General features: G+C 40.0%; 2 protein-coding genes across 2 annotated transcripts; one reads left to right on the top strand and one right to left on the bottom strand.

The window, feature by feature from the left end:
* The first annotated feature begins 20411 nt into the window (after positions 1–20411).
* mos.L (MOS proto-oncogene, serine/threonine kinase L homeolog) lies at positions 20412–23566 on the top strand. The gene is given in 1 exon segment (NM_001088094.1): positions 20412–23566. A coding segment is annotated over 1 exon segment (1080 nt). The 5' UTR covers positions 20412–20529; the 3' UTR covers positions 21610–23566.
* Positions 23567–44248: 20682 nt separating this feature from the next.
* Positions 44249–50743, bottom strand: LOC121394729 (traf2 and NCK-interacting protein kinase-like). The gene is made up of 12 exons (XM_041566428.1): positions 50673–50743; positions 49519–49554; positions 49334–49399; positions 48988–49044; positions 48036–48158; positions 47687–47797; positions 47472–47562; positions 46970–47085; positions 46560–46614; positions 45534–45612; positions 44900–45051; positions 44249–44550 (listed from the first exon to the last, which is right to left on the bottom strand). Exons 1-12 carry the CDS (start codon positions 50730–50732, stop codon positions 44537–44539), a joined length of 960 nt encoding a protein of 319 aa, XP_041422362.1. The 5' UTR covers positions 50733–50743; the 3' UTR covers positions 44249–44536.
* Positions 50744–55348: the final 4605 nt, after the last annotated feature.

The following is a 55348-nucleotide window of genomic DNA, read 5'->3' as shown; positions in this document are numbered from 1 at the left end:
TTTGAGACTGGGCCATTTTAGGGCATTTATCCATTTGCTCTTTTTCTTGGGTTCAGTGAACTGTCTCCCACAATTCAATTCAGTTCCTACAACTATAATTCACTTCTGGTTTTCTGCATTGAAGTGCAGACGAGGGGGGGGGGAGTTAGTGGACTGAATTGTGGATGAAGCTATTGGGACATTTGATTGGGTCGCAGGTACATGTAGGCAAAAAGGCAGGTTTGGGTGCAGGTTTGTCCTATTAGACCCATTACGGTCTATAGCATAAGGAGTCTGCAACAAATAATATGTAGCAGAAAAAAATCGGAACATTATAAATTACCTCTACCTGTCCAGGAAGATAATAGTAGCTTCATCGAATATGCTCTTTCATTTTTTGCACCGGTGCACCTTACTCTGCATCAGATAGACTTTCTCGAAAGGTTGGAGGGTGTAGCCTTTATATCTCATCAGAAGAATGATTTCTTTTAGCCTTGTTACTGCACACTAAGGGGCCCATTTACTTAGCTCGAGTGAAGGAATAGAATAAAAAAAACTTTGAATTTCGAATTTTTTTTTTTGGCTACTTCGACCATCGAATGGGCTACTTTGACTATGACTTAGAATCGAACGATTCGAACTAAAAATTGTTCGACTATTCGACCATTTGATAATCGAAGTACTGTCTCTTTAAAAAAACCTTCGACCCCCTAGTTCGCCACCTAAAACCTACCGAAGTCAATGTTCGCCTATGGGGAAGGTCCCCATAGGCTTTGCAATCTTTTTTTGGTCGAAGAAAAATCGTTCGATCGAAGGAATTTTTCGTTCGATGGAACGATTTTTTGTTCGATCGAATGAATTGCGCTAAATCCTTCGACTTCATTATTCGAAGTCGAAGGATTTAACTTCGACAGTCAAATATCGAGGGTTAATTAACCCTCGATATTCGACCATAAGTAAATTTGTCCCTAAAAAATTCAAAATAATCATTATGGCAATAAAATTACAATACAGGTATGAAATACATTATCCAATAAGCTCTGGATAATGGAAAGGCTGTCTCCCTTAGACTCCACTTTATTCAAATAAATCACCCTCCTATTTCATGCTTTTCATTCAGATATTTATTACATTAAGGTTACATAAGAAATTTTAGTTTTTTTAAATATAGCAATGTACATTTTCTCATGCATCAATATTTAAGTAATATTTTCAATATAACAGAATGATAACAATGCTTTTATAGATTTAGATCATCATTGGACAACATCACAAAAAGTAGACCTCGGCTTAGTAAAGTATGGGCACTCCAGCTCTACTTGATCCAAACTAAGATATAATTTATCCTTATTGGAAGCAAAAATCAGCCTTTTGAATTTACTTAATGCTTACATGATCTTCTAGTAGACTTAAGGTGTAAAGATCCAAATTACAGAAAAAAAACATTATCCGGAAAACTCCAAATGCCAAACATTCTGGATTACTGGTCCCATACCTGACTGTACTGCTTATTACAACAAAATGTATTATACACAAGTACTTAAAACCTTCTCCTTTAAGAATTTGCCTAACTTAGTCTGATAGATGACTTTTTGGCTTCTTTTAGCCCTTCTCACCCTATCCAGGTTTGGTTTCCCATCCTATAAATGGTATAAGTAAACATTATTTTTAAAGTGATAACCTTTACATGAATCTCATCTACTATTTAGACCCCCCCCATACTAACAATCTGTTCATCCTGCAAGGAAGACAAAAAACTATGCAGGACTATGCAAATCCATCTAGGGTGTGTCAACAGCTTAGATAAATGTTGTTTCTCTAGTCAATATCTGAGTTATTATAAAACCTTTTTGAGAATCTTTTGACAAACTTGCAGCCTTTTCTATTTGAGATAGGGGCTTTTTCCTCTTTACATACAGTATATAGATATATAGGGAGTGCCTTTTAAAGCCCTTACCTGTTCGCGCTGCAACCCCTAGGCAAGGAGCTAAATGATGGGAAAAGTGGCCACTGGGGCATGATCACCCAGGGGCCCCATAGGCACAGCAGACACATGTGTTTGCTGCTGCCTACACTTCCTCCTCCCCCCAGAGTCGCCGCAACCTCATGCCTCAAGTCCTCCAGGACACGGATCTTCCACACAATCACACACTTTTTACACTAATTTCACATATTCAGACATTCTTGGGCATCCGTGCACATGCATAAAAAAACTTATTTTGCCAAGTGTATGCACACGTTTACACACTTTCACAATTTATGTGTTGTTTTATTTTTTTTTATTGCATCCTGTTTTTTTTGCCTGAAAAAACTTTTATTGCCATTGTGAATAGTGTATTGTCTAACCGCACTGTGCAATACCATTTGTATGATATTTTGGTGATTATATTAAATTTTTTTGTGATATTGGTGCATTTTTAGCCATTTTATTGCATTTTAGGTTCTGCATATATGTTGCTCGCTTGTTTCTGTCCATAAAAACTTATTTGGCCAAGCTAAAATATTAAAACTGTGATTCTGATGGCTGATTGCACTAAGCAAAAAAAAAAAAAAAAAGCATAGATTTTAGTGGTTTTATTGTATTTTAGTGATTTTATTCTATATTTCATTGTTACTTGTTTTTTGCTCATGGGAATTTTTTCTGCTATATATCCATTTGGGTGCCTCTGCACATTACAAAGTTTGGTAAATCTATACATATTGGGCATCAAACTGTTCAGTAGACCCCTGCGTTCATATTTAGTATGTTTTATGTTGGTATGCTATGAAATGTGGAGCATATATAGGGTAAAATGCAAGCTTTGTGACGATTTTTAGAAATCTCATAAAAACTGCTACTTTTAGCGTGGCTTTGCAGTTTCATAGTTTGCAGTAGAAAGATGTATTTACCCATTTTGGATTCATAAGAATGTGTACTTTTGGAAAATATATGGTTTTCTAGGGTCTCCCTACTATTATGGAGTCTTATGGCACATAACCAGGTCCTTATATTTCAGCAGCCAGAGTCAGTCGCAAAAATTCAAATGCACTATTTTAATTTGGGTGCCTCTGTTCACCACATACTTTGGTACATATATGCAAATTGGGCATCAAACTGTTCATGAGACCCCTGGCGTTCATATTTAGGATATAATGGGGCAAATTTCAAGCTTTGTGATAATTTTTGGAAAATTCATAAAAAAAACACTACATTTAGAATGGCTTTGCAGTTTCATGGTTTGCAGTAAAAAAAGTATTTACCCGTTTTGGATTTGTCAGAATGTGTACTTTCAGAAAATATATTGTTTTCTAGGGTCTCCCTACTGTTTGGGGGTCTTAAGGCTCATAATACACATACCAGATGCTTATACTGCAGCAGCTAGAGTGTCAGCTGTGAAAATCCATATGTTCTGTTTTAATTTGGGTGCCTCTGTACGCCATATTGTTTGTTAAAGCTATGCATATTGGTCATCAAAGTGTTCAGTAGACCTGGTATACATATTTAGGATGTTTTTTGGTACCTAATGCTATGTGGGAGGTAAGATGCTAGAAAGTGGAAGCTTTGAGGCGATCTCCAGGTATTTCATCAAAACCGGCAATTTTGGGAAAGCATTGCTACTACTTTGGCATAGAAAGACATGATTACCCATTTTGTATTCAGCTGAAGATATAAAAATTCAAAAATGTATGGTTTTGGGGGGTCAGCATATATTTTTCTGTTTTTAAAATTAGCAATAACAATACATTTGTAGCATTACAGAGCTTTTGTTTTTTAGAAGGGGTCAGTGAAGAGACAGAAGAAGGCTAATAATGAAAAAATTAAGACCAATTGAAAAGTTTATAATTAACCATTCTATAATATACTAAGGGGCAGATTTATCAAGGGTCGAATTTCGAGGGTTAATAAACCCTCAAATTCGTCCCTCAAGTAAAATCCTTCGAATTTGAATATTGAATTCGAAGGATTGATCGAATAAAAATCGTTCAATTGAACGATAAAATCGTTCGAATGTAATGATTCGAACGATTTTAAGCGATCGATCGAAGGATTTTTATTCGATAAAAAAAATCTTAGAAAAGTTCTGGGGAAGGTCCCCATAGGCTAACAATGCAGCTCGGTAGGTTTAAAGTGGCGAAGGATGAAGTCGAAGTATTTTTTAAAAAGACAGTACTTCGATTATTGAATGGTCGAATGGTCAAACGATTTTTACTTCGATTCGTTCGAATCATTCGATTCGATCTATTTAGATTGAATTTGACCCATTTGATGGTCGAAGTACCCAAAAAAATACTTCGAAATTCTAATTTTTTTTCCATTCGAATTCTTCACTCGAGCTAAGTAAATCTGCCCCTTAAAGTAGTGATGAGCGAATCAGTGAAAAATTTGCGAAAATTTGCCATCAAATGTATTTCACATACGACATTTTTTTTTTTTTTTGCTGCAAATGCATTAAAGTCAATGGGCGTTTTTTCTTATGGTGCCTGTTTTGTCCAAATGCATAATAGGCAATAGGAGTTTTTTCTTGCGGCGACTTTTTTGTCTCTGAGACTTTTTTCGTCCAAATGCATTAAAGTCAATGTGCGTTTTCTCTTATGGGCATTTTTTCTCTGCAACTTTTTTGTCGTGTCAGATTTTTCCACTACAAATTTTTGCCGCAGTTTCATGAAAAAAATTTGTAGATGGAGAAATGCGGAATTTCGCTGCAAATCCATGGCTGGTGAAAAAATTCGCTCATCACTATGTTAACATTAAGGCAAACCACACCTTTAAAAAAAAGTCCTATTAAAACAGAATATGTTGGTTGAGGCTGTCGCATTGGGGGCTTTTCAGCCAGCTGAAATGGTCACACCTGAGCAGTTGTAGCCCAAAAAGCAATTACTCCAGCTTTTCCTAGTTTATATCCTTTTTAAGATGAGCTCAGTGAATAAGGTTTCTAAACACACTTGTTGCCTAATATTTTAATTAAGAATTTTTTGTTCCTATAACAAAACAAAAATTTTTTTTTTTTTAAAAAAAACCCTGTTGGGGGTATTTACCCAATTGACTCATTGATGCTGTCTTCTCGCCAAGCAATTGGATCAGCCTAATATTGCCTAGTGCAATGTGGGCATATCAGGGAAAAATCCGCTTATTTGATCACTTTCGCCAAATGAGGGGATTTATATGTGTATGGCTGGATTTAGGGCTGGTAAATTAATGCTTCTTTTCTTCTTTTGTACCTGTTACCAATGGAGGCAGATTTATTCATCTTCATAATCATGATTTAAAATAACACAACAACTTTAGAATTATACTTTTTTTCTGCAACTTCATTTTATATTCTGGTATTTTCTCTGTTGTTTTGTTTAAATGTCAATCTGGCCCGATCCTCCCAGTCTTTATGGGCATCATAGTAGCTCAGTGGCACTGCTGTCACTTGTGACCGTACCTGAGGACCATCTGCAAGGGTTTGTATGGCCTGTTTAATATGAGATTTGGGCCCTACATGTGTAGCTGTATCAGTCCCCAGCTGGAAGGGCTCCTCTTTGATGGCTGCCTGCAAGTTGAAGATTTTAAAGGTATTTTGTTTCAGAGGAACAAGGTGGCAGTCCTGTGCATTTGTAATCATTTTCCTGCTGTATGGAGCTTTGAAGGACCAGTCTAATGTACCTTACTTCTACATACCAAAACACATTTCTGCCTGTGTGTGTACGCACTACTTTTATATCCATACAATTTTTGTTTCTTTCCACCATTCTACTTTGCAGCAAAGCTGTAATTAGGTTCATGGAGTACATAATCTATATAGGTCTCTGTTTAAGGTTCCTTTTAAGAATACAAACCAAGAATAAATACTGAGGTTTTTTTTTCATCCCCTCCCCCAAAAATGTAATTAGAAACCCTGGGAAGGTATTTTCTACACAGTTCATAAACTTCAAGTTAGGATCTAAGCAGGAATGCAGAATAGGGTTAGTGAGGCTACTCAGCGGCGGCACATGCTAGCAGATGTTAAATGGCTGTACTCACAAACTATAACAATCAACTACCAAATGCCAGAAATGCACACATGTGCCTTCATTCACATATGCTGACTGTATGCCTGTGTGTGTGTGTCTGGGTCAATGTAGCTGTGAAATACTTGAAATGTACATTTGATAGGATCACTGTGAACAGAAGGTGACAAAGTCTGAGCTGAGTTCAAATCCAATTTCAAAGTGTTAAGGATAATTTTTTTGTGTGTGTTTTTGTTTCTGGGGCACTGTTTTTATTTATTAGCACATAAAAATCCATGAGTATTAATCTCCACCCAAAAAACATTCTTTCCCTTAAGTCCCATGTGGCAGCAAACATGAGATATCTATTGGCCTTCTCGCCATGTAGGACAAGTGGAAGAAAGAGTTTTTAAAAACCCTCCTATAAATAGCCGAGACCTAACACAATCCCCAGTGTGTTTTTGTCCTACCCGCTGTAGGCAAGTGGTATCTTCTTATCAGTAAGATTAATTTCTTTCTCTTTTATTTTTTTTAGGTGCCTCCGGGGGGGGGGGGGGGGCGTAGAACTGACTACCCTAGGGATAGATTATTCGGGGGCAAAGGAAATGCCCTTAAGGTGTTTTGATCTGTTTGTGTGGTGTGGATTAACCCAGAGTCCGAATGAGCACAAGTTCTTGTGGCAGCAGAGGTTGCCCTTTTTCAAGATGGCCACCACATTCTCTTTATACTACTATGAGTAGCTCCCTTCTTATTGTGGCAGATCTTGGTACGTGTGGCCAGGCAGACGCAATTGGTTCCCTTGTTCCGGGTGGTTCTGGCTTTGCACGTCAGCTCAAGAGTCTTCTTTTTCTTCTATTGATGATGTTGCATCTGGCGCTTGGGGAACTTCTGAGGATGTTGCACCTGGCGCTTGGGGAACTTCTGAGGAACCAAACCTTCAGTAAATGCCCCTAACTCTTTACTTACCTCTCTTTGCAGATTCAGCGCAGCGGAGCTCACGTGCGTCATCTTCTGGCTCTTCGGTAATCTTCGGATCTTCTTCAGGCGCTTTGGAAATTTCAGTCAATTTTGGCACATGCTCAGTTGTCAAAAACCAAAAGACTGCTCAAACTGCACATGCGCCGATACAGCGATTGCTTCACAAAGAAGACAGAAGAGAAGATGGCCCCTGTAAGCTCCGCTGAATCTGCAACAATAGGTAAGTAAAAAGTTAGGGGCATTTACCAAAGGTAACAGCTTGGCTGGGGGGAGCAGGGAGGGGGGTCTATGTAGGGTAGGGGGGTTTTATAATTAAGGGTTCGGTTCTCCTTTCAGTGTATGACATAATCTAAGTGTGCCTCCTTTTTGGCGCGAGTTTAAAATAAGATGCATTTCTTCCTTGCTGTTTCAACTGCCTTGTACTTAGCCCCTGAGTAGGCTGTGAGGTATTGGGAACCTTTTTTCATGGTTGCTGTATATTAAGCATTACAGTCTTATAACCATTTGGTTTTCATTTCAGATGTGCGCCAGTCATCCTGATGCTCCTACTGCAATGAAACACAGGAAATCTAAACATTTACAATGCAAAGCATGTGATGAGTTATTGCCTGATAATTATAACAAAAGGTTTTGTATTACCTGCTTGGAATATTTGGCGCAGAAGGAAGGTAGTAATCCAATGGAATCTTCGGCTAGCTGGATTAAATATTTCATCAAAACAACTATACAAGGCATGTGTACACAGATCCAGTCTAGTTTACCAACTAACACTTCTACAGCATCTACTCCTATAGATAACTGAAGTCCCTTACATACTGTTAATCTTGATGATTCTGAAGAGGAGTCCTTCTCCTCTGAGGAGGAGGAAACTTTGTCTCTATTTCTACCAGAAAGCACTTTTAGGCTAGCAAAGAGGGTGAGGTACACTATGGAGACACTGGATGGTTCTGAACCTTAAATGTCAGCTCAGTCTTCAAAATCGTTTATAGTCTTTCCGGTTCACACTGTCATGAAAGAAAGAGTGGAAAAATCCAGAAAAAGCACCTATGGTTACTTAAAGACATAAACTCCCTTTTCCTATTCAAGAGGAAGAGATAAAATCTTGGTCCCAGTAGAAGATGGGTCAGGGCTCAAAGATCCTATAGACAGAAAGGCTGGATCTCTCTTGAGAATTTCCTATGCTCCTGTAGTGGCTAAAAACAAACCAGCTTTGGCAAGTCTCTGGGGTTACTCAGTCATTCAGACATTGGTTAAAACTAGAGATGAGCGAATCTGACCCATTTCGCTTTGTCAAAAACTTGCGAAACAGGAAAAAATTTGCCAAATTCATTGTCAATGGGTGTTTTTTTCCCGGCATACCCTGGCAAATAATTTTTCCTATCATTAGTTAAAACAAATCTTTGTACATATGAATAATTGCTAGAGTCACTCTCCAAGATCAGCTTAGTGATTAACTTTTCTTTGTGATGCTTCTATTGCTACTGCAAAAGCTTTCTGCAAAGTCCATGGCCTCTCTTCTTCAGAAGCATATCTCTCCTTCAACATCTAAACTAGCTGATAAATTGTGAGAAGTCTCTACTAGTCCCTACCAGGTCAATTCAGTTTTTGGGGTTTATAATCGATTCTATGAGAATTTACTTACCCCCAGATAAAATACTGAAGATTGTGGATTCAGCACGGTTTATCATTCAGAATCCTCTCAGTTCAATCAAAACCTTGGTGAGTGTCTTTGGCTTGATACATCAGCAATAGAAGCTGTTCCATGAGTCAGGTTTCACAGACCTTTACAGTCGGAGATTCTATCAAGATAGAAATGGGAAATTTCCTCACTGGATGCCCGTGTATGTCTCAGTCCAGACCAGAATATCCCTTTTGTGGTGGCTACAGGAGCAGAACCTGAATTGCGGTCAGTCTTTCCAACAGATGAAGTGGTCTATTCTAACTATAGATGCCTATCAATAGGGCTGGGGTGCTCACATAGGCAGATTCACAGCCCAGCCACTCTGGAGCCCGATGGAGAGTTCTATGTAATCAAACGTCCGAGAGCTAAGAGCAGTTCACAAGGCAATCTTGCATTTCCAACACCTTCTACAGGGAAAATATCTGAAAGTCTTGACAGACAATTCTACAACAGTAGCCTACATAAACAGGCAGGGTAGAACCAAAGCCCAGATCTTGAGCCAGGAAGCCCATAAGATCTTATCTTGGGAACAAGCTCATGCTCACCGATTCATGGTGGTGCACATAAGATGGGGAAGACAACAATTTAGCAGATATCCTCAGCAGAAACAAGATACTTCCTGGGGAATGGTAGCTAAATCACCAGATATTCTTTGATGTTGTGGGGTCTTCCCTCCAAATATGGTGACCAGGAAAAATTGCAAGCTCAATATTTTTTTGTTCTCTCAGTAAAACAGACCATCCGGATCACCTGGATGCTATGTTGTTGAAGTGGGACTTCCCACTTGTTTACATCTTCTCTCCCATTCCAATGATACCGAAGATCATCGAGGGCAAGGTTCAGTTCATACTAATAGCTCCTTTTTGTCCAGGAGGAGTTGGTTCTCCATATGAAAATGTCACAGCAGTATTGGATTCTTCCTCAGATTCCAGACTTGCTGAGCCAGGGGAGAATAATTTGTCAGGACCTACACAGACCCCAGATGATGGCTTGAAGATCAACATGTTCATTTTAGAGTCACATAATTTCTCACCTGAAGTTATTGATATTCTAAAGCAATCAAGAAAAGTTTCTACAAACTGTGTGTATTCTAGAATCTGAAAAATATTTCAGTCTTGGTGTGAGGAAAAACAAGATCTCAGTAGAGCAGCCGTCTATATCTTCTATTTTAAGATTCAGGTGGGATTTGACAAAGGTCTAGCTGTTAACTCCATTAAATCTCAAGTCTCAGCTATTTCTGCCTTGCAGGGTAAAAATCTGACTTCAACTCCCTTGATCAAAAGATTCAACAAAGCTATCTCTAAGACATGTCCTAGAACATGTCTACCTTTTCTACCTGGAATCTTTCGCTAGTCTTAGAGAAATGGAAGATCTATTAAATGCCTATCCTTTAAGACACTCTTTTTATTGGCCATCACATCAGCTGAAAGAATCGGTGAAATCCATATTTTATCAGTTAAACAGCCTTATATAACATTTTTCCCTGACAGGGAGGTACTCAGACCTTACCCTCCTTCAGATAGAAAGTTTGCTCAGTTGCCAATCTGAATCAGGAGATTGTTCTTTCTTTTATTTAAGAGACTCAGGACAGTCAACTCCAGCTTGCGCTGAGGAGTTCAGAAAGCAAGAGAATCTCTTTGTCAGCTTTATGTGAAGGAACAAAGGTCTGGATTAAGGAGATTTATCCAGATGGCCTATATTAAAGGAAATCTTACTCCTCCTGCGGATGGTGTATACTTCAAGGGCTGAGGTTGCTGATGTATCTATGAATAATATATGCAGAGCAGCTATTCAGAGCAACCCTAACACTTTCATTCAGCATCACAAGGTGGACATCTTGGCTACTCAGAAGGCTTCTTTTGGCAGTAAAATTATCCAGAAGGCAGTGTGACCTTGTTATTTCTCATGGTTGCTGCCATATGAGACATAAGGGAATGAAGTAAATTTATACTTACTGAAATTTACTTTTCCCTAAGTCCCTTTCGGCAGCAAAAATCCCTCCCTATTAAATGTATTCAGCATGATTGTGTGTGTGTACTTTTTATAACATTCTGTCTGGTCTCGGCTATTTATAGGAGAGTTTTTTAAAAATTAACTTTTTCTTCCACTTGTCCTACACAGCAGGAAGGCCAAAATACATCTTATGGTTGCTGCAGACGGGACTAAGGGAAAAGTAGACTTCAGTAAGTATAAATGTACTTCATTTTGCATAATGAACTTTCCAATACGGATGAATTGCACATTTTCACAGGTTTTTACAAGTTATTTATAAAGTAATTGCTACTGCAAAAAGTCTGGCCTAATGAAGTGCATATGATATCCATAGAGTCCATTATTAGCAAATCATTTTTTAAAAATAATTTCTTATTATTATTATTAATAACAGGAACCAATCAGCAGCTAGCAGGACCTGATAGGGAACTGAACCCTGTCTTTGCTTGTGTAACTGCAGGGCTGTGATTGGACTGTGTGTAGGGACCCCTAAGGGTTAATTTCCTCTTTAGTCGGAGCTTCATGGTATATACAGGGTTTCCTAAGGGGCAGAGCCCTTGCGATTGGTGCAGCATGGCTGATCCCAAAGGTGTGCAACAATATAAAAGGAGATGCCATGTGCTCATTCAGCCGTTACAGGATTACAGATTTCAGTTTACTGTGTGCTGCTGAACCTTGTTCACTGTGGAGATGTCGGGAGAGCTAACGCTATAGACAGTGTTGGGAGCAAATACCCGAATGATTCAAGCCTTGTTATGTGCTCGACTGGGAGAGTCTGGAGCCTATAAAGAGATCATCGCTGGGATGCCTGTCAGCTCTGTGTGAGACTACCCGTCTGTGTGACTCCTTTGGGGTGAGTGTTACCTGAGGGAAGGGGTAAGAAAGGATAAGGATCCAGCGATCTCCTGTTTGGAGAAACAGGCTGTTTGTGTGCCTGCCACGTGGGAGCAAATACTTTCCATCGGGAAAGGTATTTGGGGAGGTAGCGCTACCTAGGACTGATACTCTTTTGGGGACAAGGGGTGGAGACTCTTGGGCTGCCAAAATGGATTTGCGGTACTTTTCCTGGCAGGGGATTACCAGGATTGGACTGCTACAGGGTAGTGGGTCATGCTTTGAATGCATTTAATGTTACAGTTTACTTCCCCTTTAAAATTGTACTTCTTTGTATAAAGTTTATATTTTTATATAATAAAATGTGTGATTGATTTGTTTCCTAATGGGACTATCCAGAAATGGGTTACATGTGCTTCTGGCAGGGACCGTTAGGACACGCCCACCCCTCATTTGAAACACAGACAGGGACCAGTGAACATTTATAGGGAGCACCAATAAAGGGGCTATTTTTAAAGATAATATTCATTTTTAGCACCATGTAAAATCAACACCATATATTATTCATAATTGCTTACAAAATTAGGTTTTTTTAAATTTATCCTATATGTCTCCTTATATGTCTTACAAAAATTGAAGTTTTGCCGCCCCTGATACCTGTCACTCACTGCCGCCTGGAAAGTTTACCATATTTATAAATAGGTTTCATTTCAATTTATGTTTCCCGAGGCCACGTACATACTAAAAAAACAGAAGATATATAAAAACACAATTTTTAATTGAAAACTAAATGAACAACTTCTTAGAGACCAACTGAATATTAGGTAAAGATTGTTTTACAAAACTATTTCCACAAAAACTTTCCCTCGAGACTACCCCGGCAATGCTTTGCACTGCACATAAGGCAGCCATCAGGAGACACCTTGTTCAACTGGCTTCAAAAAAGAAAAATGACTAAAACAATCCCAGTTGAAAAATCACTTCAGAAACTAGAATTGATCAATCAAAACAGATTTTCTACTGCGTGCGCTAAACAAACTGCAGCTGTCAAACAACAATGAAGAGAATTGTAACTCTAAGGTAGAGAGAGCAATACAGCACAGGACTGGGGGGTCTAGGCCCACCGGGGCTGCCACATCAGGAGCCCGCACTTGATACACGTATACCAGGTATAGGGCTAAACTACACAGGAGATTTTGTAGGATGGTGTCGGATCAGCAAATTGCATCTTACAAGTTGGATGTAGTCGCATGACTCAAAATATAATGGGACTAATACAAAAATCTGATGTGTAAACTCATGGTAGAACTGCATGGGCAATTTCTGCGCATTTTCCGCGGATCCGAATGCAAGCGTCAAGTTAGATGCAAGTCGGAAATACAAATGTCAGATGGTGTTGCAGCGTTCATCTGACACGAGACCACTGTCGGATACAGACGCAGCGTCTGCATCTGACAATCATGTCGTGACGGATGGACGATTCGCCTGCGTTTTGGCACAGCGCGTCGGATCTGCCGAAAACCGTGTAAATCGCTCATGTAGTTCTACCCTCAATGGAAAAACTTCCATCCAACATGACCCGCCTGTTGTAAAGGAATGCTGCATCAAATAAAATCTGATGTGTTTCAGCGACTTTCTTTTTTTCCACTGAACTCCATTGACTGTCGGATGTAGATGCATGAACAAATGACACCATCCGACTTTATCTGATCTGACTTTACATTACAGCTATAGGGATCCGATCTCATTCTGTTGCATGGCTAGATCAAATAGAATCTGACTCACAAAATCGGAACAAACTCTCTTGTGTAGTTTAAGTCCAAGATAAATCAGTTACCCAGGATCAGTGTCAATATTTCCTCAAACCCAAAGACTATAAGTGAGACACTATGGGGCAGATTTATGAAGGCTCGAATTTCAAGTTCATGGGAGTTTGTAAAAATTCCTATAAACTCCCATCATCTTGAAATTCAGGAAAAAAACAACATTTTTGGAAATTTGGGTGAATGGGATCAACCCACAAACTCTAATCGAATTTAACCAATAAAATCTTGATTTTCAGGATGTCTCCAAACAACTTCAAATTGATTCTAGCACGTCCCCCATAGCCTAAAACAGCAGGTTTAAGGTGGTGAATAGTCTAATTCAAATTCTTAAAGGGCCAGTACATGATACATTTTTAAATTTAAGTTTTTTTTATTTGAATTACACTCAAATAAACTCGAAATTCCAATTTTTAAATTCGAAATTCCAATTTTCATTTGACCCTTGATAAATCTGCCCTTATATATCTTCTTTTAGCATCTGTATAATCCAACACAGCAGTATTCTATATAAAAGTGCCGCTAGACTAGTACGGGGGTGTGTGGGCCCCTGATGTGGTAGCCTCGATGGGCCCAGACCCCCCCCCCCCCAGTCCAGCACATCTACATGGCTATTAATATAGATATTGCTGCAAACTGGAGAAGTTCTCACTCCTTCACCAAAGTAACAGAGACGGTCGGATGGTGTATCTGTTCATGTGTTTACGTCCAACAGTCAATATATTTAAATGAGAAAAAAAGTCCTTCCTACACCATCAGTTTTTATCTTGTCGGATGAAGACTCAACATGCGGCGTTCCCTTGTGACAGTCGAGTTATGTCGGATGGAAAATGTTTCACATCAGATTTTTCTATCAGTTCCATTATATTTTAACCCATGTCACTACATCGCCTTGTTGGATGCATTTTGTCGATCCGACACCATTCTTTAAAAAATAGTAGTTTAGCCCTTAAAGGAGTCGTTCACCTTTAAATTAACATTTATTATGATATAGATATAGAGAGATATTCTGAGACAATTTGAAATAGTTTTTCATTTTCTATTATTTGTGGTTTTTGAGTTATTTAGATTTTTATTCAGTAACTCTTCAGTTTGCAAATTCAGCAATCTGGTTGCTAGGGTCCAAATTACCATATCAACCATGCATTGATATGAATAAGAGACTGGAATATGAATAGGAGAGGCCTGAATAGAAAGATGAGTAATAAAAAGTAGCAATATTACCTGAAATTATCTGAACCGACATTTGTAGCATTACAGAGCATGTTTTTTAGATGGGGTCAGTTTGAAAGCTGGAAAGAGTCAGAAGATAAAGGCAAATAGTTAAAAAAAACGAAGAAAAAAAGGTCAGTTGAAGAGTTACTTAGAATTAGCCATTATTTAAAATACTAAAATTGAACTTTAAGGTGAACCACACCTTAAGGGCTCTTACACACGGGCAGTTTTTCCTGCAGGAGTAGATGCACTAAATTTTTGTGAAGGGGACTGTACTCACACAGACGCATGTAAGCGCCAAATGCAGATGGGACGCAGAATGTAGCATTTCACCTGCATTCGCCACATACATGTGTCTGTGTGAGTACAGCCCCCTTCACAATAATTGAGTGTGTATGGTAGAAAGCGAAACACAGGGGAGAGCACAGGAAAAACCACCCGTGTAAGTGTATAACTACATGAGCGTCTTGAACACGATTCTGGCGGATCCGACGTGGTGCGCCGAAACGCAGACGTCAAGTTGGATGTAACGGAAAATAAGGTAAGAAATACAAATGTCGGATGGTGTCACAGCGTTCCTCAGATGCAACACGACTGTTGGATGTAGACCCTGTATCTACACCATGAAATCTACAAAATCTGTTCAAAATTTCGCGTGTGGTTTCACCCTAAGTACAGAGCAGGGCCAGAACTAGGGGTAGGCAGAAGAGGCATGTGTCTAGGGCGCAAAGGTGGAGGGGTGCCAGGCACGTACCTCTTCCGACACCTACCCCTAGTTCCAGAAGCTGTGGCAGTAGTTTTTCTCCTCTTGCCAGTGTGCGCGCCCTCTGTGCACGTTGTCTTCTGTGCATGCGCATTCGCGTGTCTCCGCACATGCGCTTTTCCCTACAGCGGGCGGCGACGTAGTTGACCAGGTTGCCTGGGGCGCCTGGCCGACTTGGCCCGGCACTGGTACAGAGGTGCTAAATTGCACAGAGCAGTGGAAAGTATAGCAATTCATTATGAACAGTCTATCACAAAGTTGCAAAATTAAAAGCAAAGACCAGACTGATTGCTGCTCACAACTGAACTTGTGCAGTTTAGTTCTTGTAAATTCAGTAAAACACATGAACTATATGCAAAATAACATTGTAAAAATCTGTAGGCAAAATGCGATTGGCATTCAACAGTCATACAGCTATAATGTGCATGCACAGATAAATGTACTGAGACAGTTATATCTTTCTGGTGACTCTACAGCAGTGTCACAATGACACTCCAGTTCTGCAAAGCAACAATACAGTTCAGTTTGTCAACTCTAGAGCCCTTGTTACATACCCCAACTACTCAATTAGGGCTCTTACACATGGTGGTTTTTCCTGCGTTGCACTTTCTTCCGTTCAGCCGCAGGGGAGTGTAGGAGTAAACGCACTCAATTATTTTCAAGGGGGATGTACTCACACAGACGCATGTAAGCGCAAAAGGCATCTGTGTGGGTACAGCTCCCTTCCTACTGTTGAACGGAAGAAAGGGCAATGCAGGGGAGTGCAGGAAAAACCTCCCGTGTGTAAGAGCCCTTAAGTCTTCAAAGGGGCACTAAGGCCAGTAACACATACAGAGTGTTTTTTCTGGAAAAGGCTGATCTGCTGCTGTTCACCCCAAGTGAATACGGACAGACCCTGGCACATGCCACTCTAGGAAAATTCTCACGTGTAAATTATGCCACACAATACCAGAATGAGTTCAGCTTCTAGGGGGGCCTTGAAGGACCAATCTGACAATGTCACTCAGTGGCAGGGGGTGCAATTGGGCCAGGGCCCGCACCCCCTCAGGACCCCCGGCAGCTCGCGCGACACTGAGTCCGGCAGCAGAAAATGGTGTACAGAGGGAGGCGGGGGCCCGTCCGCCCCCCTCTAGTTACGTTACTGTTGTCAGTGGTGACATATAAATCAAATGTTAGTCAGTGGGTGCCACTGGCACGTTTGGCTTTTGTGCAGCCTGAGAAAGCAAAGCCAATGCTGCACCCCACTCAACCATGCGGTGTGATCTGATCTGAATATATAGTCTGTTTAATATTTCTGAAACTACAGCAGGGTTCTTGTTGTGCCCATATTTTCATATATTTATTATTTGAAAAGCAAATAGATGATGAACAGTTTAAAGGAGCTTAAACCCGAAATATCAGAAAACCTTTGCTCTGGTTTGAACAGGCCTTTAGTTTATAAATTGTAGCGGGTGATACAGCGACGAGTCCCTTTCCAGTGTTTTAAATGCAATATCCCAGCAGGGGGAAGCAGAGAACAATATATTTTTGGGTTAATTGGAATTCTCTGCAGTCTGTCGGTGTGTAAAACATGATATTCATGTCGCACAATCCACATGAAAATATATTATGTGTGAAAAAAGGAAAAGGGGTGGAACAATTATTTATTCTAAAGGGAATTTCATGGATGCAAAACCACTCCAATTCATATATTCAATTAATCATATAACAATTAGCGATGCACAGAATCCTCTATTTGGGACTTCACGGGCGATTTCGCAGCGATCCGATGCGCATTGTTGATGCAACACGACTGTCGGATGCAGACGCTGCACGCTGTGTCTGCATCCGACAGTCGTGTTGCGTCGCATAAACAATGCGACACGATGCAACACTGCCATTACTTACCTTGTTTCCGTCGCATTCGATGTGACGCCTGCGATTTTGCGCAGCACGTCAGATCGCTGGGAAATCGCCCGTGAAGTCCTGCCCTTAAGGGCTCTTACTGACGAGCGGTTGTAGCTGTACTTCCCTGCGTTCCATTTTTCTGCGTTCAGCCGCAGGGGATCGCAGGAATAGACGCATTACGTTTTTTCCAATGGGGCTGTACTCATACAGGCACATGTAGGTGCCGACACGCACCTGTGTGAGTACAGCCCCATTGGAAAAAACGTAATGCCTCTATTCCTGTGCTCCCCTGCAGCTGAACGCAGAAAAACAGAACGCAGGGGAGCGCAGCTACAACCACCCGTCAGTAAAAGCCCTTAAGGCTCTTACACCTGGGCAGTTTTTCCTGCAGGAGTAGACAGACTCAATTATTGTGAAGGGGGCTGTACTCACACAGATGCATATATGCGCCAAATGCAGGTGAAATGCAACTGGCTGCATCCCACCTGCATTTGGCGCAGGAAAAACCGCCCATGTGTAAGAGCCCTTATAAAGTGTTTTGTATGATTCTATCATTCTTACAGGCATTTATCTCTTAAAGGATCATATCTAATATGTATGGCTAGTGCAGTTGTGCTGCGTTCTTTTACTAAATCACCTGGAAGCGAGGGAGCAGATCAGGGTAGTGCCTAGAGGGGTATAGTACATTCATTGAGAAAGCAAGGAAATGTAATAAGAATTAGTTAAGATATACCATCATTGTCTATTTGTATAGCACCAACATGCAGCACATTACAGTAATATTGTAACAATCAGGAGACACATGATAAAATGAACCAGCACAATATGAAACGAGACAGAATGAGTAATGTCCATAATGCAGTGGAGCAGTGAATGGGCTAGAAGCCTGCCAGGCCACACAGGTGCACCCAATCTTTATAAAAGCAGAAACTTATCTCAGAGAACATTAGAGCTGAACTCCACAAGCAAGTAAGATGGTGTCGGATTGACAAAACACATCCTACAAGTCTGATGTTGTCTTGCATCAGATTTTGTAGCGTCCTGTTGTGTAGTGTTGCACGGCATGATCAGATAAAATCTGACCCACAAAATCTGATCAAAATCTCCTGTGTAGTTCTACCCTAATGGGGAAAGAAGAGTGTGGGAATTGGGAATGAACCAAGGAAATCTGACTGTGGTTAGACATTAGTGTCGGTCAACAGAGATCAATAATATACAGGAGGATACAGTAAATGCGGGTATATTAGTGCGACTGGAGTTTTATTAGGACGTAGAGAGAATCTCCCGTGGCCTGAACAGACAGAAACCATAGGAGTGGCCACACCTGGAAACCTTTCAATTGCGACAATAATCTGGGCAAAAACAGGAGCAAATGAAGAGATGTGGCCAGTATTGAGAAAGCTGCAGATTCATGAGTTCAAGATAAGGATACTGAGAGCTGTAGTTCAGTGGCTAGTGAGAAGTCTGAGCTGTACATTAACCTTTAAGTTAACTTTTAAGTTAACTTTTAAGTTAACTTTTAAGTATGTTATAGTATGGATAATTCTAAGCATCTTTTTAATTGGTTATTCACTATTATTTTTACACTTGAATTATTTGCCTTTTTCTTCTGACTCTTTTCAGCTTTGAAATGGGGGTCACTGACCCCATTTAAAAAAAAAGAAATTCTCTGTAATGCTACGCATTTATTGTTGTTGTCTTTTTATTACTCGTCGTTTTATTCAGGTCCTGTCCTATACATATTCCAGTCTCTTATTCAAATCAATGCATGGTTGCTAGGGTAATTTGGACCCAAGTTACCAGATGGCTGAAACTGCACATTGAAGAGCTGCTGAATAGAAAGCCAAATAACTCAAAAGCCACAAATAATAAAAAAACGATAAGTAATCACACATTGTCTCAGTATATTCAGTTACATAAATGAACAAACCCTTTAATGTACATTCCCCAGCTTTATGTTTCATTATTTTAATGTAAGGGCAGAGACACACGCTCAGATTCAGGGAGATTAGTCGCCCAATGACAAATCGCTTCTTCTTCGGGCGACTAATCTCCCCTTCCCACCGGCTAAAATGTAAATCACCAGTGATACGGCACTTGGAGTGCTTCATTTTCCGAAGTTTCCTCACGAGGAAACTTTAGGCGGCTTTGGAAAACAAAACGCTCCAAGTGCCATACCACCAGTGATTTACATTCTAGCCGTTGGGAAGGCAGTTTGGGGAGATTAGTCGCCCTGAAGAAGAGATTTGTCGCCGGGAGACTAATCTCCCTGAATCTGAGTGTGTGTCTCTGCCCTTATCTGTAATGCTTGGGAGCCAGAGCCTTCTGGATATGGGGTCTTCCTGCAGTCTGGCTGTGACTCCTGGACACATAAAATATGTAAATATGGAATTGCTGTCTGTTGGAATAGGGGCATGTGGCACAGTGTTGAGGGGTGGAGCACAGACCTTGTTAGGGGCACCAAAACTTTTTGGCACAAGTCTCCCTGGGGAAGTGGCAGGGAGACCAATAGGATAAATGTAGAGTTGCCCTTTAAAACTGAACACATATGTAATCCACAGCCTGCATGGTTAATTAGTAATTCATTCAGATGCATGGCTTGCACATAAGCATACCTCCCAACTGTCCTGTTTTCAGAGGGACAGTCCCTCTTTTGACAGCTCAACCCGCAGTCCAGCGTTTGTACTGGAAAGTCCTGTTTTTCTCTGCACTGAACAGCCAGAAAAAGAAACTCAGTTTCTAACTTAATTGGCTTTTGGCAAAGAGCCCAGAAGAGCCTCAGCTGCAAATAAGATACTTTGTAACAATTTTGAGACAAGTAAATAATAAGTATTTGTTACAATATAATGAACAGGTCCCTTGGGAAAAGTTAGACTCACAGCTTAAAGGGCAAATCACCTTCATTAGCAAAACTTAAAAAAACCACAGAAATATGTTCAAACGTTCATAACCTGCCACATTTTGTAAAATGAACATGGTAATTAGGGGGTGTGGCCACAAAACGGGCGTGGTCAAAAAAAATTTCGGCAAGTTTTTTTGTCTTTCTTTTTATTTCCAAAATGTTGGGAGGTTTGTATAAATGAGTTGAGTGCGCAGCAGAATGTAAATGAATTAGTAATTAGCCAGCACCTGTGCATTACACGTGTATTCGGTTATTAAAGGGTGAGGTGGAAATCGTAGGTAAATGTGCCAGACTGTGACTGTGCAGCAGGTTAATATGAAGGTGACTAAGTATAAAGGCAGTGGAAATCAGATGAGCCGGTAGGAGTGAGTTAATGGGATTGAGCAGGTGCACTTGTGATTGACGCTGCAGTGAGATTGAGGGGAAGGCGCAGCGCCGGCTATTTATACATGTGAGCGCGTCGGTCCCTCCCCCAGTAGCGTCGCATTTTACCGGCGCATCCGTTTCAGCGAGTCACACAGCAATGCCTTCCCCAATCCCCGTGGAGCGTTTCCTGCCGCGGGACCTGTCCCCGTCCATAGACCTGAGGCCGTGCAGCAGTCCGCTGGAGCTGAGTCATCGCAAGTTACCGGGCGGTCTCCCCGCCTGTAGCGGCCGCCGCCGCCTCCTCCCTCCCCGCTTGGCCTGGTGCAGCATTGACTGGGAGCAGGTGCTGCTGTTGGAGCCATTGGGTTCCGGAGGCTTCGGCTCAGTCTACCGGGCCACGTACAGAGGGGAGACGGTGGCGCTGAAGAAGGTAAAACGCTCCACCAAGAACAGTTTGGCTTCCCGGCAGAGCTTCTGGGCCGAACTGAACGCAGCCCGACTCCGGCATCCGCATGTGGTGCGAGTAGTGGCCGCCAGCGCCTCCTGCCCCGGGGACCCGGGCTGCCCCGGCACCATCATCATGGAATACACCGGCACCGGAACCCTCCACCAGCGCATATACGGGCGCTCCCCGCCGCTCGGAGCCGATATCTGCATGCGCTATGCCCGACACGTCGCCGACGGACTGCGCTTCCTGCACCGGGACGGGGTGGTGCACCTGGATCTGAAGCCGGCCAATGTGCTGCTCGCCCCGGGGGACCTGTGTAAGATCGGCGACTTCGGCTGCTCTCAGAGGCTGCGCGAGGGGGATGAGGCCGCTGGAGGGGAACCGTGTTGCACCCAACTCCGCCACGTGGGGGGAACCTACACTCACCGAGCCCCGGAGCTGCTCAAGGGAGAGCCCGTCACTGCCAAAGCCGACATCTACTCGTTCGCTATCACCCTGTGGCAGATGGTGAGCCGGGAGCTGCCCTACACCGGGGACCGACAGTGCGTTCTCTATGCGGTAGTGGCCTATGATCTACGGCCGGAGATAGGCCCGTTGTTCAGTCACACGGAGGAAGGCAGAGCTGCCAGGACCATTGTGCAGAGCTGCTGGGCTGCGCGACCTCAGGAGAGACCCAATGCCGAGCAACTGCTGGAGAGACTGGAGCAGGAATGTGCCATGTGCACGGGGGGACCTCCGTCCTGCAGCCCTGAATCTAATGCACCCCCTCCTCTCGGCACTGGTCTATAGCGCCCAGAACAGGGAGCCAATCAGCACTGTGCCACAGGACATATAAAGCCAGACCAGCGATCTCATCATTAATGTGCTGGGGGGACACATGCCCAGGGCAGCATCACAGGCTTCCACTCCACTGAATCCCAGCTCAGTCGTGCACTAGTGAGGGAGCATCACTCCTTGTCCTATCCGCTTGCCCAGATGATCTGAAATAGTGGCCAGGATCTCTTACATGCCTGGGCCTTGCAATTTGCCCGGCACTATCTTCCTTCTTATCAATTGAAAACTTTAAAGATGAGATGTCATTGGTCGCTTTTTCCTGTGCCTGAGACATTTGGTCTGTGATTTAGACAATGACAATAATGTCAGCGGGGAGAGCTTTGCTTTTGCACGGCCAAACTTTACATTGCTTTAGCCATAGAGGGTTTTTGTGTGTGACTTGTGGCACTCTGTAACATATATATACGTTTTGCACTTTTCATTGTCTGCTTTCTTTTAATGTTGGGCTCCATTTAGTCTACTGGTTTGGATGGGGTTAATTCAATTTCCATGGGGCAATTCATACCAAGTGCACTATCCTATGTTCCGTTATTGTATTACCCAGCTAATCTACAAGACCGTACAAAGCATATGGCAGAATTACACTCCAATCAGAAGTGTGAATGGGCCTTTTTCAGTGTTTTATATGTATGTGTTGTTTTATGTGTGTGTGTGTGTGTGCTCTTCTCTCCTGCACAATGTGTTATGTTGATCCATGTAGGAAATAAGATCACAAAGCAGTCATTGCGTATAGTTCTGTACTTCTGTTTTCTTATCCCCCTCTTGTTCCCTTAGTTACTTGTAAGTTCAAGTGCAGTCATAGGTGGTAGTAGTGGATTGTGGTATTTGTCATTTAGAGGGAGCAAAGCTTTATTATTCAAGGCTATACGCAGGGATCAGCAGCCTTTGGCCATTGCAGAAGGAAACACCCAGAAGGCAACAGATAAGTGATGCAGAGAATCACAGTTCCACAGCAACCTGGAGACTGCTTGTTCCACGTATAAGGCTTATATTTTTCTCGGGTAACAAATGCACACTCTTGCTAATCTAGTACAGTATCTCAATGTCCATTAATTTATATTAAAACTCCTTCGTCCATAGTGTCATTCTCTGATCGGTAGATCGGATTAATGTCCCTACATGTTATAGTAGAAGTACAGTCCGCAAAATAGATGTTGTGCCCAGTAATTTAACTATTGAACCCACTGTGTCCACCAGTCTGGTTTGTAGCCGTCTGTTCCCTTGTGCAAAAAAATAAATCTTTATGGTAGAAATACATAAATAAGTTTGAATTAAGCCAACACTGTGAAATGTAGAACATCACAAATGCCCTCCCCCTTCCACTTTAGAATGTAATGTAGTGTCTTTACTCTTTAAAACAGTGATGCAGATATATACTGCAAACATCTCTGGCAGTCACACGGTTAAACATCAGCTGTGCAAACTGCATTTTCCTGCTGTCTTAATTAATTCCAACACCTGGGGATTTCATAAATTGCTTCTGTTGGGGGAACTGTCTTGGGACAGCTTGTGTCCTCTGCACATTGGCCCCAGCATAAGTCTCTCTGGAGCAGGGAGTGCAACCTGAATACAGCAATGTCCCTGGGGAATGACTAGTAGCCAGGAGTTCATATGTGACTTCAGTGGTTGCCAAACACACAGGGCTATATTCTCTAAACCAGGGTGTCCAGCCTGTGGCTGTATAGTTTTCGAATGGACTTTAGCAGCTGGCATGTTCAGTCTTCCTTTGATAGGATGCTGGGAGTTGTGGGTTTGTGTGAATGACTGCCTTTACTGTTGCTTTATAGCACTGAAAATACAAGCAAGGATATGAAAAAAAGATTTCATTTTAAAAAATGTGTTGCATTGCTGTTTAAGTGGTAATATTCCATATGTGAATATATAGTTTTATAATAAAGAAATTGATTTGTCTAAATGTTGTGTTGTTGAGTTTGGGGTAATTGTTAAGGGAAATGGAAACCTTTCCAGCAAGTTATGGATTCAGAGCTACTTGTCTCGTTTTCTGTGGATGTGGGGAAGTACCCCATTGCTAGTGACCAAACACTAAATGCACCACTAGTGTTAGTGGCACAGGTATCTGTTTGTCTGGCTGTGTTGTTATCCAAGCTCAGTACATGTAATTTGCCATTAAGCCCCCCTTTCTTTCAATGAGTTACATGGAAAAGTCTACTCTGGATAGATACACATCAAGCACAGTTACCATCAAAAAATAAATTAAAATTGCCCAGTTTGGTGTAATCGCCAGGTTCTTGTTGACTGCAATAGGGGACAGGCGTTATGTGGGGTTCAGAGCATAAGATAAACATGGCAGGTGAAACATGGTGGTGTGCACCACATATGTCTATTGTTTTAATAATGACCAATCTACCATTTTTCTTCTTGGGCTTAAAGCGATATGGATATGTTCCTATAAAAATCATAAGAATGGGTCCGTATCAAGTAGTTAGTGCACCCAAAATAGTTCCCCCTCAAAGCCGCCCCGTTAGCGGACACCTCTAACTGATCTTCTGCCTTCTGTGAAGCTGGGCTGGGGGCGGAGCGATCCTTCCATAGGCTGAAGTCCTGTTTTCATTTGTAATTAGCCTATGGAAGAATCGTGTGCCCCCCAGCCCAGTGTCACTGAAACGGCACAGAAGATCATTCAGCAGTCTCTGAGGGTTGGGTCAACACAGGTTAGCGGGGCTGGGTGTGGCTATTCAGAGTGCAGCAACTACTTGATACTGACACGTTCCTATGATTTTTTTTTTTTTTTTTTTTTATAGGCACGTGTCAGTGTCTTTTTAAAAGAGGTGGAAAGCTACTAAGGCAGTTTATTGCCAATACATTAGCCACAATAATGCAAGCTAGAACACCATGTATTCTGCAAAATGCTTTACCATTTACCATAAATGCCAACTATAAAAATAGCTGCTTATAAAGTAATTTCAATACAGTAAAGTAATACACTATAGCCATACATATCCTTTAAATTATATCCTTATAGGTTCTTGGTGATGTAATCTGGTGACAGGGGTACTTTATTCATGATAATAGTTGGGCACTGTTAATCCTTATGAATCACAAAAAGTCACAAAACTGTTTGTTCCTTGAACTCTGCCCTAGGTGCAAGATCTGCATACGATTATAAAATGTGGGTGCCACACAGCCCTGGCAAGGGTGCTCTCTAACCTATACTTCACTAAATAGATGGTACAAAAGAAATAGCCTGCAGGGGCAGAGAGAACCCTGTAATAAGTGGGTGGTGAAAAGCAAGTGTCGCATATATTTTTCCATTGTATTAAAGGAACTGTAACACCTAAAACAAAGTCTATCAAAGTAATTAAACTTGAATGTACTATTGTGCACTGGTAAAACTGGCATGTTTGTTTCATAGAGACTACCATAGCTGTGTAGCCATGGGGGTAGTCATTCAAGCTGGAAAAGCTGACCCATCTTAATATATTTCCAGAATTTCTTAATCGGTATAGCTGTGGAATCCAGTGCTGCTGTTTCACACAATGCTCCAGTTTTGTCAGATGTTTGAATGTACATTTTTCTGCTGTATATTGGTACCTAGGCATTTTGTTAGATAAGTTCTTTGCAGACTCACTGCACATGTACAAGAAGGCATTATTCTGGCAAAACAGGTGGCACACTTAAAGGCATATGGCACCACATGGTGCATTCTGTCTACTGTTGGTTTGCATGTCCTCCAAATTATATACACCTATTTATTTAAAGCATAATGCCTGTGCCAAGGCAAAATCCATTTAAATTGCTTAATAAATTAACACCTGAGCATTTCATTGCAATGAGTGTTTAGGAGGAAATGATGCAGAAGGCCATAGAAATCGCAGCAGGTACTTGCTCATGTCTCTTAAACAAATCTCTCAAATGCTTTCCCACCGACAAAAATGTACATTGCTGGTGTGAAACATGCAAGTCAGTCTGGCTTTCCGAAGTCGGGAGTTGCCTCTTGAGGAAATTTCAGGTGACTTCAGACAACTAAGCGGCACCTATGTGTTCCCACCTGCTATTTACATTATTGTTGGCCAGAAAGCATTTTAGGGAAATTTATCACCCTCGATAGTGAATTCTTACCATGGGTGACTGGTCTTCCCGTGTGTCATTGACTTAAAGCACTAATCCCCCAACATGTTGCTCACCAACCTCATGGATGTTGCTCCCAGTGGTATCAAATCAGGTGCTTATTTTTAAATTTTGGGCTTGGAGTCAAGTTTGGTTGCATAAAAAAGATGTACTGCAACACACAGCCTCCTGTAGGGGCTACCAAATAGCCAATCACAGCCCATATTGGGAACCCCCAGGAACATTTTTCACTCTTGTGTTGCGCCCCAATTATTTTTAGAATTGAATGTGGCTCATGGGTAAAAAAGTTTGGGCATCCCTGTTCTAATACAATGACACACAATATCACACAATCTCTCACAAAACACTTAAGTGTACCTGCAGCCACCCCTTACAGCTTTTGCTGTCCCCCACTTCCCTCCATGTACATGGATGAGTAAGGCTGTCTTGACTAGCATTGCTAGTGCTCCCATACTGCCTGCATAGCTGAAACTCACTTTATGAATAATGATGGCCGTGCCTTCCACAGTGGAAAGCACATCTGTCCATCTTTAAATATTTTCATCCTGAGACAGATTGCAGGCAGCCAACAGGGCCCAATACGACCAGAAGACAGATGAGGGGGCCGTCTGCTATGCTTGTAGGGCAGCTGGGAATGAGACCGCGGATCCTTTTAGTTTTCCAAGTTCCCTTGAGATTGCAACTTTTTTAGAAGTGCTAGTTATCATTAATGGGCATTTATAATGTACCAAAATATACTGCAGTGCTGTACAATAAATGGGTGTATACACTGAACATAAAGATATGGCCAATAACTGATTTAAGAGGTGAAGAAGACACTGTTCAAAAATGTTCTAAAAGCAGATAGTAGTTTCTTAATCAATATGGAATGAATTAGTCCTGTACAGACATACAGAATATTTATATACTTCAACCAATGAACAGACAGAGACGTGTCTTTTACTTCCACAGTTATTAGTCTCAGAGCAAAAGACATAACAGCGATAATAATTAATTGATGTGTATAATGCAGACTGATGCAAGTCTTTGCAAGTTTCTATATTAGGATATTAGTGATCTCTTAGCTACATAATAGTTAAAAGACAAACCCACTATATGTAATTAAAGGTGCAGAACTCTGTAGCCAATAAAATGTTTGCTTTAAAAGAGAAGGAAACCCCTAGGCTCAAAAATCCCTCCCCTGTGTTGCCCCCCCCTCCTCCCCCTGGCCTACCTGTCCCCCCGGGCAAATACCCCTAACTTGTTACTCACCCCAGGACCTACCGCAGGACCTGCGCAAAGTAACAAGTTTGGGGCATTTGCCCGGGGGGACAGGTAGGCCAGGGGGGAGGAGGGAGGGGGGGCATTTTTGTGCCCAGGGGGTTTCCTTCTCCTTTAAGTTAGTGCTACCTGGTGATTGGTTGCTATGGGTTATTGCATCTATCTATTTCATAATCCCGAGAAGGGGTTATACAATAAAAGGTGCAAAGTTTTTTTACAGGTCAAATCACCTATAACAATGAATCAGCAGGTAACATTTACTGGTCAGCTGCTTAGATGCAAACATTGTATAAATTGCTAAGATTACAGCACATGGGCAAATTTATGGGGTAACATTTTACTTTCTTGCAGCTCTTCACTTCCTAAACCAAACTACTGTAAGCATTAAATGCTATAACGGTCTTATTTAACCCTTTAAGTGCCAGCAGAATTTCACATTTTGGTTACGCGAAATGCCAGCCGTTTTTAAGCATTTTGTGCTCTCTCACTTTAGGGGCATTTTCTGAGGGGAAACCTATAGTTTACCTAGGAAAACTATACATTGTTTTTTTCGGTAGAAACTGAGCTTTCTAAATCTGCCTGAGTTTTCATGTATTTCCACCTGTGCAAAAAAATTTATAGTGCTAAATACCAAAAAAAAATGAAAAAACACCATTTTTCATCGTATATCAATTTATACCAGAAAAATATTTCATTTTACAGATGAAAATCCAACTGATTTGGAAAGCCTTATGTCTCTCGAATGTGCCAATACCAGATATGTATAGTTTTAGGGAAATTTAGGACTTCTGTACAGCAAAAACTCCCGGCAGTATAATACTGAATTTTGAAAGCAGTAAGGCAGAAAACGGCATGCTTTAGATTCCAAGGCAAAAAATCCTGAAACCGTAGGTTTACCCCAGAAAACCATACATTTTTGAAAAGTACACATTCTGCCGATTACAAAATGGGTAACTATGTCTCTCTACTCCCAACTACCAAACAGAAAAGCTTGTCTGAACATAGCGGTTTTTCAAAATAAAATTAAAAATTTTGAAAAATCATTTCAAAGGTTTTATTTTGCTGCTCCGCATATCCCAAACTATATTACGTACCAAGAAAAAGCACCTGAAATATGATTGCCAGGGGTCCACTGAACAGTTTGATCCCCATTATGCATAGGTTTACCAAAGTATCTGGCATTTAGAGACACCAATATGAAGTTAGCACATCCAAATTGATCAGGACTTTACTTCAGCTACTGAGAAATCAACACATTGACTGCATTTTTTGTGGGGTAAAAACACAGAAATATATGTTTACCCCCCAAACCCATATATTTTTGGAAAGTACACATTCTACAGAATCTAAAATGGGTACCCATGCCTTTCTGCTCCAAACTACTGAGTCGCAAGGCTTTCCCAAAATTGTCGGTTTTGGTGAAATATCTGAAAATTGCCTCAAACCTTCAAATTCCCAGCACCATATCACCCATGTATCATTACGTACTAAGAAAAAGCACCCTAAATATGATTGCCAGGGTTCCTCTGAACATTTTGGTGGCCATTGTTCATAAGTTTACCAAAGTATCTGGCATTTAGAGGCCCCAAAATGAAGTTAGCGCATACAAACAGTCCCGTGGGTAACTTCAGCTAATGAAAAATCAACACATTGACTGCATTTTTGTGGGGTAAAAACACAGAAATATATGTTTACCCCCCAAAACCCATATATTTTTGGAAAGTACACATTCTACCGAATCTAAAATGGGTACCCATGCCTTTCTGCTCCAAACTACTGAGTCGCAAGGCTTTGCCACAATTGTCGGTTTTGGTGAAATATCTGAAAATTGCCTCAAAGCTTCAACTTCTCAGCACCATATCACCCATGTATCGTTATGCACCAAAAAAAAGCACCCTAAATATGATTGCCAGGGTTCCTCCAAACAGTTTGGTGGCCATTGTTCATAGGTTTACCAAAGTATCTGGCAGTTAGAGGCCTCAAAATGAAGTTAGCGCATACAAACAGTCCTGTGGGTAACTTCATCTAATGAGAAATCAACACATTGACTGCATTTTTGTGGGGTAAAAACACAGAAATATATGTTTACCCCCCAAACCCATACATTTTTGGAAAGTACACATTCTACAGAATCTAAAATGGGTACCCATGCCTTATTGCTCCAAACTACTGAGTCGCAAGGCTTTCCCAAAATTGATGGTTTTTGTGAAATATCTGAAAATTGCCTCAATGCTTCAACTTTCCAGCATCATATCGCCCATGTATCATTATGTATCACAAAAAAGCACCCAAATTGTGATTGCCAGGGGTCCTCCAAACAGTTTGGTGCCCACTGTGCATAGGTTTACCAAAGTATATGGCATTTAGAGGCCCCAAAATGAAGTAAGCACATACAAATTGTCCTGTGGGTAACTTCAGCTAATGAAAAATCAACACATTGACTGCATTTTTGTGGGGTAAAAACACAGAAATATATGTTTACCCCCCATATGTTCATATGTTTACACATTCTACAGAATCTAAAATGGGTACCCATGCCTTATTGCTCCAAACTACTGAGTCGCAAGGCTTTGCCAAATTTGGCGGTTTTGGTAAAATATTCTGAAAATTGCCTCAAAGCTTCAACTTTCCAGCATCGTATTGTCCATGTATCATTACCAGCATAAAGCATCCTAAATATAAACATAGGGGTCTACTAAACAGTTTGATGCCCAATATGCATAGATATACCAAACTATGTGGCGCACAGAGACCCCCAAATGACAATATGTATAGAGATTTTCACGGCTGACACGCTGGCTGCTGCAATATAACCACCCGGTGTGTGTATTATGCGACATTAGACCACCTAACAGTACAGAGACCCCAGAAAACATATATTTTCAGAAAGTACACATTCTGACGAATCCAATATGGGTAAATATGTGTTCCTACTGCAAACTGCCAAACTGCAAAGCAATGCTGAACGCAACGGTTTTTATCAAATTTCTGAAAATCATCACAAAGCTTGAATTTTACCCCATTATATGCCCCACATTTCGTAACTTATCAGCATAAAACATCCTAAATATGAACGCCAGGGGTCTACTGAACACTTTGATGCCCAGTATGCATAGATATACCAAACTATGTGGCGCACAGAGACCCACAAATGGATATATAGTAGATAAAATTTACATAACAAAATAACACAGAACAGTGTGAAATGCAAATAAATCACCAAAAACTAATAAAATCACAAAAATCAATGCTTTTTTTTTTCACACTAGTGTAATCGGCCACCAGAATTACCGTTTGTATATTTTAGCTGGGCCAAATCGATTATACGGACAGAAACAAGTGAACAACACAAATGCAGAGCTGAAAATGCAATAAAATGGCTAAAAATTCAATAAAATGGCTAAAAATGCACCAAAATACCCAAAATTGCAATATAACCACCAAAATAACATACAAAAGCTATTGCACAGTACGGTTAGCGAATACGCTATTCGGAACGGCAATAAAACATTTTTTTAGCCCAAAAAGAGACGATGCGATAAGAAAAAAAAAAAAAAAGCCACAAAGCCATATATGTACATATGCGTGTGCACAACGGGTAAATTGCATGTTATTTGCGCGTGTGCGCGTGTGCAAGTGTACATGGGTGCTGTGAGTGTGTGTGACCCCCCCAATCCCCAAAAATCTATGTGTGAGTGTGTGTAAGTGTGAATGTAAGTGTATATTACTGTAATAAGTGTGTGTTGGTGTGTTTGTGTGTTTTTGTGTGTGTAAATGTTACACTTACCTGGGGTAGATGCTTCAGATCGTTGATAAAGGGTCCCACGCAGCAGATCTCCAGCTCCAACGGTCAGCAGCCATGGGGGGGCGGAGCTGGGCGGAAGTGAAGTGCAGGCAGCAGCAGGACGCATAGGAAATGCGTCCCTGCTGCTGCTTTGGGGCCCCTGGGCGATCGCGCCCCAGGGGCCACACGATCCCCTGCTCTGCTCGTTGTCTAGGGGCAGGGGATCGTGAAGGAACGGCGCGAGCGGCTCTAACAGCCGCTCCTCCGCTCGCAAACCCGGAAGTGCTGCAGAACGTAGAATCTACGATCTGTGGCACTTTGGTCCTTTGATCCACAGAACGTAGATTCTACGTTCTGTGGCACTTAAAGGGTTAATGAACAACATTTAGCATCGTGTGTATTGTTTAGGATTGTTTGTTGGTAGCCATTTTGTGGTTTGTTATAAGCCATAGTACGTGGGTGTTTTATTCCCTTGACATTTACTGCAATTTCTGAACTAATAGTGCCCTTAGCAGTACAATGTGTAGATTGACAGACGTATTGGGATAGTTTAGAAGCAGGACAGACAGACAGGAACAAGAAAGAGCTGCAAATCAGCTCCAGATACTTGTGTTACTTTATTGGAACAGGTATTAATTATTTTCATAGACAAATACAAGAAGTCCTCTGCACTTAACCCATTATCAATATATTTAGGCCATTGAAACATTTTGTGCCTAAAGCTACTAAAAATGCCTTACCCTTTAAACAAAGCAGGGATTGTTTGTCCATATATTGCAATATATTTAAGCTGGCCAACTATGTCAAAGTCATCCCATATCTGGCCAGTCCTATGCTCAATTTTCATCTGATTCATTAAGAATTCAATTGCTTCATTATACATTTTACAAAGGGACTAAGTTTTACCTGCAACTTACTAGCTGCTTTCAAAGTAAAACTCCCAAACTTGGCTGCCCTTTTATTAGACACCAGTGGGACACTTGTGGGGGTGAGGTTAGCTTTTTTAGTGCTGATGTCTGTGTAGTCTTTTAACTGTGGTGTGGAGTGGATGGGATCTGGGGTTGGGGCTTGCAGCCCTGGGCCCCGAAAATGTTGTTGTACGGGGCCCCGTGATTTCTAGTGGCAGCCCTGGCTGTCAGCATTTGATGCTTTGAGTATAATTTACTGCAGAACAAGAATATGCAAAAGTACACCGCTTGTTGAAGTGGATGTTCACAGCAATGCATAGGCTTGTCAGCATGCAAGTAACATCAAAAAATTTAATTGTTTTAAAGTAATAAATATATAATGCAAGTTACACAGGAGATAGCAGATAAGCTCTGTAGAACATAATGCTATCTGTTATCCACTATTTAACCTGTGCAATATAGCCGTTTTTCAATTTCCACCATTGCTACTCAGCTGCAGCTTGTTTATATGAACTATAGTAGTGTTTCTGAAGAAACACATCAGTTTTACCGGTGCAGGGCAACATTACATGATATTTTCATTACTTTAAAACACTTTCAGTTTGTAGTGTTACTGTTCCTTTAATAGTCAAACAACCATTTGTCTGACCCCAGGTATACCAGTAGCTCTCAGCCTCCTAGGGGTTTGACACATTACTCTTGTTGTCTCACTGTCCACAGCCTTGCAGGTGTCTCCTGGGGAACTATCTCACACTATAATGTCTTCTTAGGAGTACTCAACTGCTCTTACTAGCTATCCAGTCTAGCTCAATCTCCTACATCACGCAATGACAGTAACTAACCTATCACTTGCTACCTGCCCTCACTCACAGGGTCCACTTTTCTCTGACTTTCAGTAAGGTCAGGCCTACCTTAGGTTAAGAGCACACACAGAGGATTGTCCAATTTTTTCCTCAGGCATTTTTATAAGAAGCAGAGGAAAGTGGATCCACTCTTACACACACACACCTGCAGGGCCGCCATCAGGCCAGGATTGGGGGTACTGTTGTGGCAGGCCTGGTCAGGGACGGACTGGGCTTGTGGGACAAGGGGAAAAAACCTGATGGACCCCCAGCCCTTGTGGGCGCCATTGGCCCAGATCCACTCCCACGAGGCTGGCAGAGCTGCTTCCTTCCTGGCATCTAAGTGTAAGACACTCCTGCAATAAATATGCTCTAATGCTATAAGACATATTGTGCTATCTGGGTTTAGTTTTTATCTATTTACAGAATTATATCAGTATCTCCTACATGATTTTTCTGCAGCGGGAATGGCTAGTTATTGTGCCCCAAAGCAAGATCATTGCAACCAGAGTCAAAATATCCAAAACCCACAAAGATCACGAAGGCAAGAAACATCTTCCAATTGTTAAACACATATCTGCAATTGACTTCTACATGATTTCTACAGGTTTTAGCTGGAGCATTTTCGGATTTGTAGTTTTTGCAGGTTTGGAGCATAATAAATCTCGGGAAATTTGAGTTTTCCTCTAAAAATTCAAAAACTCAACCTGAAAAATTTGAGGCTTAAAAAATATGCCCCTATGTGTGCCCTTGCCCCTAGAGTCTTGGGCTCTTACTTCAAACTCCTGCCTCAGGCTCTTCGCGACCCCTACAAAAGTTTATTTAATCCACCCAATGACAACTCAAGTGGTTGGCACCTCTGACTGGTGGAGGCTATTGGCTTTTTCCTTCACTCATAAAAAGTAAAAACTCACAGTTCCAATATGTGTATAGATATAGAAATACACAAAAGCCATGAATATCTTGTAAATTAAATCCATATAAACGGTGAGTTCTGATGTCATCAGTTATAAACAGTGAGTTCTGATGTCATTTCTGTCACATGACTCACTGAAATTTGTGTATTAAAATTGAAAATTGTATATTAATACAAGTAAATACTTAAACTAAACAATGACGTAAAGTCTTAACATTCTTCTTGGTACAATTAATTCATGATGAATGAAACAGGGGGGGGGGGCTTGGGGTTCACAATAAGGTTAAAGACAACTGCCAAATTGTTTCCGTCAGATTTCTGAAGAAACAGAAGAGGGCAATGAAAAAGAAACGTCTGAATAGTTTAGGCATGATCAAAGAGTGCAGGGTGGAAATGAGAGGGCTGAAGGTGAATGGAGGTCACAAACTGAAATCAAGCAATGCTTTCTTATTGGCATTCAACTGACTAGCCCGAGCCAAAAACCATAAATGATGGGCTAGGAATTTACTGTTTCTGTCATTTCAGGGTGACTAATGAAAACATGGAAACAATTTTTTCTCATTGAATCTACCCAACGAAGGGGTGTATGCCACACATTCTTATTCATGCAGACTGCCTTCCAAACTGTTTACTGAACTCATCCCTATATTACTGGGGAAACAGACCCTGCAAATGCTGTTTCCCTATAAAAGGAGAACTAAACCCTAAAAATGAATATGACTAGAAATGCCATATTTTATATATTGAACTTATTTAACCAGCCTAAAGGTTTAGCATCTCTATAGTAATAATGATCCAGGCCTTCAAAGTTGTCACAGGAGTTTTCCATCTTGGATTTTGTTAGAAGTGTCTGCAACGTGCACATGCTTAGCATGCTATGGGCAGCTGTTGAAATTCTAAGCTTTACTGCTAAAGGGATGTGGTTGCCTTGGGCTGGTACAGGAGTCCAAAACATATTGTTGTACAACATTTCTGCCCTACTTATTTGGTTAAACTTTAGTGGCTCATTTATCAACACTGGGCAAATTTGCCCTTGGACAGTAACCTAAAGCAATCAATCAGTGATTGGCTTTTTTCTGCTAGATGCAGAACAATGAATGCAACTATTTGATTGGTTGTCACGGGTTACTGCCCATGGACAAATTTGCCCAGTGTTGACAAATGACTCCAACACAATTGGGAATACACATTTTAATTCAGAACTTGACATATACATTCATAAATGAGACAATGACATTGACAAAATTATTAACACCCAAGACTTTTTTTTTTAGTGCCCCCTTTGAAAAGAATGAGAAGATTCATAAAATGAAATAATCATTTATGAACAGAACTTCAATCTGACGTTTCCGCCCTATCCAAGGCCTTTCTCACACTTTTGAGAAAGGCCTTGGATAGGGCCGAAACGTCAGATTGAAGTTCTGTTAATAAATGATTCTTTTATTTTATAAGTCCTGAGAGTGCGGATTCTTTGTGAAGTATGAAGTGTGAAGTATGAAGTGTGAAGTATGAAGTGTGAAGTATGAAGTGTGAAGTATGCACCCAGGCATACAAATTGATTTTGTCGAGAGTGCTGGTAGCCCTTTGGATTGTGTATATATATATTAGGGATGCACCGAATCCAGGATTTGGTTCGGGATTCGGCCTTTTTCAGCAGGATTCGGATTCGGCCGAATCCTTGTGCCTGGCCGAAACAAATCCGAATCCTAATTTGCATATGTAAATTAGGAGGGGTAGGGAAATTATGTGACTTTTCGTCATAAAAGATGATTTTTTTCCCCACTTTTTCCTTTCCTGACCCTAATTTGCATATGCAAATTAGGATTCGGGTTCGGTTTGGTATTCGGCCGAATCTTTCACCAAGGATTCGGGGATTCGTCTATATATACTAATTTAATGGTGTATCTAAAAATTGGTATCAATAAATAAGATGGGGCCATTCCACAACAAAAGTGTGTGTCAAGTGTATAGGTTCACTAGGTAAAACATACCCTTCCCATTACTAAATTAAGCACTAAGGATAGCCGTGATTGAGCTTTCTACTCTCTTAAATGGAACTTTGGACCACTCTGCTTTTTTAAACAGCTCCACATTTGAAGGAAGCCTTATTGCAGCTATAGTTTTTTTTTTCCTGCCTGGTTTTCCTAATCTGGAAAACTGGACATGCAGTTTTGACAGTAATTGGTCAAAGTGCCCCTATAAATTAAAAAACAATCCTTGGCGCCCAGCCCCGTCTACAAGTTAAAAAAATACATTGGTGCCCAGGCCCCACCCCACAAGTTAAAAAACCAGAGTCCCCTCTCTACAAGTAAAAAGAAAATTGAAATAAAAAAATTGGTGGCCTGGCCCCACACAAGTTTATAAAAAACATTGGTAGTCAGGACCCCCCATAAAAGTTTTTTTTAAAAAACGATATGGCCAGGGGGGTTAAGAAAAAAAAAAAAGACCATTGGTGTTCAGTGGAACTTACCTTTAAAGTTTTTCAGATGGTCTTTTCCCTCCTCATCTATGGCAGCTTTTTCATTCTCCTCAGCAGCTTTGGTTCCCTTCATGGTTTCGGCAAATTCGGCTTTGCTTCCTTTTGGCGGCTTTGGCTCCTGTAGGTGGCTTTGTTTTGGTTCCCATTGAAGGCTGCCTGATCCCTCTTGATGGCGGCCTGTGCCCCCCTGATGGCGGCCCTGGGTGGCATGCCACTCCTAAAATTGTGTTGCCCCAAGCCTTTGTGGCCTTCCCACAAATTTGGTCCTGTTTAGGTTTAACTGGATCAATTGGATTTACATCTGGACTGATTTCAGAACAATCCAGCATGTTGTGGTGGGGCTGGGTGCTTTTTGAAGTGTACTTCAGGCAATTGTGCTACTGGATAACCCACAGACAAGAGAAAGCAAAAGAAAAGTATATGGAACTCTGCAAGGATTTCATTCCAAAACAAATAATCCTTTTTCACTCAGTAGATTAATGCAACATGTAGCTGACATGCTGGTGGCAAAAGAGTTAAAGCAATCCAGCTTTTACATCAATTCTTTTTACCTGAAACATTTTGAGAATAATTGTCCTTTTTATGCCATACACTGTTACTAAAAAAACCCCAAGGCCACTTTCAGTGGTTTCACTCTTTCAAAATATGTTATTAATTAGATATAGTCAGAGATCAGAGCGTAATCGGAAGATTTTTTTTTCAAAATGCTTCTAGAAGAACAATAAGTAGATACATACATACTTGGCTAGAGAAAGGCATTGCTTTGCATTAACAACATTATAGGAAGCCAAAGTATACATTTTTTTTCAATTTGGTTTACCCTCTTAATTTATTTTTCATTAAATATACAGAAAGGGAATATCTTTCTCTGTGTGCTGAACATTCCTTCTCTGCATATCTGCATTTATTTATGAGAGTTATTATACTCCCCACTTTGGCGAGACACAGGCCTTCCTATAAAGCAATACCCCTATCTTACCTCTTCCCAGACAAGTAGTTTTTACCCTTATACATAAGAGTAACTACACACAGTCAGTTATTTGAACATTTTTAGATTGTCCATTCTTTTAGGCCGGGCCCTATTTACCTCTTGTATTGGTTATTGGTGATTTTGTGTGTTTTCCTGTATTGTACAACACTGTGGAATGTGTTGGCATTTTATCAATACAGGTATGGCACCCATTATCTGGAAACCTGTTATCTAGAGACCTGTTATCTCCGATAGACTCTATTTTAAACAAATAATTCACATTGTTAAAAATGATTTCCCTTTTCTCTGTAATAATGAAACAGTACCTTGTACCTGATCTCAAATAAGCTCATTCTTATAGGAGGCAGAACAATCCTATTGGGCTTAAATAAAATTTAAATGATTTTTAGCAGATTTAAGATATGGTGATCCCAATTCCAGCAAGACCCCTTATGGGGAAAACCCCAGGTTTAGAGTATTCTGGATAACAGGTCCCATAACTGTACATGTTAGTACCATAAGCTGTGGTATTATTTTATTGTCTTATTAATAATTGCATATATACTGTAGGACAGTGCTGTCCAACTTCTGTAGTACTGAGGGCCAGAATTTTTCAGATCTCCGTGGTGGAGTGCTGATAATGGAAGCCAGCGTTGACCACTCCCTGTTTTTAAACCACACCCACTTTAAACTATTCCCATGTTACCATAAGAAGTTATAAGACCATACCCACATCAATGGTGGTAGCATACCAAAAAAACAAATGGTTGGTACTCACTACAGGGATTTCACTCATCACTCATATGTAAAAAATTAAGTAATGTTAAAAATATTCTTAAATCCCCCCAGCGCATGATTAATCACCTTAGGGGCCTCTAACAACAATTTCCAAACGCTAACAAACTCCAAGAACAAACCCTACCAGGCTCATGTCCCACATGTAGCATAGGGCAGGCAGAGTATGGCACACACAGGGAGCATAGGGCAGGCAGAGTATGGCACACACAGGGAGCATAAGGCAGGCAGAGTATGGCACACACAGACAGAGTAAAGCAGACACAGGTAGAGTATGGCATGCACAGGGAGCATAGAGCAGACAGAGTATGGCACACACAGGGAGCATAGGGCAGGCAGAGTATGGCACACATAAGCAGCATAGGGCAGACAGAGTATAACACACACAAGGAGTATAGGGCACGCAGAGTATGGCACACACAGGGATTATAGGGCCGGCAGAGTATGAGCCCTGCCTCACTGGTGCAGCACCCCCTGAGTATGACCACAGTTTCATGCAAGGAATCAAAAGAATGTTTTTTCTTAACCTCATGAGCTATATAAATAAATGATCTCTGGAATACATAGAATTTGTGTTACACGGGCATTAGACATTCCTAGGAATGCTCCTAATCAACCAAAGGTCAGGTTACTTTTCTAGTAAGGGGAAACCCCCCCTACTTGAATGTGACTTCATCTTTTCTGGAAACTTTCCTCTGGGTTCCATTCAATCACATAGATACCGCAGGAGACAGGGAAACCACTCTGAGACGTTCCTTCTCAGGGGCATTGCACCAATAACTTGAAATAGGCAGCAGTGCCGAGCAGGTTACCAGGGTGCAGCAAAGGTAATCAGGCAATGGGGGGACGCTCCTGCCTCAGAAACGCTACTGTTCATACTGTGCTACATACAGTCACTGACATGGCAGTTTGCATGAGACGTGAATAGGTGAATAAATGTGGGCACTTTCAGTCTGGGTTTGAGGTGGGAACAGTACAGGGTTTTGGGGTGTGAACAAGAACAATAGATGAGTTATAGGTGTGAACAATGCAGGGGAATTACAGGTGTGAACAATGCAGGAGTTTACAATCTGAATTTGAGGTGTAAACAATTCAAGGGCCAGTTAATTTCAGTATTGATAACTTTTAAATCTTACACAAGGTAAGCAGACACAGCAGGCAGACTTTCGTGTGGGGGTCCCACAAGGGGGGTCTCGGGCAGTAGCGTCACTAGAGGGGGTGGGCCCTGGTGCGCGTCGTGCAGCCGGGCCCTGCCCCCCTCCGTACGGCCGCATTTGTCAGTGGTGCACAGGCTGCCGAGGGGCCCTGAGGGGGTGCGTGCCCTGACCCGCTCGAACCCCCTGCTCCCCCGGTAGTTCCCGGGATGCCAGTTGGATAGCCCTGCAGAAGGATATAATTTCATTTGAAATTGCCAAATTTTAATTATCTATGAGCTTATTTTAGTGACAATATTATTACTCTGCACAGACTATTTTTGTTATACGATGCAAGGAAATAAAGGATGCATGGGTTCCTGAGACATTCCTAATTTATACACAGGTCACCTCCAGTTTCCTGGTGACGCCCTTCCACCGACCTTAGCCTTGACCCCCCTGAAACATAATCCCCTCAGGGACGCAAATTATTAGCAAACCCCTCTTACTTATAAGAGTAATTCATCCGTTTCCCAAATGAAACTCAGATCCACTTTGTTCTACCAAAGTTTCATGCAAGAAATCAAAACAATGTTTTTTTTCTGAACATCCGTGCAAAGTTAAATCATCTTGTTGGTGCTATATAAATAAATGATGATAATGATCTCTGGGATACATAGAATTTGTGTTATGCCGGCATTAGACATTCCTAGGAATGCTCCTAATCAACCAAAGGTCAGGTTACTTTTTTAGTAAGGGGAAACCCTCCCTACTTGAATGTGACTTTTCTGGACCCTTTGCTTTCCTAAAATATTTCCTCTCTGTTCCATTCAATCACTAATCAGTTTCACAGGAGTGAATGCACGACTTGCCACGCTAGAGCTAAACTGCCAATGGTCTGGCAGAGAAAGGGTTAAGCTTTTTACTGAAGTCACTGCATACCCCACACATTTTACAGGAAGTAATAGGGCTCTAAATATGTTCCACATTTAAAGTGGAAGGAAGATTATATGCCAGCCTGAGCAGGCTCACAGCCTTGTGCTGGTACAAAACAAAAACTCTGAAGTTCAACGTATGTCCCCCAGTGGCAATTAGTAATTGTACATTGTAGTATAAAAATTAAAAGCCACTATAGACTCACTGCATTGTATCTTCTGTAAACTTGCTTGTAGTGCTTGCAATGGCAAACATAGCTTGAGTATAGACTATCTCCGGCATTCCTAACCACAAATCAATTTGCAAAAATCAAAAGTAGAGCAGATACTCTGGACTTGGCTGGTGTCACAAGACGGCTATGGGAAGGCTACCTATCTCAAGGAGGCAGATTTACTCGAGGGCAAAAAATTTGCCAGCGACTGCTTCTCACGCATCGCTACACTTTGCCAGGCAAAAATTCATTTAGACAATGTCAATTCACTGGACTGCGGAGTTTCGTTATGGTTGCCAAACGTTGGCGATGTTTCACTAGCGTTACTTCACCAATGCGAGCAATTGAAAGTGAAGATGTGCTAGCGTTCATTTCTGCCTATCGCAAATTCGATAGAGGTCTTGCGCTCAGGTTAATTTGCATACGGCGGGAAATTTAAAGTTAAATGGACGTATATGTTGCAGCAAATACATTACATTACACAAGTCCAGGGAACCATAATAAAGAAAATAGAGTTGTTATAATGCCCTACACATGTGCCCACAGTATAATTCATGTTCCATATGTTAGAAAATGTATGGGGGAAGCCAGTTACCCAAAAAAAAATTTGAAAGACTTTTGCAGGCTATCACTCTGAAAAAAGGAAAGATACCAGTGTTTTTCCACTAATAAATATTATGTAAGTAACAGAAGATTGAGGAAGATCTATGCACTCCATTACACTTTGCCTGGTCTGAGCTGGCAAAGGCAAGTCTGGCGAAAGTGGTAATGTTCAGTAAAATCCGAATTTCATTGAATTTGCGGAGTAATGTCCATCCGCCAGAGTGAATTGTCACCTAGTGATAGAGTGTGAATGACCACTAGCGTCTATCTCTGTGGCAGCGAAGTGGCAGTCCCTGCGGGCGGTAATGCTAGCGTTAGTCACTTTGCCCTCGAGTAAAGCTGGCTATAGATGCAAAGATCCGATAGTTCGAATCTTGAACGATCTGACTTCCCCATCTCCTGACCTGCCACTAACCATTCAGATCAAATAAAGTAGTAAAAGAACAGATCAGCCGATGTTCTGCCCCTGACAGCAATCATACGAAAGATATGTCCGACAAAGCTGGTGACCGTCTCCCACTGAAAATGCTCAGATCGGCAATAACATGCAGAGAAATTATCGGCAGCCGACAGAAATCTTTTAACCAGTCCGATCGCCAAAACGACCGATCTCCATAGGAAGAAAAATGTCAGGACTCTCCACGCATGGTCCGAAAATCATACGAATCGAGGATTCGTACGATCGGATCTTTGCGTCTATAGCCAGCTTTAATCTGCCCCAAGGTATTATAGTATTATAGTTTATCTTGAGAGAAGTAATATTAATGCTTGAAGGTCTACAAGTTAAAAATGATAGCAAATATCTGATTGGTTGCTATGGGTAACTGCATCAGTTAATTTAAGCACAATGTTAGTAAACCTGGCATTTGTAACTTCAGCTTCTTTTAATCATGCCAGCAACTTATACAGAATCTTTAACTCCCCTATATATGGAAACTTTTGCAAGTAAATCTTATGATATTACCTCCCTGTAAATAAAATGAAGACAAATATACGGAAACAGAAATATGGGAAATGTTTTACTGAGCCCAATAACAACATATAATATATATTTAAAATAAATCTATATAGAGATATAACTTTTCTATAAAGAACGTAGTCACATATGAATATTTAAGTTAAAAAAACATCTTATTTACAGTATCAGAGTATAGGCATGGTTATCCAGAATGCTCGGGACCTAGGGTTTTCTGGATTAACGGATCTTTGCTTCCGATAAGGATTAACTATATCTTAGTTGGATCAAGTACAATCTTCTGTTTTAGTATTAAAGAGAAAAAGGAAATCATTTTTAAAAAATTGAATTTTATTAAAGTGGAGTCTATGGGAGATGGCCTTTCTGTAATTCAGAGTTTTCTGGATAATGGGTTTCTGGATAACAGATCTCATACCTGTACATAAAGGAAGTTATGATGCATGTAAAGGTACAGTACAACATTCAAAGCATAGAATTTTCAAACAAATAGCCAAAAAACTACCATATTGCATGCGGTCAATTTGTCATTCATTCTGATTTGATTCTGAGAAGTTGATGGTGTTGACATAACAGAATGGCTATAAGGAATGCTTTGCACATACAATTTAATCTGTATTTCAATGTATTAAAATCCATAAACAAGTCAAAGTCTCTTGTATGGTACTGTACAGGAAGGTTAAAGGGGATGATAACCAAGTACAGGTATAGGACTTCGTATCCAGAAGGCTTAGAACCTGGGATTTTCCAGATAATGGATCTTCATCCCTTAAATCTACAAGAAAATCATGTCAACATTAAATAAACACAATAGCATTGTTCTTAATCCAATAAGGATTAATTATATCTTATTTGGGATACAAGATATTCATGGCTTTTGTGTATTATATATATATATATATATATATATATATATATATATACACACACACACAAATATAACAAGACATACATCTCATCCCATGAAACGCCACTGGCTGCCTGAGAGTGAGTGAGAAATGGTATATACAATTAATTATGCCCCATACAATCTTATTTTCCATGATAAATGATGCCTGTATGTTTCAGTCAATGTATTAAGAGGAGCTGCCACTTTGCATATAAAAGAGAGTCATTGTATCAACACTTTGTTCATCTACCTATTTGCCGTCTACCTATTTTGCCTGTATACCAGTGCCATGAACATATATTTCTTATTCATTCATTTGGTACTTTCACAACATGTATTTATCTGACAATTAAACTGACAATAAAAAACTACTCTTCACAATATTAATTAAAATAAAAGTCATTTTGCTTTTTTTTAACTGATAGGTCTGCCAACCTCACTGTCCCTTCTCTACCTGTCAGTTAGAGTTTCTAAAGGACCACTGCAGCACAAACATGGCAGCCCCCTCATTAGGGTCCATTTTGTTAAGTCCTTGCCTGGGCAGGCAGGAAGGGAGAAATGGAACCTAGACAGGTCAGGTCTAGTAAGGATAGGCTACTCACCTTAAGAGGTCACTGTAGGAGTGACTGATCCTTACAATCTTACAAATATTTAGCTGAGCAGCCTGAGGCTCTGACGAGGAGTGTAAGTGGGATTAAGATCCCGGGTGCTAATTGCCCAGTGTAGGGACTAAGTGTAGTGTCGGACTGGGCCGGCAGGACACCGGGTAAAAACCCCATTGGGCTCTAGCCCTTATGGGCCCTGCTGGCCCAGATCCGATCCTTGGAGGAAGCCAGAAGTGGCTTTTGTCTTCCTTGACCCCTAGCACAGCTGTAATAAAAAGGTAGGTGCAGGGAGGCAGGTTGCGGCTCAGGGAGGGGAGCCAGAGGGTGCTTTGCACCTGGGGTGGGGGGCCTCTTGCCCCCTAGTCCAACACTGACTAAGTATACAGACTTAGGGATGTAGTGATTCCCCTGGGTTCCATTTAGAGAAAAGGCTGAAAGCTAGGTGTACCTTCATTGCTACTGTGTATGTTCTCTTCCCTGCAGGGACTAATACTGACCATTGGTGTTGTGAGTATATGCTTATCAACTGTTGCTCTATGTTCCTGCTTGGTTATGTACACTCCTTTGTGGACTATACTGTTCAAAAAATATGTTCTCTGGTTAAGTTGCAAAAACTACGGGTGTCCAATTATTGTGCACTGTACCTGTTTACAGTTGTACTACACCCTGACTCCACACCATTGTTAGGTCTTAACGCCTGAGAATTGAGGTCTCATCCGGAGCAAAGTATTGGGGTAAAGCTCATAGTTAGAGAATGGTGACACTTAATTTACTATAGTGTTACATGTGTATGCACTAATGTTAGAATTTTTTGGCTCAGTGAGTTTCACCCGTAGAGCTATCATTCTTACCCATATAAGTTACAAAACATTAGAGCTTATTTCCAAGTACAACCATGATATGTGCTTGCACAAAAATTGTTGCAGTTCTTGCGCCAACTGACAAAAAGTTAATTTACTATATCATTTACAGAAGGTGTACAAAATCTACAGGTATAACTATCATTATAAGCTATTGAAAGTACAACATTTTCCCGAAGATTATGAAACAAGCACTAGCAGTTGTTTATATCCACAATAATATTCTCCTAATTGATTTTGATATTTTCTAAAACCTTTCCCTCCTGTACAGTTAATGCAACTCTTCAACAGCCTATTTTCTTACACTATATATTAATTATTCAAACATCAAACATCAGCTTATATTTTATTATTTTTATTAATATATAAAAATAAATATACATTTAAATAGATTATATAAAAATAAACATTTGGTAAAGTATCCAAAGTAGATGGACTGTGGCTCCTACATTGTGTTCCCAACCCTTTCCCTCCTTTCCCTTTTGGGAACATAATGAAGGAGCCACATTTCAGATCTTGCAAGGGTAGAATCCATTTTGGGATTTATATATTGTTCTTCCATTTCCTTCCTAAGTCTTGACAAAGTCTTCTTAATGAGGTGTTGCGAGAGAATCTTTCACTTGAATGTCTTATTTCTTTGCTCCTAGGAGAAAATGTTTTTAATGTTAGACAAGAAGATCTGTGTTTTATATCTATGCACATGATAGGGCACTGTAAAAATGGTCATAATGTGATTCCTTAACTGGCTAGCTAAGTTAGTAATTGATAGAAACTTTCACAATTTAAAGCAGAACTGGTTGGAGCTAAAACCATTAGTAATTGAAAAAAACTAATTACACCTGAAAATGAAAATTCCCTAAAATCCCTAATTTTTTGGATAGTGATCAAAATAGGAATCCTTAAATACATAAAGCCTTGAATAACCACATAGGCATTAAAGATTTCCCAGTAATTGCTTTTTGATTGTAGAGAATATGAGTCATTTGCATTACCTTTCTGTATATGCTCTGCTATGCTATATTGCACCTCGTCTTCATCTCGATTATATGTGATGAATCGGTTTAATAGGAGTTCCTTTGCGAATGGTCTTTTGGCTGGATCCTTCTGAAGGCATTTATAAAGAAATCTCTGGAATTTATTACTCCTGGGGGGAAAGAAACAAGGCAGAAGTGTTACTGATGATGTAATAAAACACAGAGCCAGAATTATTCAAAAAGGACACTGAAGTCTGTTGGGTGATAGGGAATTAAAATGGGAGATGTTTCTTTTCATTGAATAATTTGGGCCAACAAAGTGTAAGCTCTTGAATTTATGAAAAGGGTGGTGTCTCTTAAAGAATACTAATAACTTGGATAACAATGGATAGAGTGGATACAGTATGACACTTACATTTGAGCTCATTGAACTTATCTCTTTCCCACTTTAACACCTTCCCCTGCCTTATGCTTCAGTGTCTCTTTCCCCATTCCCCCACCCTCACTGCTTAAGGTGGCCATAGACGCATCAATAATATTGTACAAAAAAAATTCTGGTACCATATTCGGTGCGTGTATGGTGGGAAACGAGCCAACCGATATTGGGAGAAGACTTGGATATGGGTTGGCTTATCGATCAAAAATGACTCACCATATATCCTCTTTTAGAACTGGAGCTGGACCATTCATAATCCTTTCGGAAAGCTCAGTACCACGGAGTTTAATGTGTGCTGTAAATGTAAGAGAACACAATATTATTATTCTTACAAATTTACAAGGGGCCAACATATTTTGCAGCATTGTACAGTAGAGGGTGACTACATCAAATATTCTGATGAGTTTCTATTATCAGAACCAATCGATGATTTATTTTAACTTTTTGAGATAATAATTTCCTTCTTTAAGGCCACACTGGTCATTTTGGGGAGATTTGGTCGCCTGGCGACTAATCGTCTCGTCTTTGCGATGACCAATCTCCCCAAACGCCTTCCCTCATTCTGCGCCGGCTAAAATAAAAAAAGCGGGTGCTAACCACATGCGGCGGTTCGTTTTCCGAAGTCGCCCGAAGGGTGGAAACTTCGGGCGACTTCGAAAAACGAATCGGCGCATGTGATTAACGCCAGCGTTTTTTTATTGTAGCCGGCGCAGAGTGAGGGAAGGCGTTTGGGGAGATTGGTCACCGCATAGACGAGGCGATTAGTCGCTAGGAGACCAAATCTCCCCAATATTCCCAGTGTAGCCTTACCCTCATACATAACAAATAAATAAATGCAGTCTGGTTGGAATTATTGTAGTGTGTGCACAGTGACAGACAGATATTGGACATATAGGGCAGTATATGGCTGTATCTGCATTTTCTCAGCAGCAGAGAAAACACATTATTTGCCATTAGCCTAAGGGGATACAGGAAAGACACAGTCTATATCTTTTATCTGATTGCTCCTGTCTCTGAAACAAGAAGTTATATCTTGCTTTCCAGTGTATCACTAAAAAGAAAAGTAACTAATGCAAATTACAGAAGACACCATTATAATAAAAGCACAGAAAAGATTCTCTGATTCATGGCCAATTTACATGTTTCATTGTTATAGAATAGGTGATACCCCCTGACATTCCTAAAAACACTCCTCCATAAATGAACATAAACGCACGCAAAATGTTATTTAAGATTACTTACGAGGATTGTATTCTGCCATTTCTATGGCTGTGATTCCTAAAGACCACACATCCACCTAGAAAATAAAAACAAAAAGCAACACCCATTTAGCAAACAAATTATAATCATTGTTACAGAAGATAAAGATACTTTTACTGACTATCCCTCCTCATCCTGTCTCAGGGTCAATATGGGATGCTAAATGACTAATACTTTAGAACCAAGCTACGTTGTATTACTATGAAACATTTCCAGTAGCCGACTTCAACTATAAACATTTATGATTTTACATTTTCAAGAGTCTCTACTGGGAGAAAAAAGCTCTACAAATTACATTTGGCATGGATTTGTTATTCCTGCCTTAAGAGTGCATTTTGTTTAATCACTTTAATGAAAACTGAACTAAATGACAACTATTTTATTAATTATACCTTGTAGTTATAATGTACACTTCTTGTAAAACATGCATGGACTTCAGGTGCCATCCAACAGCGGGTTCCTGCATTACTTGTACTGATGGGCCCTATTGTGGCAAGGCCAAAATCAACTGAAAATGAAAGAAACAAACATGAATTTACTTTGTACAACACAGTAATAACATCTATGACAATACAGAAAGGTGCTACAGTTATTACAAATGGAAATATATTTTTGAAGCAGTATTTTCTTTTGTCTGGTGCTGACTATTGGTTTGAACCAGGTGCAAAGAGTGTAAAGACAGAGACAAATAAAACACTAAACATTCTTAATGACTGTATATTGGAACGATGCTTACAATGATATTTTTGCATTATGCAAAGGTGCAATTTTTGGGTAGAGATCCCCTTTAAAGTTTTATGATACCTAAGAAAAGCTATGCATTGAGATGAGCAATAAATGCACCCTTTGCTTTTGTGGCACCCATTCTTCCTATAGATAATAAACGTCACTTACTTATCTTCACACGGGCCGTAGAAGTTAACATTATATTGGCGCCCTTGAGATCATGATGTATCACGTTCAGTTCCTGTAAGTAATCCAGGCCCTAGAAAGATGAATAAAGCAAACATGATGAACATGTATATATTTTTATATTCTAGAATTAATAGGATACAAAGTCGGTGAGCAGAGATTATGAAAAGCAATGAAGAGGTTAATATCTGTCTTACCTGTAAAACTTTCTTGCATATGTATGAAATCCAGGTCTCATCCAAGGATCTATTGGGCGTGCTCCTAATTAAGGCGTCTATGGAGCCACCAGCACACATTGTCATAGCAATCTAGAATAGAAATAAAATGTTTTTATTTATAGTGTATATAAATATTATAGTGTATATATATATATGTTGCCTAAAATCTATGTATCTGTCTGTGTGTCTGTGTAACATTCCTAGTAATCAGTAGCAGTAACGGGTCTGAAATAATCAGTGTTATATTTATTAACTTTGAGATTTTCCCCTTCTTGGCATGTGCAATGCAAGACCATTATGTGCTTTTATTTAAGAAGTATATCCTTACCCATAGCGCCTCTTCATTTGAAATGCTGGGCCGTAGATAATAGGCTCCATAAAAGGCAGGGAAGTTGTCGTGGCCAGAAACGCGTTCAAGTACGTACAGTTCAGCAAGGATCTCTTCATTATCCTAGATACAGAAATAATGATCATTAAATTAGTCTTGATAACTATTTAATCCTTGTTGTAAAACATAGAATTCGTTAGTTTGCCAACACCACAGATACTAACTTCCCAAACAAACTTGATAGTAGGGATGACCTCACCGGATCAGAACTCAAGGAAACCAAACTTGGATAGAGCCAGTTAACTTTATTAATCCATGTTAAGAATACAAAATTGTAAGTGGGCAGGGGAACTAGCTTTACGCATTTCATGACTGGAGTCACTTCATCAGAAGCTTCTGAATGCGTAAAGCTAGTAAAGGTTATCAGTTCTCTCAAGTCTCTCTGTGATGTACTGTAATGGCGTCCACTCTCAATCATAGATACTAACTTCCCCTCTTTCTCTTCTATGCCGCTCCATGTGTTTACTTGCAATGTGTTGAACTGGGTTATGATATTTTTGTTATGATTTGGTGTGATTTAAATCCCCTTCTGTTAGGGGTGGTTACTTTATAGTATTGTTACATAGAGATTAATGAATATAAGTCACACATTTGCCTTTTATAAGCTGCAAATATTACAAGCGGATGATATAGTTAGTTTTGCATTTATTAAATAATTAAACCTCCAGTGAATATTTCACCGGGCTGAGCAGAGCTTGGGGCATTTAAAGAAGTCCATTTCTAATCATTACAAATTCCATTTTGCATTATGACAATCCATTATATAAGGGGGCGACTTGCTAATCATGGTTTATAAAGTCTCTTTTTACTGGCAGTTGATTTGTATGTGTAACACAACACTTTCTGCAATATTCTCATTATAATAAATTAAATAGTAAAAAATATACATTACCCTAAGGTCTTTTATCACTTTTATGGCCACTTCTTTCTTTTCCTTAAAATGCCATGCCTGAAAGAAAACAGATTTGTGGTGAATTTTGACTTGAATTTGATAAAGTACCTGAGTATAACGACATGCGTCTTTGCAGTCTCAGAAACAAAAAACAAACTCCAAAAGGAAATATGAATCCTGCTTAAAATGTGGCATATGTGGCAATTTAGTGATACATGACATATGTATGAATATTTATATACTAGATAGATAAATATATACAATATATAGAATTACATTGAGATGTTAAGGGCCACAAAAGGTAGGTCATTCCCGCCCCTTACAGTCTTAAAATCTCATATCTGACCTTATGGATTACTCCAAATCCTCCTGATCCAACACATTGTTCGAGGTCTATCCAGCCAGTTGGGTCCTGAAAAAAAGTAAAATGCAAAATTTGAAAATAAGACAATATAATGCCAGGTGGTGGGGGGAGAATAGAGTAAGAAGGCTGAAAACAGGGATAATAATGTAAAAAATGTTTTTGCATACCGGGCATAGTTTGTCAAATCCATGTTCATTGCAGACCTGGTAAAGGAAAACATTATTTTAGATCAACTCAGTAAATAGACAAAAAGAATAAATATTGCAAGCTTTTCTTTTTAGTTTGTTGCTCATTTAGTTTGTTCAGGTTGAGAGGCATCCCCATAAGATTCCTCACTGTGTTCCTTGTTAAGCAGTTTTTTAATTTATATTTAGTATAGCAAAGAGGCCTTGTGCCCAAACAGTGTTGTTAATGGTGGACATAACTATTACAAAGATTATTATTCTTTTGTATATGGGTTATGGTTTGTCCTAATAGAACTAATGTGTGTGAGACTTTTAGGGGGTTATTTACTAAAACTCGAATTTCTCATATTTGTATTAAACTAAGCTTGACTAAACTCCCATCCACAATTTTATCTTATTTATCAATAAAATAACTTGAAGCAGTCAGGTCGGGGAAAAAATTGCGAAATCGGGGAAAACCCCAAATTATTTGGATTTGAATCCTGAATTGCTTAATTTTTTCAGGTTATTGCCTGAAAACCCCAATTTTTTTGGTTTACCAGACAAAATCCAATGCAGACCACGATACCTTCAAATTATAAAAAGGACATCTCCCATTGACCTATACACAACAGTGACAGGTTTGAAATCGTGAGTGTTTTTTTCTCCTCTAAACATTAACATTTTTGCCCAAAAAAACTCAGGCAGAAAAAAAAAATCGAGTTTAGTAAATAACACCTTTAAACTTTGGGCAATGTATTCCAGAGCTGCAAAGAAAAAAATGGCCCGTTTGTGGGTTTCCCCATGTAATGTGTGCAGCATGGTGTTGTAGTGATAAGCATTGATGGCTTCCCTCTGGGCACTGCAGTTTATGTGGATACTCCAAAAACATATAGTTCTTAAAGGGGTAATTTATCAAAAGTGAAGTTAATAGTGAAGTTCCGCCACTCTCCATTTATTTCTATGGGATTTTTATAGGCGTATTTATCAAAGGGTGAACTTTCACTTCACCCATTGATAAATACGCCTTTCAAAATCCCATAGCAATGAATTGAGAGCTAAATGTTTTACTAAATAAACATTATGCTAAACATGTCCCAATAAATCAATCCGTTCAATGCACAAAATGTCTTAGTGTCCTTGATAGTAAATCATACCTCTAGTGATGGAAACAGATCATCACAAATGCTTTCTTCTTCCCCACTATATATAAGCATGTCATCACTATTGTTTTCTTCTTCCTCTTGTTCTTGTAGATTATGTTCTTCCTCTGAGGCATTACCCTGGCTGATCTCTGTGCCAGGCTCCTCAGGTTGCTCCTGGAAATGGCCAATATTTGTCTCAGGATTTTCCTGGCAATTGTCATGGGCAATGATTTCCTCAGGTTGTTTCTGTTTAAGAATAAAAACATACAATTAATCCATTTGTTGCTATACTAATATATATATTACATATGGCAATGTGACACAGTATTGGAAAATAAAGTTAGTAATCTGTTATGTGAATATCTTGTTTGTAGGGGTGGGCAAATTTGACCCATTTTGTTAGCCAAAAATTCACCGTCAGTGAAAATTTGCCAAAATACATACAAGTCTAGGGCTTCAAAAATGTGCTCATCCCTACAATGTCCCATGTAATGTGTGCAGCATGATGTTGTAGTGATAAGCATTGATGGCTTCCATCTGGGCACTGCAGTTTATGTGGACACTCCAAAAATATATAGTTCTTAAAGTGTTTTACCATGAGCTGGACTGGTGATTTAAACTGCAGTTTGGTTTTTAGGTTCCCAGACATTAGTGGGCCTAAACAAAGCCATACTAAATAAACGTTACGCTAAACATGTCCCAATAAATCAATAAGTTCAATGCACAAAATGTCTTAATGTCCTTGATAAAAAATCATACCTCAAGTGATGGAAACAGATAATCAATAATGCTTTCTTCTTCATCACTACATATAACCATGTCATCACTATAGTTTTCTTTTTCTGCTTGTTCTTCTAGCTTTTCTTCTTCCTCTGAGGCATTACCCTGGCTGATCTCTGTGCCAGGCTCCTCAGGTTGCTCCTGGAAATGGCCAATATTTGTCTCAGGATTTTCCTGGCAATTGTCATGGGCAATGATTTCCTCAGGTTGTTTCTGTTTAAGAATAAAAACATACAATGAATCCATTTGTTGCTATACTAATATCTATTGCATATGGCAATGTGACACAGTATTGGAAAATAAAGTTGGTAATGTGTTATGTGAATATCTTGATTGTAGGTATGGGCGAATTTGACCCATTTCACTTTGCCAAAAATTGCCGGCAGTGGAAATTGGCCAAAATATATTAAAGTCTATGGGCATCAAAAATTCGCTCATCTCTACCGTATGTTTTCCTCTCAAGCATCAATACTGTGATTATCTGGTTGGTGATGTATAAGAGAGAGAGAGAGAGTGAATGACAAAGATCATTTCAGATCAATTCTGATTTATAGAGAAGGTGCAAAAACATGCATTTATGACAAGGTAAATGTTTTTTATAATTCCCATTATTCAATTACGCGGCAGTTGTCTGTGGCAATTTCTACATTCTGCTCTGGTTTCCCCTGGGTAAGAGAGAGATAACAGGAGTTCTAACTCAAAGACAACTTTAATAAAAGTAAAATGTATTCCAGAGCTGCAAAGAAAAAAAATGACCCGTTTGTGGGTTTCCCCATGTAATGTGTGCAGCATGGTGTGACCCTCCAAAAATATATAGCTCTTAAAGTGTTTTAGCATGAGAGCTGGACTGGTGATTTAAACTGCAGTTTAGTTTTTAGGTTCCTAGACATTAGTGGGCCTAAACAAAGCCATACTAAATAAACGTTACGCTAAACATGTCCCAATAAATCAATCAGTTCAATGCACAAAATGTCTTAATGTCCTTGATAGTAAATCATACCTCAAGTGATGGAAACAGATCATCACAGATGCTTTCTTCTTCCCCACTAGATATAAGCATGTCATCACTATTTATTTCCTCTTCCTCTTGTTCTTCTAGATTTTCTTCTTCCTCTGAGGCATTACCCTGGCTGATCTCTGTGCCAGGCTCCTCAGGTTGCTCCTGGAAAAGAGATAGAAGATAATTGATCACATGATTGATTCTGTTAAGTAAATGTGAGATAATTAATTGAGCTCTACAAAGAAGGCTTTAAAATATATTTAGCAAAAAGCCATACCTCAAGAAATGGAAACAGATTATCATTACTGCTTTCTTCTTCCTCTTCTAAATTTTGTTCTTCTAGACTTTCTTTTTCTAGACTTTCTTCTTCTAGACTTTCTTCTTCTAGATTTTCTTCCTCCTCTGAGGCATTACCCTGGCTGATCTCTGTGCCAGGCTCCTCAGGTTGCTCCTGGAAAAGAGATAGAAGTTTATTGATCACATGGATCACATGATTGATTCTGTTAAGCAAATGTAAGATAATTAATTGAGCTCTACAAAGAATGAAGGCTTTATAAAGAAGGCTTTAAAATATATTAAGCAAAAAGCCATGTATTGTTGGGGAAGAGGCATGTTGTGTTTTTTTTATTTCATTTATAACTACTTGCCTGATAGCTGTGATGGCTAATATTGTCCTCAGGTTCTTCCTGGCAGATGTCATGACCATTGTTTTCATCAGGTTCTTCTTGGCAGCTGTTATGGCCAATATTTGTCTCCTGGCAAATGTCATGGGCAATGATTTCCTCGGGTTTTTTCTGTTTAAGAATAAAAACATACAATTAATCCATTTGTTGCTATACTAATATCTATTGCATATGGCAATGTGACAAAGTATTTTCAAAGTTTCATGTTTTCCTACTTACCTCACTGATATTATTAACATTGCTTTCTACTGGTTCCTAGTTGAAAGAAAAAAAAAATGAAATCAATTATTTGTTGGAAAATGCGAAAATATACTTCCCCTGAAATTATGGGTTTGTTTAGTTTTAATTGTGTTAGCCTTTTTTAAATATTTACCTGGCAGAGGAGATTGCCATATCCAGTCGGTTGCACCTGTTTAAGACAGCAAAGTAGAACAGTTCATATATGTAATGTTGCTTTATTTAATTTAATATTATTTAAATATAACTAATAATAAACTATTATTTGCTTACCAAACAGGGCATTTCTGTGTACATCTTCGGTAGTACCTGTTTTTTAAATAAAAAAGGAGGGTAAGAGATTATTGATCAAGATAAAGAAAAGACACATTATACTATGAGATATAGTTTTGAGTATAAATGAATGCAGGGTTGGCATCTCTTTTCTCATAAAAATGCAAGGGGTTACTGGACTGCCCCTTGCTGGAAAAGAAAAGGATAATTAGACATTAGCAATGAAATGGGTTCTTAGCAATCAGGTGATTGTTGGTATGTAAGTGGCAATGGGCAATCTGTAAATCAACTGAAATGTTAGATACATTTGTGTAGAGTTGGTGTCTAAGGCTACTGATCCACAGATAAGTCTGACTTGTAATTTAACAAAATCTAATTAACAAACTGAACAAATATGGCTCCTTGGGAGTAACATATGCTAGGCTATGCATCATAGTTCAAGAAGAGTGTTATATCTGCTAGAAGGTTTGGAGTGTTTTAAGTTTTATTATATTTTACGACATTGTTACATTATCCTCCATCTTTAACAAAACGTTTATGTATGACAAGTTTCTCTACTTACCAAAATGACTTCATTTTTCTCTTTTTTAACCTGGCAAAAGAAAATAGGTTTGAATATTAGAGGCAATGATCAAGGTGTAATTAAATGAATCGGTCCATTAGAACTTAGAATTATGAAACATAGCAGTTCCCAACCTCTAAGACCATTTTCCTTATAAAGCAATACAGAAAACAAGGTATGATTTAATATTAGATATGCAGAAAGTGTACAATATATAAGGCTATTATAAGCTGTTTCTTACAGTGAGTAATGAAAGGATTTGGTTTAGATCTACCCAAAACCAAAGATATATGAAATTTGTAATCAGAGATGTACCGAATCCACTATTTTGTATTCGGCCGAACCCCTGAATCCTTTTTGAAAGATTCGGCTGAATAGCGGACTGAATCCTAATTTGCACATGTATATATATATATATATATATATATATATATATATATAAATATATATATATATTTAGGGGTGTTAATTGAAAAACATTTTTTACTTCCTTGTTTTGTAACAAAAAGCCATGCAATTTCCTTCCCCGCCACTAATTTGCACAGATTTGGTTCAGCCAAAGGACTCAGAAGGACTCGGCCTAAACGGAATCCTGCTGAAAAAGTCAGTATCCTGCCCGAATCCCGAATCGAATCCTGGATTCAGTGCATCCCTATTTGTAATCATGAATATTTTTCTATTATATATGCAAAATTATCATAAATTAAAGCTACATCCCACCATGCAGCTGTTTTAGCTTTAACATAGGTATCACTTCTACAATACTTTTTGTATTTGTTTGTTTTTTTATTTGTTATTATAACATGGGGAAACAAATTCACTAAATCACTCAAAGAGTGCCATAACTTGCTGGCTCTAGGCCCCCCCAATAAATAAATCTTTGGAGGGACCAGCGCAGAGCTATACCTACCCAGAACTATACGCCCACCCACTCACCACCCCTGGCTGATATTTCCTGCCACCACTGATGTCCCCCACCCATCTGCTTCCCCTGCTCCCTGGCTGGAGGTAGGAGAGCTGCTGGGTGATTTCTTCAGCCTTAAACAGCTATAGAGAAAGAGGACCCCATGGTCAAGGCCCCCTTGTTTCTTGGGCCACCCATCACGACTGTGGAGTCTGCTTCCTCTATAGTTATGCCAGTGAACTCAAATTT

This window comes from Xenopus laevis, chromosome 6L (assembly GCF_017654675.1).
Source record: "Xenopus laevis strain J_2021 chromosome 6L, Xenopus_laevis_v10.1, whole genome shotgun sequence".
Lineage (NCBI taxonomy): Eukaryota > Metazoa > Chordata > Amphibia > Anura > Pipidae > Xenopus > Xenopus laevis.
This window is presented reverse-complemented; position numbering and strand designations above follow the sequence as displayed.

Coding starts and splice junctions, on each gene's coding strand:
- LOC121394729 (XM_041566428.1), bottom strand. CDS start 50,732: ATGCTTATATATAGTGGGGAAGAAGAAAGCATTTGTGATGATCTGTTT. Junction 47,563..47,686: donor TATGCAAGAAAGTTTTACAG/GTAAGACAGATA, acceptor TCATCTTTCTAG/GGCCTGGATTACTTACAGGA. Junction 45,613..46,559: donor AATGGCAGAATACAATCCTC/GTAAGTAATCTT, acceptor TTACATTTACAG/CACACATTAAACTCCGTGGT.